Source organism: Molossus molossus, unplaced genomic scaffold (genome assembly GCF_014108415.1).
Source record: "Molossus molossus isolate mMolMol1 unplaced genomic scaffold, mMolMol1.p scaffold_m16_p_11, whole genome shotgun sequence".
In the NCBI taxonomy this organism is placed as follows: domain Eukaryota; kingdom Metazoa; phylum Chordata; class Mammalia; order Chiroptera; family Molossidae; genus Molossus; species Molossus molossus.
The window spans coordinates 99,832,490-99,904,578 of record NW_023425346.1 but is presented as its reverse complement, the minus strand read 5'-3'; the positions used below and the strand labels follow the sequence as shown (position 1 = coordinate 99,904,578).

General features: G+C 44.7%; 1 protein-coding gene and 1 pseudogene across 3 annotated transcripts; one reads left to right on the top strand and one right to left on the bottom strand.

Annotated features, from left to right (window-relative positions):
• Positions 1-777, bottom strand: part of LOC118625061 — a 3,429-nt pseudogene extending 2,652 nt beyond the window's left edge.
• A 39,660-nt stretch (positions 778-40,437) lies between these two features.
• SLC16A14 (solute carrier family 16 member 14) lies at positions 40,438-71,433 on the top strand. Of its 3 annotated transcripts, XM_036255048.1 has the most exons (6): positions 40,438-40,722; positions 45,897-45,975; positions 49,051-49,322; positions 55,657-55,800; positions 60,184-61,161; positions 68,826-71,433. In XM_036255048.1, the coding sequence occupies exons 2-6, from the start codon at positions 45,944-45,946 to the stop codon at positions 68,975-68,977; spliced, it is 1,578 nt and encodes a 525-aa protein (XP_036110941.1). In that variant the 5' UTR covers positions 40,438-40,722; positions 45,897-45,943; the 3' UTR covers positions 68,978-71,433. The 3 variants fall into 3 exon arrangements, with proteins under 3 accessions (XP_036110941.1, XP_036110942.1, XP_036110943.1); XM_036255049.1 differs by lacking the exon at positions 45,897-45,975; XM_036255050.1 differs by lacking the exons at positions 40,438-40,722; positions 45,897-45,975 and adding an exon at positions 40,838-40,895.
• Positions 71,434-72,089: the final 656 nt, after the last annotated feature.

The window sequence follows — 72,089 nt, the reverse complement described above, 5'->3', positions numbered from 1 at the left end:
CAGCTTGATTTCAGGCGGTTTTGAATGATGGTTGTTCTGTAGTTTAGTTGTAACTTTGATGTGGTTGTGGGAGGACGCGATACCGCGTTTACCTGGCCGCCATCTTGACCGGAAGTCTCAGGGGTTCCGATTTTAAAAAAGCAACTGCAGTGGAGTTGGTGCCCTCTATGACAAATAAGCAAACATTCTTGAGTACAATGATTATCCAGTCCCAGCTAGAATCCTATACTTAACCGAATCTACAAAGGACGGAGATTTCAAAGGCCAGCAAATGGCTAGGTAAGTGTTGACAGCCATCAAGGCCAAAGCGAAGAGGATCCCTTCTCCAAAACTCAGCTGGGCTCCAAACACCAACCAGCACATCAGCACAGGGCTGTTGGCCAGCAGGGCCTGCATCCCCTGGAAAGCCACCCCCAGGCCACAGTGGGAGCAGATGCACGGCAGATGGTGGCAAAGGAGGATGTATCAGACCTCTTTCCTCAGTTTTGAATTCTGTGACACTATTGCAATGACGATAGTCATGATGAATGTGGCAAAGCAGAAAGTGACCGTGTACACAGAGGCCTTCGCTGCTGCTTCGAGCCTGAGCCAATCTGAGATGCTGCAGGGCTCAGAAGATAAGTTTATGATCTTCAGGGCATCTTGGCTTCTGCAGGAGAGAAGAACAAGAGCAAAGCTTCCCGAGTGGTTTTCCCGCTCTCTGACCTTGTGCAGTCTAAAGGAACAGATGGCGTATTTTTTGGTATAGAGAATGGTAACTTTAGATCGTACTGACATGGATCTAAGAAACTGGAGAAATCATCTGGTGTCTTCTCTCCATTTCAAGGAAGAGGCATACACTCAAATCATCTAAAAGGAGGATTTGAAAGACATACTCTCCATACTCATCAAGTTGCACAAAATCAGGTCAAGGTTCTACTCTTTATGCATCCTCTTCCACCTTCGATTGCGAGAACTTTTTAAATGCGAAGCACAAGGCACAACATTGTAAAAATCAATTGATAAACCAACAAGCCCTTGTTAACACTTAGCACTTGTAAAGGTCTGGAGAAGAAGTTAGGGCAAGAGCTGTGAAGTCCTTGAGTGGAGACTTGAATTCATTTGGGTCCATATGACATGAAGGTGGAGGTGAAAGAGGGCATAGAGGGGACACATGGTGATGGGGAACAAAGACATGAAAGGGAAACGAACAATAATGATGACAACATGGATGATACTTACTGAGGACTTTCTAGGGATCAAAACTGTCCTCAGAGCATATTCCTCACAAAGCCTGGATGATGTTCTCTTTTCCACCTCTGGATTCATTAGGCACTTGTCACAAACTGGGAAATGAAGACTTGGAGATGCTAAGTAACCTGCTCCAGGCTGCATGACTGTTGCCTAGTGAGGCCAAGATTTTAATTTGGGGGAATAACTCCAGAGCCTACTCTCTCAACTACTACAAGGAAGTTTATGTCTAATGCAAGGCCAAATGAATGCATTCCCTGAGGACTTCTTTGGCCAGTATTATTTGACTAGACTATTGTGTAAGGAATCGGGGGCGCCGCCGAATAAAACAGAGAAGAGACTGGAGAACCAATCAGCCGAATAAACAGGGATCAGGCTTTATTGGGTACACTCCGGGCGGGTTCACAGACTCCGGGGGTCGACAAGCTCGAGGCAGGCCGTTCAGGGTGGGAGGCAAGGCTGAGCAAGCGAGACAATGGTCGAGCACTTTGCCTGGCGCCAGTCCCCAGGCCATCGGACATATTGGACCCCACTTGTAGAACTATTGTCTCTGCTGTTGAGAAGCTGAAAGACTGAACATCTAGGAAGGTGCTGGTATCTCAGGATTGCTGATGGACTATGACCACTAAAATGGTAAGAAGTGTGTGGTAGCCTCTAAAATCTCAAGCATGCACAGTGATGAATGGTACACTGTGTGGCAGCCTAGGGAACCCCAAAATCACAGTGTCTTTGTTGTCTCTGTGGAAGTCTATTGTAGAAACCAACTGTTGCCTCCCCACCTGCACCCCATCCAAGGTCAGGAGCACACCATAGCCTTGCTGCCTGCTTCCTCGTGGCCTATAGCACCACCTCCTCCCCTGTCAAAGGTGATTGAACCTGAGGACGAGATCCGACTTATAGAAAATCATTCTGTAGACTGTGTTGAGTAAATACCTGTCTCTTAAAAAATTGACCCAGGGATTTTCACACAGAGATTGTAGTCCAAGTGTGATATCGTATAAGCGACCTGCCAGTCATTTTGGAGTGGCGATGAGTAGAAGAAAGAGACAGACAGAGGTAGAAGAGAAGCAGAGAGAACCACACAGCCCCTGAGAAGCCACAAAAGCCCTTGCAAGATAAAGAGAACGACCTTGTTTCTGAACTTCTGACTCCGCTGAGATGTTCTGCATTTTCTGTCCTTGGGTCTAAAAACAGAGCACGCCTGTCTATTATTTGACCTAGCTTAAATGGGTCTCCAGTCCTTTATTCGGGCCCCTGGAGCTCAAAGTATATCAAATGGACCCTGAAGAGGTACAATACATGTTATTGATTTCCTAGGGATCCTAACACAATGGAGACACAAGTATTGCAACTTCCTGAGAATCTAAAATGTCACAGCACCTTACAAAACCTCTTGCTGAAGGCATAATTTTTTTTTCTTTCTATGTATTGTGTTGTTGCCCTTTGTGGAGAATTTTCCCTGTTCTGATTTTTTTCCCCTTTCTTTGGCATTGTCATGCTGTTGAACTCCAGGCAAGTATTTTCTCTACCCTCCAGCTCTCTGGAGAGGGATAGACATTGTAATGGTCACTGTCCTTGTCAAACTCCTCATCGAGCTTCCTTTAGCTGTGGGTTTTTCCATCAAAGTCTTACCTGAGAACCCCTCCATGGTAAACAGGAAAACGCTCATCTTTCCACATTCAATGCCTCCCCCTTAATCGCTTACTCCCAGAGCTCATCCCTGTGACTGTCCTCGGCACCGCTAGGGAACAGAGGGCCCCACTGGAGACTATGAAAACCCCGGCAGGTTGGAACAAGCACTCTCCCCCTGGGCTGGGGGCATCACATGAACCGGGCTTCAGCCTAGAAACTACTGCTCACACGGAATGTGCCTGGACACTGACATCGCCACGCCCTCAGGCCCTCGGTTCCTTACATCACAGCTACGCATCGCCAAGCTCCGCACCTGTTCTCTCTGTGTCGACTGTCATCCTCACTCACACCCCGGAGGCCAACTCTTAGGTTGGGCCTGGAGTATCTACCTTATGCTTGAGAACGAGATGGCCTCGGCCCCTGCCCCAGAATATATTTCTCTTATCCCCGTGTTGGAGTCATAAATGGAACACGGGGAATAAGAGTCATAAATGGAGCCCTATAGGCTCTCTCTCATCCTTGAAGGCCAGTGCCAGGCTCGCCTCCTCCAGGGAGCCTTCTCTCCTGCCTCAGCCATCCCTCCGTGTCTAAACAAGCCTCCCATAGCACACCCAGCTTGCGCACATCTGGTAAATGAGTAAAACTAGGCGCATTTACTGAGCTACCACCTGTCCAATGTGTTTGGTACCACCCCAGTAGCAACGAGCTGGGCTTGGCCTAGCTGTGTTCTAGGACTTGAAATCCTACACTGAGCATGAGGGATTGTCATTGCACTTCCTCTAGAATAAATTCTAAAGGCTGTTCCTCTCCCCCTGAGGGGCGCAGCTGCAGCTATATAATAAAGGCGAAGTCGCCAACTGCCCTCCCTCTGGGTCTGAAGTGCTTTCAAGGAACTATTTATTGCGACCGAGCAAGAACTATGTTCTCTGGTTTTCCTGTGTAACACACCAATCAGTGTGGCACCGTGTCCATCATTTTGCTCAGCCGACCTGCATCAAGCATTGAAACATACAGCACCGAATCCTCAGCCGCGAGGTTAAAGGCGGTAAAACACTGTCGCTGCCCACACAAGCGATGCAGGATACAATTTAATTACATAGTAATAACCGAAAACATCATGCTTACTTTTCCTTATTTACCAAATGTGCGCCAGCTGGGTGTGCTACGGGAGGCTTGTTTAGACACGGCGGGATCTCCGAGCAGGAGAGAAGGCTCCCTGGAGGAGGTGAGCCTGGCACTGGCCTTTCAGGGATGAAAACTAGAGCAAAGCAGGGTCAAGGGTGAGGTGGGGAGGGGAGAAGAGAGGTGCAGAACCCAAGCAACAGAAACCAAGGGAGCCGAGGTGGGACCATCCCCGGTACGTTCAGGGGACAATGAACAGATCAGTTTGGGTGGAGTGACAGCTTGTTCAGAGGACTAAGGAGACACTGAGGGCAGGACCAGATTTGCAGGGCCTTGATACCACTCCAAGGGTTACAATGTATTTTGCAAGCCCTGTATAATTAAAACTAAGCGCGGTACATGCCATAGGTTAAGCCAACAGGAGATGCCCACCCTTGTTTGCCTAGTGGCATTTGATAGGAGGTCTGCAGAGCAGGCATCTGGGCCAAGGACAGATTTGCACAATGAAGACACTGCCGCACGGGGCAGCTCAGAACACTTTCTGTCCACTCGGAATCTCCAGGAGGGCTGCAAACCTGCACCGTCTAGGAGGGCTACCATCATTGCCTTGCATTTATTTATGAGACCTCAGAAAGATAGTCGTTTATTCTGGACCATGCAGCTAGAAAGAGTCTCCCAATCTCCTCATTTAAATCCCTTTTCAGAAGTATATTTGCATATCAGGAGCTCAGGGCAACCAAACCCATATAATAAGCCCTCCTCTATTCATACTATCTCCACTCAAGGACAGTCCTTAGAGCCCTTTTCCATCTGAAATCCTAAAATGGGGAGGACCTACTTCCTTCGAACCTAAAGTGTGCCTCTGGCCTCAGCTTTGAAATGAAGCCCTGGTGCTAAGAGACTTCAGTGCAGAATCACATTATTCCGCAACCGCCCGGCAAAATCAGAAACAGCACCACCACGCCCGGCCCGAAAGGAAGCAGACCTGTGGAGAAGGCTCTGTGCCCCCTGGGCCCCCCGCGGGCAGGCAGACCCCCTTCCGGGGGAGTGACTGCACCTGTGCTCATCCGGAGATCTGCCCGCTGAGCTGGGGGAACTTCCCCTTCTCTCCGGTCTGCGGGTTCACACGCCAACCACTCCTGGACAGACACCCCACGTCCGAAGAAAGGCGTGGCCGTGTGCTGACATGAGTGGAGGGCCTGGAGGGAGCCCAAGAAAGGGGATTATGAGACGGGCAAAGTGTAATCGCAGCCAGCGTGTGTTCCGGGGGCTCGGGTGGGCCGACCTCTGTAGTCTGCACGGCAAGCCTATAACATAAAGCAGCGTGCGCATTATTCCCATTTTCCGTAAGAGAAAACTGAGGGGGAGAGGAAGGGAGGAACTCGGCCACAGTTCATGAGCTCGGGACAGTGATACTGGCATTTGGACCAGGCAGTCCCGCACCGGGGCCCACTCTCTGCACCCCCGGGCCAGGGTCTGACTTGCCTCCAATGGGAAAAACTCATCAGGGGAGAACAAACTTCAGAAATGATTGCAAGTGCTCAGTGGCTGCTGGCGGAGCCCGTGGGAAGTGGCCTCTTCCTGAATGGCTCTTGAAACCCTCCCTGCGTGGCCAGACCTAGGAGCGTGCCTCTTCTTTCAACACGTCTTCCCCTTTGCCCTGACTGTGGCCAGTATTTTAAAAACACTCATCGGTGAAGCCTCGGGGATCTCTGCTATTCTCCTCAAAGGGGGAAGGAAGGAAGGAAGGGAGGGAGGGAGGGAGGGAGGGAGGGACCGGTGTTTTGAGTGCCAGGCACTTGACTTCAAGAATAAGCACTTGCTAAGTGTTGGCCATGACTATTCACCATCTGGACACGGCTCTCAGGGGGACAGAGGTCTGGGTGACAGTGCACAGCCTCTGGAGGTATACCCTGTGACTTCCGAAGACAGAAAAATCACACCTTTTCTAATGATTGTTTTCCCAGGCAGTTAACTGTTTGAGTGTTAACCTGCCTTTTTTATAAAAAGGGAATTCCCCAGCTTTGTCCTCCAATGTTTTGCGAACAAAATTTCAATCTACGGACACTCTTCTAAGTACTCAGAGGATTCATGAATCTGAAGACCCGCTGTTTTGCTTTAATACAAGCTCGTCCTTTCCTAAACTACGGAATTCTTAAAATTGCACCTCAGAAAGCAATGCACACATGCATATTTGCCGAACACCGTGCGATCTGCGAGCAGCAGGCTGCCCTCTGACCTGGGCAGAGTGACGCAAGTCCACAAACCTGGTTTATAAATAAAGCTGCAGAAGAGAGTATTGGAAAGAAGGTAGCTCTAAGATCAGTGACAAAGCTCTTTTCATTTGATGAGTTAGGTAATGATAAGTATGATCTAACTTATTGCAGTAATGATGACATCCTTGTAAACAAAAAGGACACAAGTTCCTGACGCATTTCACTGTCTTATCTGCAGATGGAAGTAAGGCGCCGGAGTCATCCCAGGATTTCAGAAAAAGACTGTTCCGTACTAACTATCATGGTGTCATATGTAACATAACATTTTTCATGAACCTTAGAAACTTCAATAATAAACTTGCGTGAAACAATGGTACACTGATGAAAATACGAAGTCATTCAGTTCTACTGGGATGGAACTCTCTGCATTGGCATGGGACTAACCAAGAAAAGAAAGTGGCAGAGAGGGACATTTGGTAACTTCCAGCTACCTATGTGCCCCCAGCATGAATCTAAGTGCTGGTGATACACAGTAACCCCCACACAGCACGTCTCTGATGCCACGGGGCTTACACATTGCTGACTCCTCTGACAGTTACCCAGAGGTCGTAAACAGATGGACTTTCTTTTTCTCTTCCTCCCTCTCTCTCCAGATGCCAAAGGTCAATATGATGTCGATAAACCACAAAGAACAAATAGCCATCATCGTGCTGCTGAGAAAATGATTCATTGTTGATGCATTTACCCAGAATCTGAGAGGGTTTTGTCTTTGGTCTATTGGTTTTTCTCTAACAAGAGTTCATCTTGTAGCATTTACTTTTGAAATACGCTGAAGCTATTCTTTTTTTTTTTTTTAGTTTTTTGTTGTTGTTGTTTACACTATTACAGATGTCCCCATTCCCCACTTTGCCTGCCTCCACCCAGCCCCCACCCCCTTCCCTCTGGCCATCACCATACTATTGTCTGTGTCTATGGGTTATGCCTGTATGTTCTCTGACTAATCCTTTCAACTTCTTTCATCCAGTTCCCCCACCCCCTGACCCTGACAGCTGTCAGTCTGTTCCATGTATCCATGTTTCTGTTTTTATTTTGTTCATAAGTTTATTTTATTTGCTAGCTATTTTAATGTTTCATGACTGCAGTTATTAAGCTGGTGAAAAGTTATTTTACCTGCATATAACTTCAACATTATTCAAGCTTACACAATAATACCTAGCAGCCAAATAGTGAGTTTTGTGTTTTGTTGATAGGCAATCCTCTACTCCAGAGACAATGATTTTCTTTCATTGTACACTTAAGACAGTTGCCCCATCCTAAAGAGTAAGACATGCCCTCTCCATCTCGGCAGACCGCGCCTAGCTTCAGCCAGAAACCAAATGCTTCATCATCAGTACAATCTTGGCAAAGAAGAAATCAGACCTTCCAAGAAGTGTTTTGGTTTTTTCCTCTCTGATTCAGCATTGAGGATTATTGTAAACTTCTGTCAGGTTTAATTCTATTTCCCCAAAGTAAGGTGCAATTCAATTATAGCTATTCTTTTTTTTTTTTTTTAATAATTTTTCTTTATTAATTTTAGAGAGAGAAGAAAGGAGATAGAAATATTGATGAGAGAGAACATCAATTGGCCACCTCCTGCATGCCCCCCCCCCCATTGGGAATCAGGCCCACAACCTGGGCATGTGCCCTGACCAGGAATCAAACCAGCGACCTCTTGGTGCATGGGTCGACGCTCAACCACTGAGCCACACTAATATAGCTATTCTTACTAATCTTTTTTACATGCTGTGATTTGTTTCACTAATGAAAAAGAACTCTTTTAGTTTTGAAATCTGCATACACTATACATTGCTTGGCTAAATACCCCTGTCTTTATTAGATATTATTGTACCATTCATATTATACATATTCTGCAAGGTCAGCTTTTTGACCAGAAAACTGTATGTTTTTAAATAAATCTTATCATTGAAAGTGATAATTTATGAAATGCCTTAACCTTTTGTCTGCTCTGAGAACTTTTACTTAGCACATAATTGATTTTTAACTTGAACTTTTTTATATCACTCCATTGTCAGAACCTATGTATTTATAAAGTTCCTTGGGCAGCAATATCTGCTCACCTATCACAGCAAATTCTCTAATCCCACTTGAATGGAACTGCATTTTTTCATAGCAAAGTCCACTATGCCAAGTTATTAAAATTCTTGGTTAATTTCACTGTAATTTATATTTGGTTTTTAGAATGGGTATAGACTTTTGAATCATATTCATAGAGAACATGGCTGTTTCAATATTCATCCTTATGATTACCAGTAAATATGACCATTATATTTATCTTCTTATTTAATGGACTTATTCCCAAATAGAAAATATATTGTTGTCACGAATGCTATTTTTGTAAACATTATTTGTAACTACATTTTGTATTTTTCAAAAGACCTCACATTCTAAGTATTGGTGACAAAGAAAATTATTAACTTTGAAAATGCTAGCTACATCACCATTAAACCACTTTTGAGTAATCAAAAAAATTTAATCAGAATTTTCAAATGCCCATATTCTAATTTCTTCATTTATATACTCTTCATTCCTTTAGTCAATAAACATACATTGTGCACCTATCCACCTGTGTCAGGCACATTGCTAAATGCTAGGCCTGCAACAATTAATGAGATATGGCCTCTGTCCTCAAGAAACTTACTTTATTGATTTGGAAGTGGAAGAGGATTGAACACGGGTATAGTTTATGAGAGCGATGGCAAAAATATAGATCAACTTTCACGTATTTTGAATTAGAGAAAATGTATGAAAAGCACAAGCCTTTGGCTACAGAAAGGTGAATTCCTTCCTCCTTTTTCCAAGGAGAGGATCTGGGAAAGGTACTGTTTCTTCTCTTGCATGGAAAACCAGAGCAGGCAGTGTTGAGATGCGTCCCAGGCAGTACGGACATGGGGCTAGCAGAAGCTCCCTGGAGAATGCAACGACACCATAGAGTTCAGTAAGGTTGGCTGAGAAACACTGAGGAGGGTCAAGAAGCCCTCTAGAGAACCACACTGTGCCAAAAAAAAAAAAAAGGCTGGCACTGTGGATAGGAAACAAGGGAAAATCTGATAAAGGAAACTTGTAGGTAACACCTAAAGAAGAAAAACACCACTGGAACAGAACAGAGTCCTCCCAAATTGACACACACCTTTATGGTCAACTAATATTGGCCAAAGGAGGCAAGGACATAAAATAGAGTCAAGACAGTCTCTTCAACAAATGGTGTTGGGAAAACTGGACAGTCACATGCAAAGAGATGAAACTAGGCCACCAACTCACAACATACACAAGAATAAACTCAAAATGGATAAAAGACTTAAATGTAAGTCATGAAACCATAAAAACCCTAGAAGAAAACACAGGCAGTAAAGTCTCAGACATCTCACGGAGCAGAATTTTTGTTGATACAGCTCCTAGGGCAAGAGAAACAAAGGAAAAAATAAACACATCAAACTAAAAAGCTTCTGCACAGCAAAAGAAACCATCATCAAAATGAAAAGGGAGAACATACTTGCCAATAATACATCTGATGAGGGGTTAATTTTAAAAATATATAAAGTGCTTATACAACTCAACAAAAGGAAGACAAACAATACAATTAAAAAATGGGCAAAAAACCGGAACAGACACTTTTCTAAAGAGGACACACAGATGGCCAATAGACATATGAAAAAAATGCTCAAAGTTACTATTAATCATCAGAGAAATGCAAATTAAAACCACAATGAGCTATCACCTCACACCTGTCAGAATGGCTATTATCAATAAATCAACAAACAAGTGTTAGTGAGGATATGAAGAAAATGGAACACTAGTTCACTGCTGGTGGGAATGCAGACTGGTGCGGACACTGGTAAACAGTATGGAGTTTCCTCAAAAAACTAAAAATGAAACTGCTTTTAATGTAGTGATCCCACTTCTGGGAATATATCCTAAAAAACCCGAAACACCAATCCGAAAGAATATATGCACCCCTTTGTTCATAGCAGTGTTATGGACAACAGCTAAGATTTGGAAACAAACCAAGTGCCCATCAGTAGACAAGTGGATAAAAAAGCTGTTGTACAGGTACACAATGGGGTACTATGTAGCTGTAAGAAAGAAGGATCTCTCACCCTTTGAGACAGAATGAATGGACCTGGAGATTATTATGCTAGTGAAATAAGCCAAGCAAAGACAAATATCACATGATCTCACTTATTTGTGGAATCTAATAAACAGAATGAATTGACCAACAAAATAAGTCCTGAGACATGGAGGCATGGAACAGACTGACATATCTTGGCATTGGGGGGAGGGGAGGACCAGAAGAGATAAACTAAAGAACTTATATACTTATATGCATAGCCCATGAGTATAGATAATAGTGTGGTGAAGGCTGGGGGGGGGGGGAGGGCTGGGCGGAGGGGGATAAAAGTGAGGGAAATGGAGAAAATCTGTAATCCTGTCAACAATAAAATAGATATATTATTTTTAAAGTAGAAGAAAAGCAGACAAGGAATTTTCTAATTTAAGAAAACAGATGCTTGAAGGGGACATTAGCTAAATCAAGATACTGGTTAATGTTGGGATTTGACCCAAATGACTAAGAGGTTTTCAATGCCATCAGGATGCAGACATATGGAGAAACTGCCCCAGCAAAGAACAAATGAGTGGTCAACACAGGGATTCTCAGGGTAGGACACAACTGGATGAATCCAGATGACATGACAATACAAGTGCTGGGTGCAAGGCCTCCTGGGAGGTGAGGGTGGGCTAAGATGTATAAACCCCAGTGGTGTGCACCCAACAAATGCATGGCAGTGTCACTTAGGTCTAGTGAGACTTGCTCTGGCACTCAATGAACCTTCCAGTAGGACTTCCTTCCATCATCTCGTTGGCCACTCAAACTATCCACATCTACTGTGTCAAGCCTCACAAAATAGCAGAGAATATAGAACTGTTGGCTACAGCAAATTCTGCCAAGAAAAGAGGCTCATATTACTATTCCCTGGTTATTGCCAATTTTACATAACTTGGGTATTTACCTTGTTTCAGACTCCCAGCTTGCCCTGATCTTAAATGTGTGTTTGCCACTTATTCTATGTCTTTACTTCCTAAATTCCTGGTCTTAAAAGACTGAACATTATTTCTAAATGATCCAGGACTGGGGACCACATGAGGCCATTTGAGCTTTCAGAATTGTCAGAGTGGTGGCATGCAATCCTGAACCCCAAGAAACATGACCTGCTCAGAAAGCAAGTGCAACTATTGAAGGGAGTGCAGCCTCCAGACAGAGGACCACAGGTAATAAGAGAGATGAGCCAGAGTGAGTGAGGACCAGGCTGTGACCAGAGCTGTAAGAAATCATGTATCCCAAGAGGGATGTGCTATGTCAAGGTGGCTCTCCCAGAAATAATGCATCCTACCTTAGACTTGGAGATGGTTTGCTGATGGGAGTAAGTAAGGTGCCTCACTTTACTTACTTATATATATAACATCAGGAGGTGACTAATTTGATCCTGGAGACATAATCCATGGAAACCATTTAGTGTATCTGTAGGTTCAACAAAGAGATATTGAAATAATAGCTGAAACTAAAAGGATGCTTGTTCCCTTGGAAGCAATGAAAAGCAAAGAGTAAGAATTAATAATGCATCACCAACACTGAAGAAGAAAACAGGTCCTGATTAATGTAATATCCTGTTCCACTGAACAAGTAGATCGATCCCATTAGCTGAGAGATATTCATGAGCTTGCCACAGTATTATTATTTCATTCAATGAACATCTACTGCGTGCCAGAGTACTACAAAGTGTCTCTAGTTAGTTAAGTGAAGAAGAAGGCAGAATCCCTACATTTGTGGAGCTCACAGTCTTTTAGGGAAGACAGATATGTAAGCAAATAGTTTCAATACTATGAGTTAAGTGCTTTAATTCAAAGTAGCATGGAAACCCAGTGGAGGGAGTTTAATATTCCTAGAAGGGTCAGGGAAAACTTCTCAGAGGACAGTGACTCTAGAAAATAAGAACAACTCATCCATTCAGCTAGCTGGCCTTCCATTCATTCATGCATCACACATGTGCTGAGCGCCTCCAGCAGTTTGGGGCACTGTGGATACAACACTGAACAGGACAAACAAGTCTGTACTTGAGTGAAGTTTACATTCTGGTGGGGTGTGTATATTACCAGTAGACGTACAGACTAACTCCTTAAGACCATCCAGTGTCCACCTTCTGGCCTCATTTCCTTGCCCACGTGTATTTTCCTACTGAGACAGAGTGCCTGACCACTCCGGAGCATTTTGAACTTTTTGGTGAGTATAGCTCTCATCATGAAACTAAGATGCCGTTTTATTACTTACCTTCACAATGGAATAATTCCAGAGGGGCATGATCAGATAAAATCGAGTTTCTGAAATTGCAGCACTGAGAATCAATCTCACACAAAAATAAAAGTGAGGAATGAGATGTCTAGACTGACATGAAAAATCCTTACCTTCCTTTCCCAATGGAGGTCTTTCCTGCCAATGGAAAAAACAATGTGTTCTCTTCCCCAGGAAAAGGTTTGTGGCAGAGCAGCAGGAGTGTGTTTGTAAATCCCAGGCAGAACCCCCAATGCCCAGCATCTAGCAGAAGTGGATCAAGGGATATGCCCCGTGTCACATTCTCCCAGGACCTGAGCCTTCAGACTCGGGGACCCTTCCGTGGTGTCTGCAGCCAGTGTCACACTGTGGTTCACAGCGCAGAGCTGCCAGACCTTAGAGACCTCAGGGACTCTGCAGTGCTGCTTCCTGAAAGAACCTTCTCTCTAAGAAGTGGGGAAACCCGGGGGCCAGAGCCTCCCCATCTGCACACAGGGGTCCCTCTGCAAAGAGATGCACGCTCCCTGCACCCTCTGGGATTGGGACCCACTTGATGGCATTTAAAGGTGACAAGGGAAAATGTCTCCAGAGAAAGTAAAAAAATGTCCCCACCCTAACATGAGGGAAAAATTCAAGCCGCCGCCACCAGTAGTTTTAAGCCAGACTAGCCTTCAGAGACCTCAGACTGCTCCCAGAGACATGACCACAGTTTCATAACAGAAGCAAGAGAACGGAAGTTAGGAGCTTCTGCAGGGTGCAGTTGGTATCACCCTGAAAACTCATCGTTCCTGTTGGCCAGCATGTCTGCTGTAAATCCTCAGGCTACTAATTATAAGTGTGATACACCAGCCTTTGTTTCCTTTCGAAGTTATTCAAGTAATATGTGTTTGTTGTCAAAAATACAGAAAAGGATAAAAAAGGAAAGGAAACCTCCCCTGGAATTCCACCACCTGAAGAGCACGACCGTTGGCACTTGGTTCGACACCCTTCCAGCCTTTTTTCTGAGATGAAGTTCATCTCAGGAAGCAGCTCTCAACATGCATCCCACGCACCCCACTGTGGAACATTCCTGCAACTTCACAGCGATCAGCCTCGTCCCCAGCTCTGACGAGGTCCTGATTTGGCTAAACAAATTTTCAGTAATCTTATGACCTTGACACAATGCTTATTTTAGGGACCAGCATTTAACCCTGACCTAACCCAAGCAATACTAAGCCTTCCCCTTGGTGCCTGGAAAAGCACATGATCAAGCCGGTCCAATCAGAGGGACGCCTAGGATCCTCTAAAGGCTGGGGACAGACTCTCCTTCTGTGGGTTTGAACAAACAGTCCCTGGAGCTGTTGGCAACCATCTTGCCACAACAAGACAAACCACTTTCAGGTGAAAGCAGATGGCTCCGAAGGCAGAAACGAGATATAAAAAGAAAGGCAGTTGTTAAAGAACATTCTGAGCTGCTAAGTTAAAGTCACACCAGAATCTGTCTTACTTCTGGAGTTTCTGGTTACATGCACCGAAAAATTTGCTTGTTGAAGTTCAGTTTAAATGGAGTGTTTTATTACTTGTCACTAAATGCATCCTAAAGGACTCGTGTAGTTATTTTTATTTAAAAATGTACATATTATTTATAATTTCCTATTTAAAAGTACATCATAACCATCTTTCCTTTGCAAGATAAATACACTTTGACAAAATTATTCATTGCTTCTGAGTAGTCCATTGTATGGAGAGATATTAAATTACTTATCCAACTGTCTATTGTGAGGCATTTGCATTGTTTTTGCATTTTTCTATATTATATAAATAATTCTGTGTCAAGTGTCCTAAATACTAGAGAACATACTTATTTCCTTAGGATACATTTCTAATGTAAAATTTCTGAGTCAGATTACATACTACTTAAAAGGTTTTTTTATTCATATTGTCAAAGGCCCTCCCAAAAGATCGTTTCAATTATACTCCAACCAACAGAGCATGAGAATACCCCAAAACTCCTCCCTCTTCCCGTCCCAGAACCCTCAACACATAGTTTCAACACAAATAAAGTCTCTGTGTGACAAATGGTTCTCATTGCTGTGTAATTCGCATTTTGAAAAACCGTATAGAGTGTTTGTAGTGTTTAATTTTTGTATATTTATTTGCTTACTGTGTTTTTCCTTCTCTGAATCTCCACTGACCATTCTTTCCCAATTTTATTTTATTTTTTCTTTCATTGATTTTAGAGAGGAAGGGAGAGTGAGCGAGAGAGAGAAACATCGATTGGCTGCCTCCTGCATGCCCCCCACTGGGGATTTGGCCCACAACCTGAGCATGTGTCCTGACTGGGCATCAAACCAGCAACCTCTTGGTGCATGGGTTAATGCTCAACCACTGAGTCACACCAGCCAGACTTTCTTTCCCAATTTTGAATTGAAGCACTTGCTTATTTTTATATCTAAAAAGTAAAATATAGACTTAAGTAGCTTTTTAATTAAGGAGAAATCTTACCTTTTTTTTTAAAGAGTCATTATATGACATAGCAATTTAATTCTAAAATATATGCCCAAGAGAAATGAAAACATATGATCACATGAAAACTTGTACACAAATGCTCACAGCTGCATTTTGCATAATAGCTATAAAGTGAAAACAACCCAAGTGTCCATCAACTGATGAACAGATAAACAAAGTGGGGTATATTCAAACAGTGGAATATTATTCAACCATAAAAAGGAATGATACCTGCTACAACATGTGTGAATCTTAGAACCATTATGCTAAGTGAAATAAGCCAGAAACAATCAAACATATTTTATGATTCCATTTACATGAAGTGTCCAGATAGGCAAATCTATTGTGGTTGCAGGATCTAGGGAGAAAAGAAAATGAGAAGGGACTGCTAATGGGTCTGGGGTTCATTTTGGGGTGATGGCAATGTTCTGGAATTAGTGGTGGTTTGCACAATGTGGGCATATACTAAAGATAACGGAACTGTATACCTTAAAAGGTTAAATTTTACTTTAAAGACACAGATTGGGGAAAGAAAGAAGAAAAAAGAAAAAAAAAACTTCTGTTCTTTAAAGACACTTAAGAAAATGGAAAGACAAGCCAGAGACAGGGAGAAAATATTTTCAAAACATAAATCTGATGAAAGAAAGGTTACCAGAATATGAAAGAACTCTCAAACACAAAAATAAGTAAACAAACAATCCAATATTAAAAACTCATAGATTTAAACACTTTATCAAAAAAGATAGAATGCCAACGAGCACATGAAAGGATGCTCACCACCACTAGTCATTAGGAAAACCAACACTACACACCTGCTCGAATGGCTGACATGGCGGAGAAAAGCGACATCAAGTGCCGGCACTCCTGTGATCAACGGGAGCCCTCTCCCCCGGCTGGCGGCAGTGCCACATGCCATCATCAGTCTGACACATCAGTTTGGCGGTTTCCTAAAATGTTTGTACAGTTACCACATGATGCCTCTGTCCACTTCTAGGTATTTATTCAAGAAAAATGAAAAAATACATATTCACACAAATACCTGTATGCAAATGTTCCTAGCAGCATTATGCAGAATAGCCCCAAATTAGAAATCATCCCAATGTTTGGTGAATGGATGAACAAATCTTCGTATATTTATACCAAGACTACTGCTCAGCAATAAAAAAGAATGGGTACATTATAGTAAAACCCGCTGACAGGCGCACTATGGGTAAATCTCAAAAGCATTGTGCCAAGTGAAAGAAACCAGACGAAGAAAGACACCAAGTGACTAATTCCATTTACATGATGTTCTGGAAAAGCCAAAACTGTAGAGACAGAAATCAGATCATAGTTGCCAAAAGCTAGGCCTGGGGGAGGGGAAGGCACAACGGGGTGGAAGGGAGCTTTGCTGTGGTGATGATTGAACAACTACAAACGTATAGTTCTCTGTGAAAACCCAGAGAACTATATCCTTCGAAGGGTAATTTTTTTACAGCATGTAAATTATACTTCAATAAATTCAATATTTTAAAAAATCATCTACATCATTATTATTATTATTGAAACTTAATTTTGTGATTTTAGGAGATTCCCACAAAAAGGAAGGAAAACTGGGAACATTTACTTCCTCAACACTGACATGCATTTTCTAAAACACAATGAAGTACTTATGACCATTCACGCATCACCAGCCTAGTACAAAAATGTTAGCAGCAGACTACTTACTTTTTGAGAAAGACACTAGCTTTGCTAAGGTTGTCTCTCCCTGTTCCTGCAACCTGGTCACATTCATTCTGAGGCTGACAGCTTGGCTGTTAGTGGAGGGGCAGTTTTCAGTGTTTCCCATCCTCTCAGAGGAGGTGAGAATAATGGATAAAATCGAGAGAGATAAAATTAGATCCAGGCTGCTCCTAGGAGAGGTACGGCAGGCGGAATCTATGCTGTGCCCACACTCCCTCTGATCTCTCCATTTCTGTTAGCTGCAGGCCTCCCCTCCCAGCAACCAGCAGCTGTTTCTCTTTGTTGGAGAACCGACCACCCTCAAGCTGCCAAAACCCATCGCCTGCTATACTTGGTAAACCAGATGACCCTGGGCGGTGACTCACAGGTATAGGGGTCTGAGTAGCACCTTTGTACCTGATCGTGACAATGTTACATCAGTAATTCTCACACTTTTATGCCCATTGGCTGGGGATTAAGTTCAAATGCAGGTTCTGCTGCAGGAGGTCTCAGCACCTCAGTTCTAATAAGCTCGCAGGTGAGGCCAATGCTACCATCCACAGACCCCACCTTATGCAGCAGAGGCCTCTTTCCAGGGCTCAGGATCTTGCCAGAGACAACAAGAAGGTGTCTACACTTTGTGGTCTACTGGGGCAAGGGTAAATACCCCAGGGACAAAACGTGGCTGAGCTAAAACCGAGAAGACAAGGTTGCACTGGCAGGCTGTGGAAGTTCCAGAAGCAGCCCAGACTTAGGAATTCAGGTGGCATTCCCATGATGGAGCTGTATTTGTGGGCTGAAAAGCATAAGAAATCCCTGCGCCACAACTACTGAGAGGCAATGATCTGAAACCTGTCTTCGAGCTGGGGAAGCGGCAGTGGGTGAGGGAAGCTGGAGGCCGCGAATACACAGGGAGGTTGTGAAGGGTGCCCTGTGCCTTACAGCCAGAGAGCCGACGTGGATTTTGGACCATTTCAAAAAGAGAGAAAGAGCCCTGGCCGGTTTCTCGGGGGTTAGAGCGTGGACCAAAGAGTCCTGGGTTTGATTCCAGCCAAGGGCATGTACCTGGATTGCAGTTTATCCCTGGCCCCAGTTGAGGTCATGCAGGAGGCAACCAGTCGATGTGTCTCTCTCACATCAATGTTTCTCTCTCTCTCTCTCTCTCTCTCTCTCTCTCTCTCTCTCTCTCTCGCTCTCTTCCTCCCACTCTGTCTGAAGATAAATGTAAAAATATCCTCGGATGAGGATTAAAAAAAGAGAGAGAAAAAAAGAAATCTGCTGGCAACTAGTAACGAATGATTGTTGGCAGGAAGACTGGTGTGTCTTTAGGCTCTGTCAGGAGACAGTTTTGTTAGACCATGTCCCAAACCACATAAGGGCCATTCATCAATCCATTCCATATGACAGCTCCAGGAAGCAACTACTGATACAGTGTCAAGATTATAAAACTGGAAAATGCCCTCTCCTCTGTGCTTCAGTGACACTCTTTAAAGCTATCGCTAAAACACTTATTTCTGACCTTCATTGTCATTCGCCAAATATTCACTGAGTGCCAGTGTGTGCCAGGCAATAGTTTAGCCACTGGGGATCCAAAGATAATTTACAAGGGAAAGTTTTCACAGTATTTAAATGATAAGTGGGAAAGATAAATAATACATACATCAACAAATATGTAAGAAGAATACAAAACTGCTTTGTAGAGAATTAAAAGGGGGTAGAGTCATAACAAGGGACTAGGTATCTGCTTTCGAATGAAGGGTGAGGGAGGATGTCTTAGTCCTGCTATAGCAAAATACTGATTGGCTTATAAACAATGAAACTTTGTCACAGTCTGGATGCTGGGAAGTTCAAAATCAAGGCTCTGGCAGATTTGGTATGTAGTAAGGACTTTTTGGTTCAGAAATGATCATCTTCACTCTGTAACATGCAGAAGAGGACCAGGGAGCTCTCTGAAGTCTTTTTTATAAGGGCACTGATCCCATTAATAAGGACTCTGACCTTATAACCTAACAACCACCCAAATATGTCCTACCTTCAAATGCCATCGCAATGGGGACTAGTTTTTAGCATGTCAATTTGGGGCAGTGAGGGGTAGGGGTGAAGACACACAAATATTCAGTTGATAGCACAGGACCACTCTGAAGAAGTGACATTTAAGCTGAGAACTAACTAATTTCAGCCATGTAACAAGGAGGAGAAAGAGCGTATCTGATTAAGACAAGTCATATAAAAGCCCTAAGGCACGAATATACTTGGCTGCTTCAAGGAACTGAAAGGGCTGTGTGGCCACAATAGAGTAGACAAGGAGAATTGTCTGAAAAGAGAGGAAGCTGATCATGAAGGACTTTATAAGCTAGAGTAAGGTTGGGTTGACATTGACTTGGTTTGACATTTTTTTTTTGATATGGTAGCCAGCATCCAACATGGATCTTAATAATCCTAACCTCCTGGTGTTCACACCCATGTATAAACCCCTCCCACACTGATCTGGGGCTGACTTGCATAAACAGGCAGAAGTATTGGTTGGTGCATTACTTCGAAGGGTAGGCCATAAACACTGCAGCCTTTGTCTTTGCACTTGCTTTGGGAGAAGCTAGCTGCCATATTGTAAGGAGACTCAAGCAGTCTCATGGCGAGATCCATGTAGAAATAAACAAACCTGCCAGCAGCAACTTGCCAGTCACATAAGTGGTTTTCCAGCCATAAGTAAGCCTTCAGGAAGATTTCAGCCCCAGCCAACATCTAACTGACAGACTGAGGTAGAACCACCCAACCATACTCCTCCAAAAAAGATAGACTTTTTCATGAGCTGCTTAGAAGTTGTAGGACATGTCATCCCTCAATACTTCAGTATGCATCTCCTAGGACTACATAACTACAATAACATTACCACATCTAAAAAGATTAACGATAATGCTACATTATCATCTAATAGCCAGTCCATATTCAGATTTCCCAGTTGTCCAATAAATATCTCTCTGAGACGTTAGATGTATTTTAATTGTGATAATAATTCATGAACAGGGCTCAAGCAAGAAATGGGCATGGTCTAATTTTTGCCTTTAAAAGTTCACTCTGACTTCAGTATGAAGAATGGATCAAGAGACTATCTTAGTTTCCTGGGGCTGCTATAACAAATTATCACAAGCATGGTGGCTTAGAACAACAGGAATTGATTCTCTCATGGTTCTGGAGGACTGAAGAAGGAAATCGGTATCACTGGGCCAAAATTCAGGTGCTGCCTCTTACAGCTCCTGGTGGCTGCAGGCATTCCTTAGCTTGTGGCTTGTGGCTTGGCTGCATCACTACAACCTCTGCCTCTGTCTTCTCCTCTTCTCTGTGTGTCAAAGCTACCCACCCCTGTCTCTCTCATAAGGAAGCCTTCGATTGCATTTAAGACACATCCTGATAATTCATGATAATCTTTCCTCTCAAGATCCTTAATGACATCTGCAGCAAAGGTAATATTTTCCAAATAAGGTAATATTTACAGGTTCCAAAGAAAAGACCTGATATCTTTAGAAGCCGTTATTCAGTCTAGAGTGGAACTGGGGAGACCATTGGTAGCCACGGCCTTTGTCCAGGTGAGGATGTCTATGTCCTGGACCAGGTTGGTGGTAGTGAAGAAAGAGGTCAGTGGGCAGATGCAGGGTACATTTTTGAGCTCCAATTGGTAATAAATTTAATGGGGAAGGTGAGCGGTGCGGGAGGAGTGCAAGAAGTCAAGAATCCCCCGGGGCCTGTCTGATACGTAGCTAACTTCCAGTAGCTGGGCATCACCTCCTTGAGATCCCAGAGCTTTTTAATATCTGATCTCCTCTGATATCCAGCTAGGGGCTTTTCTTATATTAGGTCTATACAACTGTTTAGCTGTGGGATTCAGAGCATCAGTTAGCCTCTTTGCCAGAGTGTTGTGATGTGTGATGTCAGAAAAGCTTTGAATTGTTCTGTTGAACAGCAGTGACTCAGTCTGAACCTCTCAACAGAAACTTGTCCTCAAATTCAGGCTCCAGACTTGCCTTCCCTCCGTCTGGCCTGGGTGGGTACAATAAGAAATCCTCAGACATCTCTGAAAAGATATTTTACTGACAACCAAAGGAATTTGTGTTGTTGTTTTTGTTTTTCTTTGAAATGGTCTTCAGTACTGTTATCATGTTTAGATTCATCTGGTCTTACTAATTATTTTAAGACCAATAGCTAACAGGCTGTGAAAAGCACTGATAGTATACCATTTCCTGACGACTTTATTTTTAGTATAAATATGACTAAGGGCCCTCATCCATTTATGTACCTTAGGCAAACAAGTCTAAGAGAAAAGGAAATAAGGATCTTCTTTGAAGACAGTAAAACAGTGCTCATCCACAGTCACCTTCTGTGCAAGTACAAACATCAAACACATTTTACTCACTTTTCTTAACGGTAATCAATCAACTTTCCAAAGACTGCCAATTATTAGAAGTCTATCTTGGGCTAACTAGTATTGTTTGCTCTCCTTGGTTCTCATTAAAATAACACTAAAGAAAGAAAATTAATGTCTATTTCCATTTATTTACTCATCTTGATACAGACACAGGGCTAAAGGCCTCCTGTAAGATCAGAGGCCATCTGACTCTTCTGTGTGGAGTTAAACAAGTCCAACTAAAAAGTGCCTAATCAATACTGATGTTGTTAAGTCTCCACACCCAGGCAAAATTGTACTGCCATTTCAGAAAGGTCTCTGCTCTAGGAGAGGAGGGGCAAGACATGAATCTCTGGATGCAGAGACTGGCATTGGGAGTCATGTGCAAATCCTAGGTCCTGGTGACAGGACAGGAAGCTAGAAAAAATTGGGGATGTTCATACTTTTCCCGGGCATCCAATCTCCCTCCCCCAGGAGGAGATTTTTCTCCCCAAAAGCAACAATAATACCATTTCCATTCCTCAAGGGTGCCCACTCTGACTTGGAATTTTATTTTGGATTGGTCAAAAGGAAGGGTCTGCTTTTGTAATGCAAATACCTTGACTCCAAGAAATTCTATCTGAGACACCTATTGGAATGCAGATTGTGAGAAATAGATCTTATCTGAGCCTAAGCTATCTAAGTCAATAAATTTAATTCAGTTCACCTGTGGTTTGCTAAATCAATGAATTTTGCTATATACCATCTCCATGGGACTGTATCTCTTACAGTGTCAATGTGTTTGCCAGTAAAGAAGCCTATGTTTCTAAAATGTATGGAATGTGTTTGAAAATCTAGGGAATGCTAATTCCCCACTTTTAACTTTTTCTCTCTACCTGATCCCTCCAGAATTTTGAAGTTCTTGATGAGTGAGTCATGGCAATACATTTCTTTGCATAAATCCTATAAGACCAGTTCCAAACTCTGTGGTCTTACTGACTAAGACTTTGACTGGAATGCCATGTCTAAGAGAGACATGCCTGAATTCTGGATGTCACCAGAAAGACTTAAGGAATTGAGATTGACTCTCAAAACTAATCAAAACTGATTAAAACCCACTTGCAGAAATGGTCTGATACCTTACTTGGTCACATGATTCATGGCAATCTTTCTAGGAAAGGAACAAAGGTTGCTTTCCTAAAAGATGGCAAGAAAGGAACCTCAAGATACTTTGGGGACCTCAAAGACTTGAGGGCATGACCCAAACCTACAGGTATTTCAGGCAACTGTGGTTTTGGCTTTTCTCCCCTGAGGGGCTGACTGCTGACTATAAAGTTCAATCTAAAGATTCCTTGTGAATGAGTAAAATTCCAGCAAAGCAAATTTGAGAAAGCGTATATGATAGATTTAATCAACTGCTACTCTTGTTGTGTTTATGCAAATAATCAAGCCAAATTAAAACTGAACTTAGTACAGACTCTTTAAAACTAAGGGTAATCTTAGAGAGAAACTTTGTGTTTCAGTGAAAACCATAATGCCCAATTGTGGGTATTGAACTCCAGTGCAATTAACTGTCTTCAAAGTGTTGTTATTTTTTAGGCTGTGTCTGTGATGCCATGCAGGCCTCACACCTGATGACATCACCAGAGATGTTTTAACTGCAGACAATTTAACAGATTGTCACTGCTTGCTTTAACTACAGCAGAAGCCTGACAGCTAGATGTCTTTACAAACTGGTTTATGATTTGCTGTATGCATTAACCTTTGTGTCTGGTTTGCTTCTGTTTTCATAAAATGTATGCCTATGTTCTTACCTAATCGCTTGCTCACACAATATGGGCCTCACTTTAAAAGCCATCTGTATTGCCATCTTCTGGAACGAGACTCAGTGGACTTATGGATGAGTCATTGAAGTATGGATGATCTATCAGTTTTGCTTGAAACTGCTATCTCTTTTCTGCCCAAATGATTCAGACAGAAAAGGCCCACAGTTTCTCATCAAGATTTTAAGAACTGTTAAGTATGGTGGACAAAAGGGCTTCAGACAGGTGTAACACACCTGTCTCCAGGGAAGCCACTCTTCCAACCTAATCAGGGACACTATAAGTTAATCTTTCCCTTTATCACATGGGTTTTTAAAATATATTTTTATTGATTTCAGAGAGAGGAAAGGAGAAAGAGAGAGAAACATCAACCAACTGCCTCCTGCAACTCAGGCATGTGCCCTGACTGGGAATCAAACTGGGGACTTCCTGGTGCATAGGTCGATGCTCAACCCCTGAGCCACACCAGCTGGGCTATCACATGGGCTTTTACCTCTCACTAGACCTTTAGTTGTTATAAGTCTGTTCACTTTTCAATTATGCCTTTTAACCTTCTTGTCAAGTTTGCCGTTTCTAAAATACAACAAGGATGCCAGTTAGTTCAATGTGTCATTATCCTGGACATTGTCCATGTCACCTCTCAGGTACAACAGACTGACCAGGACTTTGCAGAATCCCTCTTCCCTACATAAAGCCTCCTTTCCTTTTCGCTCCCCCCTTCCTCTGTCAAACAGGGAGAACCTCTAAGCCCTGGGATAGGCAGTCTGTGCCCCGTGATAGCAGGGAGCATTTGTAAGAAGATAGAGACCGTCTTCCATTTCTCCTTTGTAAGATTACAAGAGGTTACTTTTTCTCAGGGGGAATGATACTTTTGTGGTTAATCCAGTTATTAGTTAACAATAAAGGAGCAAAGGAAAGGCCAAATAGACACATGCCCAGTAAAGTCTGGGTGAAATAGGGAAGGTACTTGCCTGTCAGTAACACCTGGGAACAGGTCATTGGCCAGAGTAGGAGTGACCACTGAAAGCATGGGAATATTTCAGATACTTACAGTCCTAAACAAATAAGTTCCCTTTCTGTTGCACACTGGGTTTCTTGACCCGTCCCGCAGGTCGAGCAACCAGGACTGGAGAGGGGGAGTGAGGATGAGGAGGGACAAGAGACAGGAGAAATGGAGACAAGACAGGGCTCTGATCAAGTCTCGTTTATTCAGGGGAAATCCACAAAATATGTAGGGCAAGAAAAACAAGATCATTTGTTGTCAAGCGATAGTAACCACCCCCAAAGCACGGGTGGGACAAAAGATCAGCAAAGACTGGCTTGTTGAGTAAATGGTTCAAAATGCAGAGATAAAGCAGAGATATCCTGCCTTGGGGCAGGAGATGGCAGAGCAGATTTTAACAAAATGGATGCCATGCAAAATGTCTCCCACAGCTTCTGGCTCTCTTGTTGCAGGGGGGGTGTTCCCCTGCATTTGCCCACATGGCCCACAGCCATGGGGACCCCACACAATGGACTGAGGGATGAAACTAGTCGATGCTGTGCCGGACCCAGCTCCACCATGGAAGGGGAACTTGGGACACTGGCTTTGCTTCTAGCTCTGAGGAATCCACAGCTGTACATCTTCCAGGACTGGTTTCAGGAAAATGGGACTTTCCAAATTGAGGGATGTAATTCTACACAAATGAAGCTTCCTACTGTAAGGAATCGGGGGCGCCGCCGAATAAAACAGAGAAGAGACTGGAGAGCCAATCAGCCGAATGAACAGGGATCAGGCTTCATTGGGTGCACTCCGGGCGGGTTCACAGACTCCGGGGGTCGAGTCCGAGAGGCCGCGCTCGATGTAGGGGCTCGTGTCTTTTATATCTGCCTGTTGCAGCTGGAATTTGTCCCTTAGGGTTTGGCCCTGAGGGGGCTATGCATGGAGCCTCTGGAATGTGAATCGATAAGAGCAGGATGGGAGTTAATCTACAAGCTCGAGGCAGGCCGTTCAGGGTGGGAGGCAAGGCTGAGCAAGGAGACAAGGCTGAGCAAGGAGACAATGGTCAAGCACTTTGCCTGGCGCCAGTCCCCAGGCCATCGGACACCTACCACATCTCATCCTCCTGTGGGGGCCTCCAAAAATGCTTATTCCAGCAAGAATAAATGCTTGTTACCCCAAGAACCCCACTCTCACTAGCAGTGGAGAAAGACCATTTGTCCATCTCTCCTACAACCATTTCAAATAGGGATACCAAAGAGATTTGCTGCTTTTAAAACAAATCTCTCTCTCCTGAGTTCTCCCTAGCTTAGAAATCTGATGTTCCTCTCCCGCCCTTTCCTCTGCCAGTGCACGTCTTCTGCTGACTCCACAAAGCCTGGGAGACCACAGAGCCTCAGAGGGATGTTCCTGCTCGTCGTAGCCCCAGGTAAAGTTTGGCAGACCTGTCAAGTGCCAGTCCCCTAAAATAGCTGCACCCAATCATGCAAGTTCGGTGTGAAGAGAAAAGTCACCATCGTGGCCCAGGATATGCCCTCTGGTGATTTCAGGCAGCTCCAACTGTACCTACTGCTCCCTGTTCTCCCTGCTCCTGAGTCTTCATCTCAGCCCCTGATACTCTGCCCTCACCCGTTCTGGGTCTAAGGAGCCATCGTGGGGGATCCCTGAGCTGGACATCAGAGATGTTCTGGGACCCAGTTCAGGCATTCCATCCGCAACACCAGGATTCAAGGGTTCATGTTAGAGACACTTGGGCTTTCCAGTGGGCCACAGCGGGTGGGGAGCAGAGGAACGGGAACAAACAGTCTACCATGTGCCTGACCATGTCCAATGCACTGGGGATTCTCTCATCATCATCATCATCATCATCGTCATCATCATCGTCATCATCAGGACATAACCAAGTACAAAGTAGACCTCTCATGAGGGTCAGATGGAATGGGCAGAGTGCTTGGCAAAGTGGGTCTGCAGTTGATGTTGAACAATTCCTGGTTCCCAGGATCTTCCAGGATGGGGCTCAGGGAGCTTCTCTAACAAATACCTGCAGTGCTTTTAGTGCAGATAAAGGTTGGGTACATTGTAGCATAAGAAAATACCTTCGTAATCCTAGGATGGAAAACAGATACTGGGCCTGACAGGCCCCTGGTGACATCAGCCTGGATCATCTGAACACTGATGAGAACTAGTGCAGGGCTCCAAGGGAAGGAAAACCACCGGAGGAAAACCCGATAGACAATGGACTAGCTGATGCAGCAAGTTCACATTCGTGTGCTAACACCAAGGGAGTTCCCAGCAGTCTGGGGATGGAAACTACGCCCAGGCTATGTGACAGTTCATGGGGTGGGTGTACATGCATTATATGTACACTTATATGCACATTTGCCTAATGTCTTCCTAAAATATTGAAAATTTTATTTCTCTTTGGTTAAGTTCTCTCTTTAATTTTGATACAGAATTGATTAGGTTACAAAATGGCACCTGGTCAGTGTGGCTCAGTGGACTGAGCATCACCCCATGGACTGAAAGGTCCCAGTTTGATTCCTTGTCAGGGCACGTGCCCAGGTTGTGGGCTCGATCCCCAGTAGAGGGCGTGCAGGAGGCAGCTGATCAGTGTTTCACTCTCACATTGATGTCTCTCTCTCTCTCTAAAAAAATAAAAACATATTTGTTTAAACTGGCTTAGTCATATATGCAAATGATGCTGAGATGCTTATCAGTACATAATCCACTTGTACTCCGCGAGCTCTTCCCCGTCTCTCCTAAGCAGCTTGCCAAGCTCTGAAACTGCTGGTACAGGTTAGAAATGTTTAAATGTGATTCCTGTGTTTACGTATTTCCCATGATGGTTGTACTTTTCCTAAAACTATTCAAAAACTCTAAGAACCAATAGGAGGGTTGTTAGGCCAAGGAAGAGGGAGAGAGAGTAGGCATGCGGCCCATGGCACTAGCGGAAGCTATGCAAAGGTCACATGGGCTCTGCCACCCAGAGTTCCCAGGGTCAGGTGGTCTTCTTGGAGCACATAACACAGTTTTCTGCAGAGGGCTAATGAGGGAAGAGATGAAGAATAAATGCTCTTACCCTCCTGGAAATTTTCCTACAGATCTTCCAGATAACCTCTACTGTCATCCAACCCTGGTGCAACATCAGAAAAACAAAGCTGTTGAGCATCATACGATGGAGAAAAGGACTGTGCAAAGCCACGAATTCAGCATCAAAGTACAGTGGAACCAAATGGCACTGCCACTAATGTTCAAAACCAAACCAATCCAGGGTGGCCAGATAGTTCATCTGTACCATTGTTATATGTGGAGGGCCGGGAAGCAACTGAGAAGAGAGGACTGGGGAAGAGAAAGTGGAGAAAAACTCCCTTTTAAAGCTCCTCCCCCGTGGGTCAGACTTTGGCTGTGGCACGGTTCCTGGAGAAGCGGGGAACAGAATTCCAGGACAACCCTCGTGGCACGTTACATTTTCTGAAGATGGCCGCAACAATACCTTCCATGCCACCTGCTCTTCTACAACGTGGCTTTGCCAGTCCTGCCCTCAAAAAGTGGACTACATGCCCCCCTAGTCCCGGCTGCTTCAATCAATGGAGAACACTCCCACTGTGTTCTGGAGCACTTGTATTTGGAGCTCTGAGCTGCCATGTACGGAGTTCAATGAAGCTGAGAGGTCCCAGTTTGATTCCCGGTCAGGGCACACGCCCGGATTACAGATGCCCAGTAGGGGGCGTGCAGGAGGCAGCTGATGGATGTTTCTCACATTGATGATGTTTCTATTTCTCCCTCCCTTTTCCCTTCCTCTCCAAATACATAAATACATAAAAGTTAACAAAAACAAAAGCTGAGGCTGCCGTGCCGGAGAGCCACGTGGAGGCGCCAGGGAGAGCCCAGCTGCCAGGCAGCATCAGCGGTCAGCCACGTGACTGTCCATCTAGCAAGTCCGGCCTGGCTGACATCCGACTGTCCATATGAGAAGCCTCAAACCAGAGCTGCCCAGCTGAGCCCTTCCCAAGTTCCTGACCCACTAAATCAGGAGCAAAATTAAATGGTTATTTTAAGCCACTAAGTTTGGGGGTGATTTGTTACACAGCGGTAGTAGACGGAAGAGTATGTGAGTGAAACTCTGAAATCACGAAACCTCAGACACTTTTCTTCACGCGGGTGGATCACAGCCACGGTGTGACCACCTTCAAAGGGCTGAGAAGGGGATGTTGCTTCCACCTCCAAAAGCCGATTCGACTCAGTCTACAACACTGAATGCCCAAATTTTCGAGGGTAGGGGAAAAAAAGGCAAATACCTATTTCATGTGGTTTGGAAAGTAATTACTTCTAAAGTTCCTTTCCTTCTCAAAAGTGTTTGTAATTCTACCATTAGAAGTGAGCTCTTTGGAATTATCTGACTTTTTAATTTTCTAAGAAAGGGGTAGAAAAAAGAAAACCAAGACAGCTAACACAGCTTAACATAAAAAGGAACCTCCTTAAAGAAGGAGTAAGTCCAGAAGACAGTACCAGGGAGGGCTCTCCGTCACAGAAGGTGTTCAGAGACCGGTCACATGTCGGGGAGGTGAACAGGATTTCGTTGAATCGAGTATCGTCAAACTTTGTATGGAAAGGAGTAAACAGCAAATTTTTTTTTGGCTTCACAGGCCATTTGGTCTCTCTCCCAACTGCTCAACTCTGCCGTTGTTGCTACTTTCTAGCAACAAATAAATAAATGGACGTTGTATTTCAACCAAACTTGATTTCCCAAAAATGGGGGTCAAGCTGGATTTGGCCCAGTTTGCTGACCCCTGGCTTAGATCATCTCCAACATCTTTTTCAACCCTCAGATGATTCTCTGATAAATTAACCTTCAAAATACCAACGCCCCCAAAAGTGATTCCTTAACAGTTTGAACTGGAGCCTGGGATTAGTTTGACATCCAGGTCCATGAGAATGGGTGGACCCAGAACGGCCGGGGAGAGGTCAGTGCTCAGAGGGGCAAAGGCTGCTGACAACTCCGGTCTTGCTTGACCTTCAGAGTGTAGATGACCTGAAGTCAGAGGGCACCCCTCCATGGCCAGCTTCTGTTGGGGTCCTCCCTACTGCCTCACCCCGCCAGCAGAGGGGGAGCAGGAACCAGGAGAGCTCTACCTGTTTCAACCCCCATGTGTTGAAATGAAGGACATTAAGGCATATTCACAGCAAGAGCAGGGGAAAGGCCGACGTCGTCACCTCCGGACCGAGGCAGGTTGAAAGCTGACGCCCACCAGCCCCGGAGCAAGGGCCCCGTTCAACCAGGAGCACCTGTCTCTGAGAGGCCTGGGGGGAAGGAGGGCAACAAGCCTTCAAAGGGTTAATCACAAGGAAAAAAATAAAAAGAACTTCAGTGTTTTTCTTTTCTTTTGCCTTTTTTCATTCTTTCCATCTATGACCTTCATTTTATGCCGTTCTGAACCAGTACATTTCCTGGAGCTCATCAAAGGAGGGCTGGGCTGAGGGAGCAGGAATATTGTGCACTGGGCTCTTCCTGAGTCATGCTGGCCTATTTCTGCTGCACATCAGGCGCCACCATCCTGTGCACTCTGCCCCGCAGCCTCCCCGCCCCTCCTCCCCCCGCCCCGAAAGCCTCAGTCACCACTCAGACCCTGAGAAATCGGTCCCAGTGGCCTCTCCTGCTGCTAACTCCTTAGACGGGTCTGTGCTTCCACCGCAGTGGCCTTGCTGCTCAGCACCTCCAGGTCTCCAGAGGGGAGAACCTCCTGGCACCTGCTCCCCAGCGGCCTGCTCTGTGAGGTCCCCTGAGACTGGGGGGCAGGTGACAGCTTGTCTGGGCTTGATTTTCATAGTGTCCACCTTTTATGTTCCCTTTTCCTGTTTCTCCTCACTGTGGAGAAATGAGAGACAGACTTATGCAAGTACCTGGGCTTTTGCAGGATGATGTGTGTCCGCGTGGGGGCACATGGACTCTCCTGTGTTCTGTCTCACCCAGCACGTGGCCTCATCAGGATGTTTACACATAGAAGACACTCAAAAAGTGTGACTTGGTAGCGAATGGTTTAACTCAGTACTTTTATTATTTATTTTTCTTTATTGATTTCAGAGAGAGAGGGAGAGAGAGATAGAAATATTGATGAGAAAGAACATCAGTTGGTTACCTCCTGCATGCCCCCCACTGGGGATCGGGCCCACAACCTGGGCATGTGCCCTCACCAGGAATCGAACTGGCAACCTCTTGGTGCATGGGTCGATGTTCAACCACTGAGCCACACTGGCTGGGCTTAATTCAGTACTTTTACACGTCTAAATATGTGATATAGATTAATAGCTAATTTGTACAGCTTTCTTAGGTATCCCGGGAGGAATATTGAAAATCTGTCATATCTGGTAAGGCAGTTACTCACCAGTCGGAATGAACCCAACCTCGGCAGGGGCTGGGAGCTTATAGTGAGGGGCCAGGAAGCAGCTGTTTTCCTATTTACTAACCATGATAGAAATGTGGCCCTGGCCAGTTTGGCTCAGCAGTTAGAGCGTCCGCCTGCGGTCCGGAGAGACCCGGGTTCGGTTCCCGCTAAGGGCACGTACCTTGGTTGCAGTTTGTCCCCGGCCCTGGTTGGTCGTGCGGGTGGCAGCCACTCGATGTGTCCCTTTCACATCGATGTTTCCCTCTCTCTCTCTACCTCTCTCTCCCTCCCACTCTATCTGCACAAAAAATGGAAAAATGTCCTCGGGTGAGGATAAAAAAAAAAAAAAGAAATGTGTCATCATGTTAATACCCTGCATGGTCATACTAGAAATACCAACTGAACATCAACCTTGCTGTCCTCCGAGTGGACTGGGAGACAGCGTTGGGCATATCCCATGAGCTGAGCTGGTCTCTGCAAGTCCTTATCTCAGCCCCTCCCTGCACACTCCCCTTCCCGGGCCTAGGCCCCTGTCAGCTCCGGGGCTCTGCTCAGTCGGCATTCCCGGAGCCGCCTCCATCGCACCGAGGGGCAGCTCATGCTCTTGATACTTTCATCCAGTAACAAAATCCATGGAGGGGGTGTTCAGGGGAGAAAGCTTTTAATGTTTTCATTGACGTTTACAGAGAGAGGAAGGGATAGGATGAGAAAGAGTAGCATCAATGTGAAAGCAAAACATGGATCGGCTGCCCCAGCAGGGATTGAGCCCGAAACCCGGCACGTGCCCTGACTGGAAACCAAACCCGAGACCTTTCGGTACACAGGACGATACCCAACCAACTGAGCCTCCCTGGCCAGGGGTAAGGGAGAAAAGCTATAAAGTGTGCTGTATAGTTGGGGAAGGGGGTTAGTTCTACCTCTTGTGCATAAAGTTGACTCTGATTTCCAGAAACACACCCTTACTGGGCTCTGTGGGGTTGAGTTGAATAAGTAAGAGGAGAACTTCTCTGGCCATGCCATCGTCCATGGTCCACAAAGCAGTTACCTCACCCCGTCTGGCCACCGAGTCACTCAGCTGTGACTGTGAGTCTAGACCAGAACTAATTGTCTGAACTTGAGGACACACCTCATCAGAACCAGACTTGACCTGAGATCAAGGGAGCCCACAGCACATGAAATGAGGGGGCTGGGGACACAGAAGTCCTGTCTCAAAATATCCTCTCCCACCTACCTTCTGGCAGACACCTGAAATCCACTGAATCATCAAATCGTTTTAACATTACAGAATCAATTAAAATAAACACAGACCTTGGGGAAATGTCATAACTCATTGTTCACTCATCTATTCATCTTTGCCAAGTGTTTTTGAGCATTGGAAATAGGCAAGACATCTATAATTTGTACCATTTAAGAGTGATCAAAGCACATTTCAAAGCCTCCAAGTCCCTCTCTGTCATATCATCTTGTTGTGTTTTCATTGATCATTTCTCTGCCTTCATCACTATCTGCAGTTAGCTCTTCTGTTTGTTTACCGTCTACTTGTCTCCTTTCTCCCCTCCCACAACACGAAACTTACAAGGGCAAAGACTGATCTGACCCATCACTATAATCCCACTGCCTACAACTGCGTCTATCACATAACAGCATTCCGTGAATATTTTGTTCAACAAAGAGATTCAGATGGAGATGGTTATGATGATGATCGTGATGATAATGACCATAGCTAATGCTGTAACTACTCTGTACTGGATTGTATTCTGATCTTATTGCATTTATTATTTTATTTAATCCTCACAACAATCCAGTGAGGCAGGTGCTATTATTATTCCCATTGACCCAGAAAACTGAGACCAGAAATGTTAAATAAAATGCCCAAGGTCACACAGCTGGAGAATGGCAGAGTCAGACTTCAGACCCAGAGCCCATTGTCATAACCACTTCACCACACTGCTCTGCACCTGGTCCCTTAAAAAAAAAGCAAGCCCTGTCCATTGTTTCTGGGCAGCTCGGTTAACACACAATTGCAAGGCCTCTTTCCAGACCCCTCAAACTTAACCACCCTTGAGAGAACACATAATCTTGTTAACTGTCCTATAATCCAGTCCCTTCCTTGTCTTCTCCCACCTCCATGTAACCTTCCTTATGTTTGTTCCCTCCTTAATTGCAAATCCATAAAAGAAACTGCAAAACTGTTATTCTCCAAAGTACTTGGGATCTTGCTTCCTGGCAATTGTCTTCAGTTTAATTAGAATAAATTCACATAAAAATCCTCTGCAGGTTTGGATGTTCCGACATCGACAGGTTAGTTCAAGGGGTATCAAGAACATCTCTGTTGAGTGACAGAATAGGGTCAGATGTCCCTGAGGTATAGAAAAAGACAGGGGAGAAGGTCATCCCATGGAAAGGGTTAGGGCTAGGCACACAGGTAGAAAATGTAAGGCCCTATACAGAGACTGGGGTGAGTAAAGGTAGGAGGATTTGGTCTGGCTGGAACCCAGGACATGCAGAGGCCCAAGGACTAAATGGTGGAGGCTGAGGTTGGAAGAGGAGGAGGAGGTGGGGTGTGGAATGGAAGATTTGCTTCCACAGAGGGGGAGGAGCATGATCTGAGACTCACTTCTGAAATGAATTATGGTAATTAAGACACTGGGGACTCAAGAGGTGGTGGTTTGTCCAGAGGATGAGGAATATAATGCGGGAGAGCCAGCTGGACGCCATTAGAGGACAAGTTGACCTCAGTGACTTAATGAGAGAGACACCACCTGGAGAGGAAGAGCAGGAAGGGAGAGTGGGCCCCGAGTTGGAAGTTTCACTCCAAAGACTCTTAATTTGCTTGACAACTTTGCTCTTGATTGCACCTGCTCAGAGACGTCATTTAAATTCTGAACCTCGGGTGGTCCTACGGAGCCTTTCCTCCGCTCCTCCCCCGTTCACCCCAATCTCATCCTCCCTGCTTCTCTCCCTGCGGATTAAAGTGCCCAGGGGCAAACTTCAAGCCGGGCACACCCTTTTAATCCCCAAGGTGGAGCTTTTCTGCAAAAGGAAGCTGCTGAGCATGGCTCTGGAGCCAGCAAGTGAAAAGATGTTTTCCCAAGGCAACTGTTTGCTGTCGCAATTAGAGAAAGTGATTTCCAGAGACAGAACTAGAGAGGACAAGAGCAGCAAACCAGATGTTCCCCCAGGTCCCGGGGAACAGAGAGGGACCCTCTGGACACACTCAGCAGCAAGAAGCATGACTCATGCAAGCATGCCCCGTGTATTACTGAGGACCCTCTGGGCCTGGGGCTGCCCAGTATCCCTCCCCCGTGAGAGCCATGGACACTATCATAATACAAGGTGCACGGGCCACGTGTGACTCAGGAGCCTCACACTTGCAAGGGATGGATCTCGATTCAAACCGGCTCAAGAACACACATTGGTTCATGTAATGAAGCATAGAAGATTCTGGAAAGTGTGGCCGGGCCCAGCTGCTCAAATGAGGGCGGCATTTCATTGTATTTCGAACTCATGGCTCGCTGCCCTCTGTACTGACTTTAACCTTAGATAGTGCTCCGCCCTGTGCTCCATGAAATAGCGAGAGTTCCCCCTGGCAGTCTGAGGCTTGGGTCCTACCAGCTTCGCAAGTCCAGCAGAGAATGCCCCTTTCCCAGCAGGTACAGCCACGGGGCTGGGCCAGGGCGAGTACTGTGGTTTAGGTCATCAGCCCACTTCCAAGCCGATCTCTACGGTCAGAGAGCAAGAATGCTCCCGGCACGAGCATGAATCCTGTATAAGCAGCTCCCTTCTCACCAGAGATAGCTCAGTGCCAGGGTCACGGTCAGACACCCATGACAGTCCAGTGAGTGGTGCCATCTACCAGCTGCTACCAATGTGTGACCTACTAACCTCATGATTGGACCATTCCACAGCTGCAACCAACTTCTTTTTTTTTTTTTTTATTGATTAATTTTTGTTACAGATGTTTCTCCTTTTTCCCCCACTGATTCCCCCCTCCCCCTCCCTCCCTGCCCCTTCCCCAGATTGTTGTCCATGTCCACTGTTCATGCATACATGCATATAAGTTCTGTGGTTCATCACTCCCCCCTCTTTAGGGGATTGTCAGTCTGTACCCCGCTTCCGTGCAACCAACTTCTTAGAGCTCAGCTAGCTCAGCGTGCATAGATCTGGGCTTCCTTTCTGCAGGACTCTGCTGGAAAGCTTACTAGAAGCTCTGGGTTCAGGGTCAGGGGAGAGTGTGCCAAAGGGTGAGTTTGGCTGGTTACGATTGGGAAGAACAGCAACTTTTCCATCGGGCACCCTCAAAACATGATTATTTGTCAATCATTCTTCTTGGGCCCAGTCAGTCTCTCCAGGGAAGGATCTTCTCCTGTTTGGGAAACACACGCGAGACTGACGGGGTCTGGGCAGCAGGGCAGGTGAAAGGCGCCGGGAGTCTCACCACCCAGTGAGAAGGCCTCACCCAGCCCCCCAGCTCACTGCCTGACCCACAGCCCCACCTTCTGTCCTGCCTGAGAGCTGAGTCGGTCCGAACGCCTGTACTTCCATTTCTCCGGAAAATAAACCTCCTGTGGGGTGGGGGGTGGGCAGTTGCTTGGCATTTTGTTCTGATGCAGTCGGTCTGGAGCGTGGTTTGACCATCTGGAATTCTGAACTCCCCAGGTGATTCTAGTGTTCAGCCAAGGCTTGGGACTAGGGCCTAAGAGTAGTGTGTGCCAAAGTCGGTTATTTGCATGCCATCTTGCTGAACAATTATTTACTGATCATTTTCTTACATGAACCCAGCTTTTCATTTAACTGTTCTTTTAAGAGGAAGTGTCCTCTCATTAGTGGAAATGAAAAGCGATTCTGCCACTTGTCAAGACCAACCTAAATGTACAAAAGAACAGAGCAACCCTCCCCCTCGCTCCTCTCAGCCTGCTAGGTTTTACTTTATAACACTTGTTTCCCCTCCCCCTCCCCTCCCCTCTCCTCTTCCTCCTTCTCCTGCTCCTCCTCTTTCTTCTTCCCATTTTGCAGAAGATGACACTGAGACTTAGAGATGCTAAGTGATCTCATTAAGAGGTGAACTAAGGGGTGGACGTTGGGATTTGAACCCAGGCCTTGAAACTCCAGGGCATATGCTCTCAAGCACTAATTTATGCCGCCTCTCGGAAGGGCGCTGCTGTGAGGCATTTGCTCCCAAGTAGAATGTGTTTGGATGACACCGTTACTGCTACTTTAAAGCCAAGTTCCCTCATGATATGCCCAGCACTGTGCACCCCATGCATTATCTTAGTTAACCGTCACAATAAAGCTTCGATGGAGTACAGTACTGCCATCATGCCCAAGCTGGGGCCCGTGCCCAGGCCACACAGATGCAGAGGGGAGGAGCGGGGCTTCCAGCTCAGGTCGGACTGACCTCACCACCTGACCACCTCGGCACCGTGGGCTCTCGGCCTCCGTCACACAGGCTCTGCCTCTTCACAGCCAGGAAGAAGCCAGCTCCTGATTTTTGTAATCACTGGTTACACAGTCCTAAGGGTTTCCTAATGCTGGCCTTCGGCCTTCGCAATACATCGAAATCATCTGATCCTCTCTTGCAGGGGAGTCAGGGTAGTGGGCCGAGCTGGGGGCCTGGCCTGGTGAGCAAGGTTACAGAAACAGCATGGGCTGGAAGATTTACCGCCACCAAGGTGAAGGGAAGAACTTGGAACCTCAGTCGCAAACCGAGTCAATATGAGTCAGGTAGAAAACAGAATGGAGGGAGCCCAAGGTCAAGGGCAGGACAGACAGAGGTTTGAGAACATTGCTACAACAGGGCTGAAGGGCTACAGCCCATTCTGATTGATCTCTGGCTAAGAGCTTTCCTAGGTTTGTCTGTCCAGCTTAAAGGTACAGGGTAGAAGTACAAGAAATCCACCAAAAATGATCATAGAAAAGAGAGAACCATCTTCCTCCTGTGTAAAGTAAAAGAACCTGTTTACCGATTCTTCCTTAAACCACACATCATCCTTCAATAGCTTGTATTAATTTTATCAGATAAAACCTGTCCTGCAAGGAGAGAATGGTTCAAGTGCTCTCTCAGCAGATTCTTTCCTTCTTAGATTTATGGCATCCACGTCTCAACTGGTTACATCAGAAACATTTGTTACTGCAAAGAAGGCCACACTGTGGTCACACCTAAAAAGAGGAAGGTGCTAGGTCTTTCTCATCCGTATTCATGGTGTCCCAAACTTGGTCCTATTTATTGATGACATTCTCAAAGCATATGATGTGTAGTTGACTTTTTGAGCATTGAGCATGGATGTTTAATGCCAGTGATCCATTTTTGAACACTCCAAATATGTTAAAAATAGTATAAGTTGCAAGTGTGCTCTGCTTTAAGGGAAATAATAAAATTTAAATCCTAACCCATGAAACGTAAGTTTGGTATATAAATATATCAGTACATGAGGATTTTTCTAGCCTCAGAAGGATTCCCCACGCATTTCCATCAATGAATAACCTGAGAGCATTTAAAATAATATTTGATCTACAATACACTTTTTAGGAACATGGGTATTAAATAAAAGAAGAAAAACCTATAGCTGCAGGAAAACATTTTAATGGTTTGCCAATAAGAGCCTTGATTTCATAAAAGTTAAACAAATAATGTATTCTAATAATCAACAACACTGATACAACCACCATGAACCAAGCCTTACTTCTTCAAGACTCATGTGTGAGAACGTGTTTAATTTCCAACTTAGTGACAGAACTGGAATTTTTAGACCTTCTACTCTTATGAAACCATATGCTACTACACGAGGCTACTGGTTATCAGAAAGGAAAATGTAAAAAACTCAGAAGATGAATGTAAAGACAGAAACAGGTCCCCGAGTTTGCTATGTATCTATTCACCGCGATCTGTCCTTTGCATTTAAATTCATGGTAAGTGTAGGCTGGAAACTACCAGGGGCAGAAGTTTTTTGTGTGTTTTGAGATGAAGTCTGGGGAGGTCCAAGACCAGGAAGAAAACTCAAATCTGAGCTGCCGGGATATTTCTCGTGTCTTTGTTTAGAACAGCCCTATGGAAAGCAATGGCCTTTTCCTGTAATCTCACACCCCAGGTACTCAGGAAAACACGAGGGCTCTGTCGCAGCCTGCCCATGACATAGGTGTGTCTGGGCAGCAAGACAAGTGGGAAGGTGGCAAGTACCATGAAGCAGGAGATAGGCTGACACACTTTAAAATAGGTAGGATCTTCTATTTCTGTGCACTGGACAGATGTATATCTGGAACATCGCAACCACGACTACATGAAAGTTATTGCTTAAGATGAGGCCAAGGAAGATAGTCACTGAATCTTGGACTTCGGGTACATAGTAGATTCAGCATTATGCTTAGATCATAACCCATTCTCAGGACTGGTTCATATATGGTCCACTCTATTCAGTTTGGGAAAGAGTTTAAATTAGGTTATTGGTTTTGTTTTGGATTTTTGTAATTCAATCATGTTTAGGGTATTCACAGACTTTCACATCCCATCGCCAAAGTCACTTTTAGAGCATTTTCATTGCCCAAGCAAGCCCTTACCCATTAGCAGTTCCTCTCTGTTTTCTGCCCAACATCCGTAGCCCTTGGGCAACCACCAATCTACTTCTTTCTCTGCAGATGTGGTTATTCTGGACATTTCATATAAATGGAATCATGCTCTATGCGGTCTTCTATGACTGACCTTTCACTTTTCCTTACATTTTCAAGACTCATCTGTGTTGTAGGGCAGATGAGATGAATGATTTATCAGAACAGCCTTCAGCAGGAAAGGAAAATCAGGACCTTGAACACACATCTGCACTCCCGTGTTCATTGCAGCGTTATTTACAAAGCCAAGATATGGAAACAACTGTCTCTCATTGGCTCAGTGGCTAAAGAAAATGTGGTATATGCATACAATGGAATATTATTCAGCCACCAAAAAGAAGAACATTCCGCCTTTTGTGACAATGTGGATGAAATTGTAGGACATTATGTTAAGTGAAATGAGCTAGTCAGAGAAAGACAAATACTGTGTGATCTCACTCATTTGTGGAGTCTAAAAACAAAAGTCAGACTCACAGAAACAGAGGAGAATGGTGGGTGCCAAGGGCTGAGGGATGGGGGAAATGGGAAGATGTAGGTCAAAGGGAACAAACTGCCAGTTACACATTCTGGGGATCTAATGTACACCATGGTGACTGTAGTAAACAATACTGTATTGTACACTTGGAATTTGCTAAGAGAATAGACCTTAAGCATTCTCACCACCAAAAAAAGCTAACGATGTGAAGTGATGAATGTGTTCATTAACCTGACTATGGTAGTCATTTCACAATGCATATGTGTATCAAATCATCACACTGTATACTTTAAATATATACAATGTTACTTGTCCATTATACTTCACCAGCTGGGTGGGGGTCTCAGATGTGAAGTGCACATCTAGAGTATGGTCCAGAGTAGAAGCTTTGCAGACAGCAGATGAGAGGTTGCCTGGGTGTGTGGAGGTGGAGTGAGGACCGGATTACAAAGGGCACAAGGAAAATTTTGGAGTTATTTGAAGTGATGGTTCCACAGACTAATGCTACAACTCATCAAATTGTACACTTAAATATGTGCAGTTCATACTATATCAATTATACTTCAATAAGTCTATTAGATTTCAGAGAAAACAAAACCAGACTTAAAAGTCTTACATACTTCTTTTCAAATAAAACGAATCGTCTGAGCTTGAGATATTTGCTGGGAACCACGATCGTGACATGCTGTCAAAAGCCTGGCTAAAATGGACGATATTGGAGGACAGCCCAAGGGAACACTAAGCACCCAATTGCTCATGTTCTGATGAGCAATAGTAAAATATTTGGACCCGTAAGGCCAGTCCTCATCAAAATGTCCTCAGCCACAATCTCTCGCAATGTTCTCAATTGTCTTTTAATCAAGATTTGAAATAAGTGGCAATGTAAAATACATGTGACTATTCTTTTTTGCAAGAAAGGAAAAAAAAACAACACAAGAAAGGAACAAAGAAGGAAATTTGTGGTGGACAGAATAACAGTCCCTTACAGATGTCCACATCCTAATCCCTGCACCCTGTGATTATGTTACCTTACATGGCAAAGGGGGAATTAAGGTCACAGGTGGAATTAAGATCGCTAATCAGCTGAGTTTAAAACAAGGAGATTATTTGGATTATCCAATAACCCAGTTACCACTGAGTAGGCCCAGTGCAATCGAAGAGCCTTTAAAAGGGGGAGAGGGTGATAGGAAAGACAGAAGGTGGTGTGACTCTAGGGGAAAGGCATACAATGATGCAACATTGCTGGCTTTGAAGACAGAGGAAGTGGCCATGAGCCAGGGAGCTGGTGCCTCTTGCCTTGAACTGCCAGTAGGAACACAACCCTGCCAACACCTTGAGGTTAGCCAACAAGTACCCATTTCAGACTTCTGACCTCCAGAACTGTAAGATATCTAACCCGGGCTGTTTGCAGCCCCTGGGTTTATGACCACTGATTACAACAGCAATAGGAAACTACTAAGGTACAAAATCCTCCAGGCCAGGTAAACTAGCCCTGGCTTTCTTTATTCGCACATTCATTTCACAAATATTGACAACTTTCCATGTGCAACGCATTGTTTGGGGAACAGGGGAGTCACGGGTGGAAATGAAATTTGTCCATAGTGCCCATGAAAGAAGGTAAGGAATGACCAAAGTCACATACTGGAGAAAAAGCAGGCAGCCAGAGACCCAGCATGGCACGAAGGGGTTTTCAGTCTTTTCCATCTACAGACTGCCATATTTTGTGGCCCGACTTGGGTGGGGGTCTCTTTCATCAGGTGTCTCCTATCTCGGAGAAATGGAAGAAACCGCTGTTCTCGCCTGCATCTTGCGTTAGGTTTCAGGCCCCTGCCTGCAGTAATGAAAATGTGCAGAGCATTCGAACCTCCGCCAAAGCCATAAACTACGACCGGCCACAAGAGTGTGCACGTGAGGTGACTGCAATTTTTTTTTCTGTCAAACCAGAATTAGCCGGTACAGGAATGAACGAGCCTGGAGATTTGAAATTGCACTGATTGGAAGGGAGCTCAGGTTAGGTTCGGGCCACCTCCAAAAGCACCCTTTTTAAAGACACACGGACGGAGGCCTGGAGCTCAGAGCCCCACCAGACATTCACCTGTGCCGGCGTCAAGCGGCAGAGGAGCCCGGAGCCCCGCGCCCAGCGCACCGAGCCGGGTGGAGCGCCGAGCAGCAGGCGCCCACAAATCCAGGATGATAGGCGACATCGCAACAAATCTCTACGCCCAGCCGCTCAGGGGGCTCCGAGGGGAGCAGCGAGTTCAGGGATCCGGGCCGGGAGCCCAGTGAGGCCGCAGCCCCACGCGCCCTGGGCGGTGAGTATCCCGAGGCCGCGGGGCGCCGCGGGCCCGGGAGATGGGGCGGCTCTGGGGGCATCTTGGCGTTGGGGACTGCGGGTGGCACTCCGGGGACCCTCGGGAAGGGGCGGCGCAGGCCAGGGCACGGTCGGGAACGGCTGCCTGGCAGTCGCGGGCAGGGATGCTCCAAGGTGCGGTGGTCGCACCCAGGCAGGGGCCCCCGGGCTGCGGGCGAGGCCACCCCGGGACAGGCGCGGTGACCGCGGTCCAGGGCGGAGCGTGAGGATGCGCTCCTCGCTGCCCCGGGGCCAGGGCCTCTCGCGTCCTCCGGGGACACGGCTCCCTCGGAACCGCTCCGGCCGGAGACGCGCGGGCTGCCCCGCGGGCCGCTCTCCCTGCCTTCTCCCAAGACCCCCTTTGAGACTCCAACCAGCCAGGCACGGAGCGGGGAGGGGAGACCCGGGGCTGAGGCTGGGGACATGCAGGGGTGTGCAGGCTGCCGGGACTGCCAGCCGCGCCTCTTCCCTGCGGACCTGGCAGGTTCCAGGCGCGCCAGGGGACGCGAGGTCTCGGCACCCGGAGCCCGGAGTGCCTGGCAGGGGCGCCGGGGTAGGCGGGAGGGCGCTCGGAGGGGTGCAGAGGCCGGATCCCGCCGAAGGCTCGCAGGAGCTGGTTCTGATCAAGGCTCCCAGGGAGGAAAGGGCGGGGGGGCTAAAATGGGGCGAGGGACGGGGGACGGCCATTTCGGGGCCAAATGCCGCTCAGGCCATTGACGATGTTTTAGGAGCTCAACTCTGCTTACCAGTTAAGCCGTTTTCTTTCCGTGGAAAAGTTGATTCGGGCTCATTAACAAGGATGAGTGTGGGTTATTAGTGGGGATTAGAAAGATTCCTTCCCCCCTTCTCTGGCTTCTTTGTGGTTTTTAGTGCGGGTGTGAGTGAGCGGGTGGGGAGGCAGAGATGCGGGCGGGTGTAAAATAAGCTTCGGAATCTGGCAGGGCTGGTCTCCAGTTGGGCTCCACTACTGGCTAGTTTATAGCCTCGGTTTCCTGATCTGTGAAATGGGACTTTAATACCAACTGGATAGGATCTTTGTGGAGAAGCCACCCAGAGCCGTCCCCGAGCCCTAGAAGGGTCATTTACATGCTTAGTTGCCCCCTGCTAGGCTCCCGGTTTCTCCCGCACCATCTTCTCTGCACAGCTCAGCACCAGCCTTGGCTGCTTCAGCCTTTTCAGCCCGTTGGCCTCAAGTGCTCTCTCTAATGGCTCAACAGTTCCTGGGCAACCAGGTGTAGAGGCAAAGTTTCTACAGAGCCAAGTTAAAGGGGGACCCACCGTCCCTAGACAGTGTGGCTCAGTGGATTGAGCGACGTCCATGGACTGAGAGGTCCCGGTTGGATTCCGGGTCAGGGCACCTGCCTGGTTGCTGGTTGCCAGCTCGACCCCCAGTAGGGGGCGTGCAGGAGGCAGCCGATCAGTGCTTCTCTCCCTTCCTCTCTCTCTAAAAAATCAATAAAACCCCTTTTTTAAAGGGGGTGGACATGCCATCACAGCTAGGATCTAATAGAAAACGTGCTACCAACATGCTCCGTCCACCGTTGCAGAAGACTGTCATTTTAGTTTTACCTTACCCTTTCCTCTTTGCTTGTTATTTATAATGAGCTCTCCACCTGCTCACATAATCACAATAGCTGAATTAAAAATGAACAACTTGCTTATGAGACATATTCTGTTAACAAAGCTGTGGAAATTGAATTCCGTTTTAATCTCTGGCGCACTCCGGGAGACTCTGACCTCCATATGGAAGCCTGCATATGTTACATTGTTTCCCTCATTTATGATTCCTTTTCTACCCTTGACTATAATCTCTCCACTTCCTTCCTTCACCTTCTTCACTGTGAGGCCCTGATGTTATATGCTGAGCTTCCAACAGGCCTGTAACATTTCAGCTGGCCCTTAGCGGGAGCCCCACCCTCAGTGCCTCCATTTACCCGTGTGCCACATGCATGCGGAGGATGGAGGAAGGGGTGGGGGGAGCTTGAAGGCCTTATGGTGAAGAAAGACTTGCGGCCGGGGGCTGAGTGGCCAGAGCTCTCTCCGCATTCGCCCTTCCTCTCCAGGTACACAGGAGGACCATAATATGCAAATGACTCTTCTATCTCATAATTATAGGAATGCTGACATGCTATAAGCAAACTTGGGCTGGAGCAGAGGGACATTTATTCTTCTGTTGACTTTTGGGTGTTTTTGTTTTTTTGTTTTTCATCCTCACCTGAGGACACTTTTTTTGCATTTATCTTCAGATAGAGCAGGAGGGAGAGAGGGAGGAAGGGAGAGAGAAACATGGATATGAAAGAGACACATTGAGTGGCTGCCACCCACACGAACACAACTGGGCTGGGGACAAACTGCAACTGAGGTACGCACCCTTAGCAGGAACCAAACCCAGGGCTCTCTGGTCCTAGGGCCAAAGCTCCAACCGCTGAGTCGGTTCAGCCAGGGCTGTTTTTATTTTTGTTTATTTTTTAAAGGGGACTTTTTTTTTAATCCTCACCCAAAGATACTTTTACATTTATCTTCAGACAGAGTGGGAGGGAGAGAGAGAGAAACATCGATGTGAGAGAGACACATCGATTGGTTGCCTCCTGCATGACCCCTGATTGGGCTTGAACCCCAGACCTTTCAGTGTATGGGATGATGCTCCAACCAACTGAGCCACCGGCCAAGGCTTGACTTTGGATTTTTAGTGAACCTGGTTGGCCAGTAGGTTGACTGTGATTCATCCAAACAGGAATGACTTTTAGAGAGATTTAGGTATGAATCGCAGATGGCTCTGGTGGACCTTCAATTTCCTCCTGCGTACCTGACAGCACCTCCCCCCCCACCCCACCCCCAGCAGTGTGCTCCATCTGACACTGGTCTGCATGCAGGGCTGCGCCTCTTGAATAAAACCAGTCCATTAGATGTTGCTCAATGTCCTTTATTTATGACTAAATAAACTGCAAATGTCAAGAACAGTTCAATGGCAACTGCATCTCTTCACCCATAAAATAAATAATTCAGTAAGACTATAAAGTTCTTGACATTGCTCAGAAAAATGCTCACTATTTTAACTCATGATTTGAAAAACTGTAATTTTTGTATTATTATTTCAAAGTCTTTCTTTCATGTAGATGGACTTTAGGAAAATGCCAAGTGGTGTTGTTTTATGAAACAGAGCTGAGCGTTGTCCCACTGATTGTAAACGACATTATGACTTAAATAGGCCACTCACACCCGTTATCTGGCTGCTCTTCCTGGCTCCTTGGATTCTGCTTGCACCTAGCAGGGCCTGCAGGCGGACAACCACCAACACCCTCCGAACCCTTTCTAGGTTCAGCCCCCCAGCCCTTCTGACAGTGCAGCAGTTTTCTGGGCTGTGAGCTCCACAGAGAAAGGGCTGCCTCATCCCTTTCTGTCAGAGGCAGGCTCTTCTCTCCTTGGGGGAGGAGGGTGGCGGCAGACATGCGTACAAGCTAGAGCTCCACACGATCTAGACTTCCCAAGGAAAGTGGCTCTAGGATTAATCTGTCTTCTTTTCCCCCTCCTTTACCATTTAGCCACTAATCTATGGAGAAAAGAAGCTGATCCAGATGGTGTTTAAAAGATAAAGGGAACTTAGTTTCTTATAAAGCTAATATGTGTTTATTTAGATTTTTTTTTTTTTTTTTGACCAATGAGACAAATTAAAGGAGTGAACATTACTTGTAAGACCGTCATCCGAAGAATAATGTCCATCAACATTTTTCTTTGTTTCACTCCCGTCTTCTTCCCTCTGGATACATATCTTTAACAGCAACAAAGGGATCATGACACATGTCCCATGTTGTGGCCCCCACGTGTAATTCACACTTCCCACGTCTTCGGAGTTCAGTGCGACTTGACTGTTGATGGTGGACTTGCATTGTGGTTATACCAGGACTGAGTTATCTAACATCTACACTATCTAACGGTGGCTATTTGACTTGTCTGCAGGGGAGATTTTCTCACTATGTCAAGGTTCACTATTATAGTTTAGTTGAATTTTGAAGGATGAGCTGAAGAGGACCAAGAGGTTAGAAGGACAGAGTACGTTCCCAAAAGAGGGAAGAAGAGAGGGTCACGCACAAAAGCTTAAAAGAAACTGTGCCAAGTATAGGGAGCTGCCCGTGCTTCCCAGAGCAGGACAGCGAAGTGCCAAGATTGGGGGACAGGAGGAGGGACTGGCAGGGGTGCAGATGTGCAGGAGGAGAACCTGGCAGCAGCCAGAGGGCAGGGCCAGCCCGGTAACCACGCCCGTGGGGGCGGACTTGATCAGCAAGATAACTGAAATGACAAGGCAGGATAGCTCTCATCACACCCAGCGGTCTGGGCAACGGGAGTGGAGAGGGACCCAGGCCAGAAGCAGCAGCGTGGGCAGGAAGTGAAGCAGTTGAGAACTGGACAGCTACTTAGGAGATAAAATCATTTAAAAGATAAAAATAATGAGAAAGAGGTATGAGAGACAGGAAAAATCAGGATGAGTCCCCAGACAAATCCATTCAATTGCTCTTCTACAGCAACCCTGGTTCCCCCGAGCCCCTGTCTCCCCAACAAACTCTTATCCAGAACCAATGCCATAGTCCCTGGATCAGCAAACTCCCCCTATGAAGGGTCAGAGAGTGAGTATTTTAGATTTCGCAGGCCATGTAACCATTAAAAAGGTAAAACCAGTTCTTAGGGGCACGCAGAAGGAGGCTGCGGACACTGCATTTCACCCAGGTCCGGTGTCCTCCTCCCCGTCCACATCAGCACACGCTGGGACACGGCCCATCGCTGGAGGTATTCGCAGTGTATTTGGGATCATTTTTATATCACCTTCCTCCATTGCCACAAAATGATCTGTCAGTAATAATCATATGTAATGGTCTGTAATAACCATTATTCTATGTGTTCTCCTGTTTTAAATTAATTAATTGGAAAAACCAGATTTTCACTTGAAAGACATTATTCACAGTGAGCCAAACATTCCATGTATTCACCCCACATGTCACATTCTCAAGCCAAAGTTTTTCACCTCGCACGCTTGCGCTCTGTTTCGCTATTTTAAATTTTAAACAAAAATGAAATCTCCAGGTGGGCATATACAGGGGCAGAAGGGTGAAGTAACTCGAGTTCTGGTCTTCGTCTCCACAGTAATTGCTGTTACAGTTCACGCAAATGTCCTGCAGTGACATGTGGCAATGCAGGGACTGCAGACCCGGACTGAGCCGAGGTGAGCGCCAACCAATCTGAACTCTTAGGAACTTACTCTCAAAATGAGCTGGACCATACCTGTGCCCGGGGCCTACTGCATAACAGTGGTTTCCTGAAATCACTTCCATGTAGAATACAAGGTTTAAGAAAGGATGAGTAATAATAAAGGCATGCTAATTTGGAGCTTATAACACTGAAATATAATTGTTTGGAACTTTGACCAGCAAAAGATTTTTTTTCCAAGAGGACTATTTCTTTTCTGGTATTTATTTGTTTTTTACTGAAACAAGAGATTATATTACAGTATTAACTATCATTTTTTTATTGTCAAAAGTATTACAGATGTTCCCCTTGTTTTCCCATTGACTCCCTCCTCCCCGCCCCCACCCACCTCCTGCTTTTCCCAGCCTAATGTTTGTGTCCTTTGGTTGTGCATATATGCATGTAAGTTCTTTGGTTTATCTCTTCTCACCCCTCCCACCCCCCATCCCTCTGAGGTTGTTAGTCTGTTCCCTACTTCCATGACTCTGGATCTATTTTGGTTGACAGCTTATTTTGTTCATGATGTTCCATAAATAAGTGAGGTCATGTGATACTTGTCTTTCTCTGACTGGCTTATTTCACTCAGTATAATATTCTCCAGGTCCCTCCATGTCATTTCAAAGGGTAAGAGGTCTCTCTTTCTTACGGCTGCATAGTATTCCATTGTGTAAATGTACTACAGCTTTTTTATCCACTCATCTACTGATGGGCACTCGGGCTGTTTCCAGATCTTAGCAATTGTAAATAGCACTGCTATGAAGATAGGGGTGCATATAAGCTTCCTGGTTGGTGTTTCAGGCTTCTTAGGGTATATTCCCAGCAGTGGGATCACTGGGTCAAATGGCAGTTCCATTTTTAATTTTTTGAGGAAACACCATATTGTTTTCCATAGTGGCTGCACCAGTCTGCGTTCCCACCAACAGTGTACTAGAGTCCCCTTTTCTCCACACCCTCGCCAGCACTTGTTGTTTAAGGATTTATTGATAGTAGCCATTCTGGCAGGTGTGAGGTGAGACTTCATAGTTGTTTTAATTTGAATCTTTCTGATGATTAGAGATGTAGAGAGTTTGTTCATATGTCTTCTGGCCATTTGTATGTCCTGCTAGGAGAAGTTTCTATTCAGGTCCTCTGTCCATTTTTTAATTAGATTGTTTGTCTTCCTTTTGTTGAGTTGTATGAGTACACTATATATTTTGGATATAACCCCTTATATGATGTATCATTGACAAATTTGTTCTCCTAGAAAGTGGGTTCCCTTTTCATTTTAATGCTGATTTCTTGTGCTGTGCAGAAGCTTTTTAGTTTGATGTAGTCCCATTTCTTATTTTTTTTCCTTTGTTTCTTTTGCCCTAGGTGATGTATCAGTGAAAATTTCACTATGTATGATGTCTGAGATTTTTCTGCCTACATTTTCTTCTAGGATTTTTATGGTTTCACGAGTTACATTTAAGTCTTTTATCCATTTTAAGTTTATTCTTGTGTGTGGTGTAAGTTGGTGGTCTCGATTTGTTTTTTTGCACATAGCTGTCCAATTTTCCCAGCACCATTTATTGAAGAGACTGTTTTTTCTCCATGGTATGCTCTTGCCTCTTTTGTCAAATATTAATTGTGCATACTGTCTTGGGTCGATTTCTGCGTTCTCTGTTGAGTTCCATTGATCTATATGCCTGTCCTTATGCCAGCACCAGGCTGTTTTGATTCTAAGAGGAATATTTTATCAGTGACATTGTCTGGAATTGCTGCCACATAGGGCTCATAAAAAAAACAAACAAAAAAAAAACAGCAACTTTGAGTTGATTATTGTTGTTTTCAAGTTCTCTGTGGACGGTGCTCCACCAAATTGCTTGCTTTTGGGGCAGAGTGCTCCTGCCGCTCTGTGCTTGGTGCTCCCCTCCCCGTGACCCTGCAGTGGTGCCCCGCAGGGCTCAGCCCCACTGTGGAACTCCCTGACAACCATTTCCACACGTAGTAGGCAACGGTCTCTTCCATTATCCTGAACACTGAGGCCTTTCCATAACCACCATCCTGCTCATTCTCAGCCAATGACCTGACTTCCTACTTCACCAAAGAAATTAGACCAACAGGTGTAACTTTCCACCCATCACTCACCATCTTATCTCCATTCACCCTCTGCTTCCTCCAGCCTCAGAGGATGGGTTGCTCCCGCTGATCAAGACCAACCCTCTGGTCCCACCACCTCCAAGATTGGTCATCCTCTCCTTCTCCCTCTGTCTCTCTCTCCTTCTTTTGCTCCTTATCCGCAGTTCTTATGCACACCCTTAATTCTCATTCTGAAAAAGGAAACAAAACCAGAGTCCTCCCTGACTTAGCATCAACCTCTTCTCAGCTCCATTCCGCCTCCTTCCTCTCGTTCTAACATCTTGAGAGATGTATCTATGCAAAGCACAAATCACCAACATTAGAAAGCTGCATGTCCCATTGTAGATTAGTAAATTGACCTTCTACTTTATCAATCTCTCCTGAGTTGGGTGCACATGAGTCAGTCCCCCTGAGGCTAATCCACTCTGGCTGTATTGAACAAATTGAGTGCTTGGGTCCACAACGTGAGAACAAAACCAATGCTGGGGCCCCACCAAGGTGAAGCTATCCTGAAGGCTGCTAAGGCCAGGTGTCTTCCTCCTGTGATATCCTTCTCATCACCTGTCAGTATCTATCTCAACAGGGGACACAGGTATGAGCTTGAGTCAGGGATAGCTGGGTTCAAATCTTGGTTTCCTGTCTGACCACACTGCTTACTGCCCATGAGACTTTGGGAAAGTTACTTCCCTTCTCTATTTCCATATGTTTAAAACAGGGATTATAATAATTACATATAGGATGACTTTAAAGATTAAACAAGTTTCTAAAAGGACTTGGTCCTGAGAAAAAGTGAGAAGTGTTCCCAAATCTGCATAATGACAAAAATTCATCCGAAGATCTGATACGATGATGGGGCTGCTTTTTTATGATGAGAAAGTAGAGCTGTCCAATGAAGATGGAGATTTTTTTTTGTTTTGATATTCGATGAAATGATTTGTCGTATGTATTTCAGAAAATCTTGGAAAATGTATACAAGTCATGAAGATATTGGGTATGATTTTGAAGATGACCCCAAAGACAAGAAAACACTTAAACCCCACCCAAACATCGACGGCGGATGGGCTTGGATGATGGTCCTGTCCTCTTTCTTTGTGCACATCCTCATCATGGGCTCCCAGATGGCCCTGGGGGTCCTCAATGTGGAATGGCTGGAAGAATTCCATCAGAGCCGTGGCCTGACTGCATGGGTCAGCTCCCTCAGCATGGGCATCACCTTGATTGTGGGTATGTGCGCCTGTGACCTGTTGTAAAACTGAATAAGTATAATCCCCACTGTAAGTAATGTTTTATATTGTTGAAACAGTAACGGTAGTGATGTTACTATGTTTTTATTGTGGTAAAATATACGTGACATAAAGTTTACCATTTTAACCATTTTGAGGTACACAGTTCAATGCCACTGCGTACGCTCATTGCCACTACCCAGCTCCAGAACTTCTTCATCTTACAAACTGAAACTCTGTGCCTATTATAAAGTAACTCCCTACTCCTCCCTCCCCAGCCTCTGGCCACCACCATTCTATTTTCTGTCTCTATGAATTTGATTACTCTAAGTGCATCATATGTGGAATCATACAATATTTGTCCTTTTGTGTATCACTATTTGAATATTATAAACATTTGAAGTATTTTTAAATTGATCATTTTTAAAACTCTCTTTTGCCCTAATTATCTATCATTACAAATATCTGTCTATTTAACATACATATTTCTAAAAGATAAAAATTTTAGAGAAAACACTATAAAAGTCAACTAACAATCTTATTTCAGCATTCTGATTAATTTGAAATTGATCATATGATATTGGAAAATATATTAAACTGTTTTTGGAAAGGTTACTGATATAGCAAAGAGGAAGGAATAATAATATATTCTTGCGTTTTCCAGTTAAGCCTAGCCACACAGCAACCTATGAAACCAATTCTTACTCAGTGGGAAATACTAAACCAGAAAGTTATTATAAATGTAATATGTTATTATAGCTAATGTGTTTCCTTTTGGAAACAAAACAACTTTCACTGTCAACTGATATTCAGTAAGTAGTTATTATATATCAGATGCTTTCCTTTACATTATCTCATTTAATTTTATCTAATTCTCTTAGCAATCTACTGCTATTACCTAATGTTCACTTGCTTCACTTAAAAGGAACAGCCGTACCTTTAGGTCAATTTTTTTTTTTTTTTAATTTAAAGAACATTTGTGATATAGTTTATACTGGAAACATAAATGGCCTCAAATATTTTTCTGGTTTTGTAAGAGTACGTGTATGACAAGCACGTGTGTGTTTGAGGGGAGTCTGTGACTTTTCAGTTAGCAAGTAATTGCTTGAATCAAACTCAGAGATGTGTTGATCTTGGCTGGCACTCAATCGATGCTATTTTGGGTAATAAACATTATATTAACACAGTGATAGTACTAATGACAGAAAACAAGGAGAGAGTGTTATTTTCCCAAGATGTGGGTGGGATGTGTGTGTTTATCAAAGGGGATTAATACTGACCTAGTTTTAAAATTAAATAAGGGCACCATTATATGTGTGAGAGAAATGTTGAGAAATCATTTTTGCCTATAACATTGATGAACTCTCCTTTTAACCTTGCATTGGCCTTGTTAAAACTAGGACTATTTGTTGTACAAAAAATGCAGGTAGGTTTACTGTGGGGTAGGGAATGTGCTGGTTTTGTGTTGGATGTAATTCTACCTTCTCAATAAGTCAGTAAAAGAAAACTGGTTTTTTTTTGTGTGTTTTTTTTTTTAGAATTTCTAGAATACTTAAAATCCCACTTTTAAAAACTTTTTTTTTTTTTTATCCTCACCCAAGCATATTTTTCCATTTTTTGTACAGATAGAATGGGAGGGAGAGAGAGGAAGGGAGAGACAGACAGAAACATCGACGTGAAGGGACACATCGAGTGGCTGCCACCCGCACGACCAACCAGGGCCGGGGACAAACTGCAACCGAAGTACGTGCCCTTAGCGGGAACCGAACCCGGGTCTCTCCGGACCGCAGGCCAACGCTTTAACCGCTGAGCCAAACTGGCCAGGGCTAAAAACTTTTTTAAAGATAAAATTTTAAGGGGTAGAACAAAGTACTTACAGGTTCCATCTAGGAAGTATGTGTTTACAATAAAAAAAGAAGACTCAGCAAAAACCAGGGTATGGAAGGTCACAACATTCTCCAAACCACCAATAAGGCTGTTTTAAGCAGTGGAAACTACTCAAAATGACTGGATACAGCTTTGAAGATGATCCCCAAAATAAGAACACCTAACTCAACATGATGGTGAAATACGATCGTTATCTTGTCTAGTTGGGAGGTAATTGTATTCAGAATTTTGTTTGAGAGCCCAGAGTCCCTGAATTCCAGACAGTGAAATCTCAGATTGTAGACTAACCTTTCTACAGGAAAGGTACCTGAAAAATACCTTTTGATCTGGGGCTCAGAAATCGTTATACAGCAAGTCTCATAGTTATATCAATGGAAGGTCTTTGATTCTATCTATCATGACCCTAAGTGGCTGTTTATTGTCTTGAGCTGCCTGGTACAGGGGGGCTACGGATGTGTTAAGTGCTTTTCCAAGCCAGAAGCCATCAAGAACAGCTCCCTTTAGTTAGCACTTACTGTATACCAAGCGCGTATTATATACATGATTTCATTTGGTCCTACAGCAATACCACAGGCCAGCCCATCATGTCCACCTGATAGGAAGGACGTGCAACGCTCAAAGGTTGAACAGCCAGTGAGCATGGGACAGGCCTTAAACCTGGTCCATCAGACTCCAAAGTGGTGCCCACTATACCACACTCCTGGCTGCTCCACCAAATGAGAACTGATAATGTGTTTGAATGAATAAATATAAATTGCCTTTATTTCCTAGTCATTGTGAGCACAATTGGGTTACCTCTTTTAAATTTTTAAAAATCTCTGAATTATGTTACAAACCTGAAAACCATCTCTCCTTTGGGCAGTGAGTTACACATGGGAAACTGAGTAATTTCATTCTTGTCTTTTATTCTTGGTTAGCATGGATTTTGCCAGTTTCCAATTTTTAACACCTTCGTCAGATCTATAGCGGCTGTGTGACGGCTCCGGGGATGATTCGTGGTGGAAGCCAGCCTGTGGGCTGCAGACGGCCACTGGCTTGCTAAGTAGGCTTTGAATAGTGGGTGTCAATCCGGCTGCTCATCGGTGCCTTTAATAACCATGATGCTAGGGCTGCACCTGGACCATTACATCAGAATCTCATGGGATGAGACCCGAGCATCAGGATTTAGGGGGAGGGAGGAGTTTTTTTAAAGCTCCTGAGTGATTCCAATATTCAGCCAAGGCTGAGAGCCATTGATTTAGAGGCTCCTAAAGCCTATTGCCCTGAGGGGTTGTTTCGCCAAGAGACCGGGAGTTCAGTGAACTATCTAATCTCGTCCATGATTGTATGCCAGGGCACCCTCTGATTGCTTCTGTCCTCACCTGAGCTGTCTTTTAACCTACAAGATGCTGGAACGAGCAAGAAATGATGACTTCCTCAGTGTTCCCTGCAACAACGTAACACTTCGTTATGCGGGAAATGGGCTGAGATTCAGATTCATTCTGAAGAAGAGAGAGCCTGACTAGGAATATACTCTCATTCAAACACACTGAATTCCTCTACAAAAGTGGGAATCCTAGCCAAAGGACTGTATCTCATCTTATCCTCCCCCTCTCCTTACCCCGCATGGGGAGTTCTTTTCATCTCGTTGATAAAGTATTTCAAGCTTGGAGGTGCCACTGACCATCAGTAAACGATGGTTAGAAAACAGAACAGTCAGAAAGCTTGGGTCTGGCTTCCTTTTTCTGACGTTATCTCTGGAGGAGTCATGGCATTTCTGGGTCTGACTTTGCCCATCGGCAAGTCGTAAATGAATGAACTCCAGCCCGAATGGGGTGAGAGTTTGTGAACCAAAAGGTCAGACACCATTATCAGCTAATGTTCTCATCAGTAAAGCAATTCATGCTTACTTTTTGATATGTAATATTCCTGCAGCCAGGAAGATCTGCACTTGGGGACTCCTCTCTTTTTTCTTCAAAAGCTTTCTTAATGAAAGTTTCATGAGCATGCAGAAATGCTTGCTTCTGGGCCTTCCCGTAATGTGGAAAATATGTTCATGCTACTGCACTGTGATCTGCTGACCTTTCATATCTTAAAAGGCCTATTAACAGCAAAGCCATGAGTTATGCATATTTCTCTTTTTTATCCATTCATTCCAGATTCCAGTAGTGGAATGACCACGGGTTTAGAAAAATAAAAATATTGCCCTGGCCAGTGTAGCTCAGTTGGTTGGGCACCATCCCATGCCCCCAAAGGTCACTGGTTCAATTCCCAATCAGGGCACATGCCTGGGTTGTGGGTTCGAAGCCCTGTAGGAGACATGCAGGAGGCAGCCAGTAGATGTTTCTCTCTCATCAAGGTTTCTACCTCTCCCTCTCCCTTCCTCTCTCTCTAAAATCAACAAAAACATATTGCAAAAGAAAAAGAAAACTATTTGTAAAGAAATATCTTCAACTTATGATTTCCGAGTTTCAGATGTCCCCAATAATTTCCTCAGATGTTCATTAATGTGCTTAGTTTATATATTTGTATAACGTGCTTATTTTATAATACTTAGAGTACATTTATCTAGACTATATTTACTATATTAAATCTATTCCAAGAGGTTTATCTACTGAATTGTTTTCTGTAATGTGATAGTGTTAATTAAATGAATAAGTTCTTACCTTCATAATTTTTAGGATTAGGCCCGCTCAAAACTCTTAGCTGGCCTTGGCCGGTTTGGCTCAGTGGTGGAGCGTCGGCCCACAGAGTTGCGGGTTTGATTTCAGTCAAGGGCACGTACCTCCATTGCAGTTTGATCCCCAGCCCTGGTCGGGGTCGTGTGGGAGGAAATCAGTCAATTTGTCCTTCTCACATCAATGTTTCTCTCTCTCTCTCTCCCACTCTATCTGAAGATAAAAATGGAAAAAACTATCCTCAGGTGAGGATTTAGAAAATAAAGAAATAATAAACAAACAAACAAACAAACAAACTTTTTAGCTGACTGTGTACCCAAATATGCACATAAATAGAGTCAGATCACTACAGTACATTTTTCAGTTTGAGCTAAAAGGGTAAGCTCCTTAGAGTTCAACAAGTTTTTTTTTTTTTTTTTTTTTTTTGTACAGATAGAGTGGGAGGGAGAGAGAGGAAGGGAGAGAGAGAGAGAAACATCGACATGAAGGGACACATCGAGTGGCTGCCACCCACTCAACAAGTTTTTAACCTGACTTAGTCCCACCTGAAACTAGGGTTCCATAATTATGTAAAGTAATAATGATAAAAAGTAAGGTGGTGTTTAAAATGTGCCATGTTACTGAATGTTGAGTGAGGCCTCATACTGCACAGTGTTACTAAAACCCGGATTGCTGTATGGAAAAGGAATCATTGATCACGAGGCAAGCATTAGGCTTCGAAGACATCAGAAATTACCGCAAAATTAAGAAGAAAACAGAGGGTTGACAAAAACTAGAGCATCCTAGTATCATATAATGTTGTGTGTCATATAATGTTGTATTGCTGTGTATTGGGACATCTTGCATAACCAAGTGTATTCCTGAATCTCCACATGGTGTCACAAATGCATATGACATTTTTGATGAGTCCTTTTCACTTTGGTTTGCATCTGAGTGTCCTCATGAAAACAGGCTATAGGTTCCTTGCCTGAAGCATGGGAGTCCTGAGAACCCCCTTCCTATTCTCCCTTTAGGTCTGGAGTCAAAAACTGAAATGTGTACAGAGGCCAAACAACCAATGTAAAGGAGGGCAGGAGGCCAGATATAAGACTAAAGGGAAGGGTGGAGACTGTGGCAAACCAGAGGAATTAGCTACTGGACAGTTCCAGGTGATTTGAGCTGTATGGGAAGATACTGTGTTGCCACTGAACTTTTAAAAAATTCTCTTCATTTTAAATGTGACAGATTATTCAAAACATTTCTAAAATATTGTTTGGGATAAACAAAACACATCAACAGGCCAAATAGAGGCCCTAGACCACAGTTGAGGACTTCTGTTGTAGGCAAGAGAATGAGCCAGTTTATTTCAGGTCTACCTTCCTTGAAAACCTAGAACCTTGTGCTTGCTAGTGAACTCATTAAAATCCATCTTTGCGTGCTGGAAGCTTTTTTCCCATAAAGCAATGGGGTTTTCACCCTTTGAAGCCCCAAGGTGCATTACTTCATCCCTTGCTCAGAATGTCATATACCTAGATGCCCCTTTCTGTCTGCACCTTTTGTGCAGGTGGGTCTCTGACTCTCTCACGTATGCAAGATTCCCATACATGTGTATGTATTAAATTTGTTTTGTTTTTGTTTTCGTTTTTTTTCTAAAAAAAAAGGATAAATACACAAAACAATGCGGGGGTTGGTGTGTTTTATTTAACAGCTCTAGTAATGTTTTATTAAAGTTTGTCTTCATATGAGGATTTACTGAGCAAGCAGGAAAATAAAACGTTTTTACTCAAGTCCTTTCTCCATATTCTGCGGCAGGACCTTTCATCGGCCTGTTCATTAACACGTGCGGCTGCCGCCGGACGGCGATCATCGGCGGGCTGGTGAACTCCCTGGGCTGGGTGTTGAGTGCCTATGCTGCAAACGTTCATTATCTCTTTATTACCTTTGGAGTGACAGCTGGTAAGCATATTGATTTTATTTTAACTTGACTTGAAGTGTTCTGATTGGGCATTCTGGCAATGAATTGTATTGTGCAGAAAAGAGACCCAGCCCAGCCGGTGTGGCCCAGTGGTTGAGCATCGAGCCATGCACCGAGAGGTCGCTGATTTGATTCCCAGTCAGGGCACGTGCCCAGGTTGTGGGCCAAATCCCCAGTGGGGTCACAGGAGGCAGCAAATTGATATTCTCTCTCATCAATGTTTTTATCTCTCTCTCCCTCTCCATTCCTCTCTCTCTAAAAATCAATAAAGAAAAAAAAAAAAAGAGAGAGACCCATTAAAATATGTTGTCCTTCTGTCTCCTCCACCATACACCCATTTTATCCTTCAGGAAATACTTTTTAATATATTAACTGTGCCTTAGATGTGGCAGAACAACCTAACAACTGTACTTGGCCTCACTAATAGAATTTAATTAAATTTTCATACCTGGTTCTAAGCGCTATCTTTTCCTTATGAGGAACAGGAAAAGGAGGGTAAAAATAGAGACATAGGTGAAATATTAAGGAAATTAAAAACATTCTCTCACTTAATAACTGCAGAATCAAGCATGAATCATGGAATAATCATTTTCTCCTTCAGCCCAGTTCAAATTAATGAAATAGCAGCAAAACCCACCTACATGTAGAGATCTAAGAAGTAGACCTAGAGCACAGTTAGAGTGGCAGTCCCCAGTGGAGAGGTAAAAATTGGTTGCCAGGCTGCTCGGTTTGCATATCCGTTCTGACAAATACCTTCCCAGCCATAATTTCCTTTATCAACAGGTAGCAGAATGCACACAGAGAAGTAGTTTCTTTCTTGTGCGGTTGTACTTCAATGAACCAGATCCAGCTGACTTTCTTTTCAAGTGCAGACTTTTTTAGAAACCTTTTCCCATAACAGTCTGATGAACAGAGCTAACACAGGATTGTTGTATTACAGGTGAGGAGATAAACAGTCCTTCTGTTGAGGCTAAGGAGACACACTGGGGTCTCTGGGCAGACACACGGGCCCCCTGTGAACTTGATCTAGTGGTGTTTGGTTATGTGGACTATGACTTGATCCTAATAATCAGGACTTGAGATTTATTCTCATCATTTAGAGATTTCTGTGGTTAGACTCTTTGTTTAAATGGAATTTTATTTCTTGCAGTTAATTGCTTATTGATCCTCAAATACCTCAATATTTATTTATTCATTCATTCACTTATTTATTCAATGAATGTTTATGGACCCAAAGGAGTAGGAAGGAAATTAGGAGGATGGTGGAAAAAAAGTATTTCTTGGGACACTTTCTTGCTCCCACTTTTTATACAGGAAAAACCCAAAGAAAGTCTCTGAAAATAAATTAACTCACCTTCCCTGTGTGTGTGTGTGTGTGTGTGTGTAGTTAAGTGGAAAATTTAGCTAAATCAGATTATATATGCAAAATGCTGTTGGGCTATCATTAGTGGGGCATGTTGAAACTGACTGGCAACCTAGCTCCTTTTTAATAGAAAAGAAAAAAATTAGATGCAAAAATATACTGCAATGGGCAAGTGATTGATATATAGTTATATCACTGTACAATTTGTGCTTGAAAGAAATTTTGTTGGTATCCTTCTTCATTCTTAAAAGCTCTTCAGGCAGATTTGTTTGTATCTTTATTTTTAACACGTAGGCAATTAAAATTGTGTGGGAGCTTCCAGAGGATTAATGTCTGAGCAATTTTACTTAGCCAAGGGTGTCTGGACCAACTTCTCCAGTTTTGCCAGCACTGCATTGTCCTAAGCCTGGCTCCGGGAGACACCTTTTCCATGCTTCCTTGGGACCATGGAGCCTCATTTCTCCACCTGCCTGTCAGGCTGTTAGCTCTTCCTCTAAACCTGATGGTGGTGAGGAATTATTCCAGGGTCTTGCACAGGGCTGGACATTAGCAAGGCTTTGACTGACATGTGGGCTTGAGCCAGAATATCCATCCCAAGTCCTGCCCTATAAGTTCATGAAATAATTGTGCTAATTATGGAAGAGGCTTAAAATACAAATCAACAAGTAGCAATGCATAGATCTTATTAGAATCCTGATGTAAACAAACAAGTTTTTAAAAAATATACACATTTATGAGGCAAATGAAAATTTCAACACTCTGGATATTTTATGATATCAAGGAATTATTTTTTTATTTTCAGGTAAGATGATAAGATTGTGACATTTAATCATAATCAACATTTAGAGGTTCATACTAAAAATGTTTGCATATGAAATGATATATTCAGAATTCATTTCAAAATATTATGGAGGCCCTAGCCAGTGTGGCTCAGCGGTTAGAGGGTCAATCCACAGACCTAAGGGTCTCGGGATGATTCCCAGTCAAGGTCACGTACTTGGGTTGCAGGTCCGATACTGGCCCTGGTTGGGGTCGTGCAGGAGGCAACCAATTGATCTCTCTCTCTTTCCCCCTCCCTCCTTTACACCCTCTCTAAAAAAATCAATGGCAAAATATCCTCAAGTGAGGATTAACTATATATATAAAATGGAGGAGGGCAATACGTCTGGGCCACAATATTTAATATCAAAGAATTTTTTGGTTCCTAAATAATTTTTTTCCATAGTAACCACTGTTATACTTATTTTGCAGCTGGGTTTTTTGTACCTTAACTATGGAAGTATATTAATCTTGTATAAAAGAAGTAGCTATTATTTTATTTTTATTTTTCCTTTATTGATTTTAGAGAGAGAGGAAGGGAGAGAGAGAGAAAGATAGAAACATAGATGAGAGAGAACATCAATTGACCACCTCCTGGATGCCCCCCACTGAGGATCAGGCCCACAACCTGGGCATGTGCCCTGACTGGGAGTCGAACCGGTTACTTCTTGGTGCATGGGTTGACGCTCAACCAGTGAGCCACACCGGCCGGGCAGAAGCTATTATTTTAAAATGTGACCAGTTATGTTCCCATAGAACTTGATTCGTTTCATGCCTTTGCTGTGTGCCAGGCATTGTTCTAGGCACTTAGGAGAGTGCTCTAGGCCCATCGGTGAATCAACACATCCATGCCCTCATGCAGCGTGTAATCTAGCAAAAGGGGAGAAGAGGTCAGGTCATAAACAATACACACAATAAATAAACAAAATTCTTCTGCCGCTGCCTACTGGCAGCTGGGGGGTGAGTGTAGGGTCAGAGGCAGTGTGGGAAGGAGAAAGGACCAGGCTCTGACGTTGGGTCTGAATTCCAACCTGGATTCTCCAATTACCAGTTTAGGGATCTTGGGAAAGTAACTTAGTCTCTGTGAGGTCCAATACCCTCTTGTATATCCACAGTTAGCTTTCAGGGTTATAGTGAAAACTAAACCAGATAAAGCCTAAAAAGCAACCGGCATATCAACGACACTCACTTAGTGACCATTACTACTGTATTTTCATGTGTGATCGCTCTGGTCTCCTTCCAAATTCAAGTAATTCTGAAACTATAAAATGATGCTGAACTAGGGAGGCTTCGACTCTGGGGATTGATATCGATTAGAGTCTCTTTTATATTATATGCTGCCATCCTAATGTCGGGAGGTCCCTGCGATTGTTGAAATGGGGATCATGGTTTCCCGGTCTGTACCTAAAACTTGAGAACACACCCCACAATCTCTTGGCCAGTATTTTCATTTCATTTCACTTATTTTCTAATATACTTCATTCTGAAGAGCAGTTGCAGGTCCGCCGTAAAACTGGGGAGAAAGTACAGGAAGTTCCCAGAACCACTGGCACCAACACAAGCGCCCCCCACCAGCATTTTAATTCTGTCGGTGCAAATCACAAACTGTGCCTCTCTTCTAAGAAAGATACCATTTCAACTCAGAGAGACAAATAAGTGTCAGGAGGTTTTGACATCGAGTACGTATATTGATAGGCACATTATCATTCCTTTTATTCTTCCAATTAATTTGTGAACAAACTGGGCTCTTCCGGAGGCTTCTGCAAATTGCCTGGAGGCATGCATCCCTCGGACATAAATACTTTCCTGGGTGTTTCATGCACTTAGCCCGACACCACAGTCCTCAGAGCCATTCTTTCTCACGGCACGTCACTAAGCACACCTGCGTGTTCTGGGCAGGAAGGGAGGAGCCAGGGGTGAGGGTGAAGACGCAGCTTTGCCCCGAGCTTCCATTCTGAGCTGAGAATGGGACGGATTCCGTTGTCAGAGCAGCCTGTTCTGCAAGGCCTGTTGGGAGGACTGATGGGCTGGAAAGTTCAGGACATGAGCCTCTTGGCTTGGTGTTTCGCGTTGTTCTGCATGGTGTAGAGACCGAGATAATGCAGTCGGAGGGTGCTCCAGGGCTGCGGGTCTGGAGAAGGCCGCTCACGGTGCCCTGTGCTTCTTTCCCTTCGCCTCGCAGGCCTGGGGAGCGGGATGGCCTACCTGCCGGCCGTGGTCATGGTGGGCCGCTACTTCCAGAAGCGGCGCGCGCTGGCCCAGGGCCTCAGCACCACGGGGACCGGCTTCGGCACCTTCCTCATGACCGTCTTGCTCAAGTACCTGTGCGCGGAGTACGGCTGGCGGAACGCAATGTTCATCCAAGGCGCCGTGTCCCTGAACCTGTGCGTGTGCGGGGCGCTCATGAGGCCCCTCTCTCCCGGGAAGGACGGGAAGGACCCGGCGGGGCGGGACCCGCGGGTCCTCCCGGCTCGCTCCACGGAATCTGTTCAGTCCGGTGGCCAGCCGGGCAGGGCGGACGAGAAGGAGGGCGGCCCCGGGCACGAGGAGCCCCCCGGGGACCCCGCGGCGCCGGCGTGCCCGCAGGAGGCCGGGCGCCCGAGGAACATGTGCGCCCTCCGCCTGCTGAAGACGCTGAGCCAGCTGAGCCTGAGGGTCAGGAAGGGCTTCCAGGACTGGTACTCCGGCTACTTCGGGGCAGCCTCGCTCTTCACCAACCGAGTGTTCGTGGCCTTCATCTTCTGGGCGTTGTTCGCCTACAGCAGCTTTGTCATCCCCTTCATTCACCTCCCAGAAATAGTCCATTTGTACAATTTATCGGAGCAAAACGACGTTTTCCCTCTGACCTCCATCATAGCCATAGTTCACATCTTTGGGAAAGTGGTCCTGGGCATCGTGGCGGACCTGCCTTGCATCAGCGTGTGGAACGTCTTCCTGATGGCCAACTTCACCCTCGTGCTCAGCATCTTCCTGCTGCCGCTGATGCACACGTACGCGGGCCTGGCGGTCATCTGCGCGCTCATAGGCTTTTCCAGCGGTTACTTCTCCCTCATGCCCGTAGTGACGGAAGACTTGGTGGGGATTGAGCACCTGGCCAACGCCTACGGCATCATCATCTGTGCCAACGGCATCTCCGCGTTGCTGGGACCACCGTTTGCAGGTAACCCGTGCAAGGTTAAAGCTTTGGGTGCGTGTAGATTGTTTGGTTGTGTTCTCCTCGGTGCTATCAGTACGAGGTACATAAGAAGGAGGTTTCCATGTGTGTCCATGCTCCTTTTTCCTTCTCATTCCTGGCCCCCAAATTTCTCACTTACAAAGTTGAGCAAGGTAAAGGTCATTGTTTCATGGAGAAGGCACATACACGTTTGCTCCTCATCTACAAGGTAAGCTGGCAGCCAGCCATCAAGTGGACAGGGAAGACGGGATAGTGCAGGGCCCGGCCAGGACTGAAGGGGGCAGCCTCTCCCCAGCTCCAGCTGATTTCTGCCACAGGGAGAACTGTTGCCCAAGCGTCTGTTGTTGGGCACAGGGCGAGAAGCAAGAGAAACTAAGACTACAGACTCTTAGGTGACATTTCCAGGTTGAAGACTGGAAATCCAACAGAACACACCTGTGGGCTGCACCTGGCCCCGTAGTAATTGCCTATTGCTGCTGTAATAAATTGCCTCGCACTTAGTGGCTCAAAGCAATACAGATTTATGACCTGCAGTGCTAGAGGTCAGGCTGAATTGGATCACAATGGGCTCAAATCAAGGTGTCAGCAGAACTGGGAAGGAATCCATTTCCTCGCCTCGTACAGCTTTGGCTGCTGGCCCCTTTCTCCTATGTCTGAGCCAGCAGCCCAGCAGCTTCTCGTCTCTCTCTCTCTGATTCGGACTCCCCTGCCTCCTCTACTTATGAAGACACCCCTGATTACACTGGGCCCACCAGATAATCCAGGGTAATCCCTGTCTCAAAGCCTTTAACATAATCATATCAACAAAGTCCCATCTGCCATGTAAGGTAACAGTCACAGGGTCCGGGGACTGGAACTGGGCATTGGGGAGGGTCGGAGCGTTCTGCCCCCACGGGCCTGGTTGGCAGACATCTAGGATACGCTCTCACGTGGATTCGCCTTAGTTCCACGGAGAATTTGCTTCTCGCAGTCGGCATACCAGAGGTCCTAGGCACCGAGGAGTCCTGTGTCGGGCCAAGTATCTTGGAACCCTCCTTGGGGAGGGTTTAAATTTGTGAAAAGGCACTCAGGGTCGGGCAGGTACTGGGGACAGGTGACAGGGTCTACCCTCTGTCTAAGGAGTAAAGGCAGGGACTGGGAACAAATGTTCACATAAAGGTGCTATCTGGAGGTGGCTGTCAGAGTGACCAGGCCAGGGCTGGTGGTGATGGTCAGAGCTGCCAGAGGTTTTGAGTGGAGCTTCTAGCTAACCTGGTAGGGCCTCACTGCGCGCCTGGCCCCTCATGACCTTTTACTCTCAAATCATCTGCAGGAATACCTCTTCCGAGTAGGTGGGGGAACCCATGGGTGCAGGACAAAGCCCTCCCCGCCCCTTCTTTCCCAGTCTCTCCACATACCCTACAGATACCGCCTGTGCTAGGAGCCCACTGGCGGAAGGCTTAGGCCAACACACCCATTTTTAAGTTCCTGTCAGAATTCGAAGTTTAAAAAGTCATGGATTTTGCCTGTACAGTGACAGCACTGACAGCTGGCTGACCGAGGTTAAGGCCCCAGAATTGTAGTAGGAAGCCCGGTGGCTACACATGGATCCAGGTACCCCTGTTCTCTGCCTGGGCACTAACGCAGGCGCACTATTTCCGGTGATCGTGAACAGCTGTGGTAGTGCAGTAAACCACACTGGCCACCGAATAGTCTGAACTTGCTCACTGATCTCATTGTGCAGAATTCTCCCTGAGTTCGGGATGCATTTGGTTCTAAGAGAACACCCTGCCAATAGTAGCATACACAGAGATTGAATTATGTTACATAACCATAAATCTGGAGTCCAAGGACTAGATGATATTGAGACAGTGTCTCTGAGATCCTCTCAGCCTTTTGTTCATGCTAGTGACCTCATGGTCACATAATAGCTGCCATGGCTCTACCACAATATCTGCATTTAAACATGAAGGAGGAAGGAAGGAAAGATCAGTCGCAGCAGAATTCCACTTATATTTGATTGGTCAGAACTGCGTCACACTGCTAATCTAAGTTTCCAGGGGAACTGAGAATTGGAGTATTTTCTTTTTAGCCTCTGTACAAGAAGAGGAAAAGAGAAAAGAATTGGGATTGGGTGTTGAATCAGTCAACCAGTGGTACCTTCCAGAGATGTTAAACTGAAATATTCATTAAGGGATGGGGACATTATCATGGCTCGTCCACCCTCTTGTTGGAGGTCCCGCAGACATATTGTATGTGGAAATGGAATCTGTCATTGATGGTCTTTTGCATGATGCAGGGGTACTTTCTGCTTCTAATGGTCAGTCTGGGATTATTTTTGTACTGATCCATCAGCTTTCAAAAGCAGCATCATAACACCGCTGTGAGGTGCAACATAGGTAATTCACGATCAATGTTAACTAAAGCACCAAGGTTTGCCAGCATGGTTTCCTCGTCATTCCTGGGGGCATGTCCTTTTCACTCATTTGCATCCTCGTGCACTTTCATGCGTGGAAGAGAAAGGAACTGCAACTGGAAGACGGAGTTGGTTACACCCAGTCATCTCTGCCTGCTTCAGGGTTCCTCCCTGGAAGGTGGTCTCTAACTGAATGTGACTCACCAGAATGGTGGAAACCATTGTCATCACGGTTCAGAACCTTCTGTGGGAGTGTGTCCAATGCTGCTACAGGGGACTCTGAAATCACCATTCTGATGCGCATCTCTAGGCCAGCAGCCGAAAGAGGACTTGGCTTTTTTTTTTTATTGTTTATTCTCCTTCCATGGAACCCATGCACTAAGGAATGCTGAACTCATCTCTGGCTAACTGCACTGTGTCTAATTCATTGACTTTTCCAGGCCAAGGAGCCAACACTGCAATGAGATGTAAGCCCAGCCTTTATGCATTGCAGTTCAGAAGTGACTGGCAATATGAGCAACTCAATAACATTCAATTCCTTTGCTAGGAATTCCAGGAGGGCTAGAAATGATTACTTAGCTGGGTTTGCTACAAGGTAAATTGCTGTTCACATCAACTTTTTTTTTTTGTAATGGGTTTAGAAATGAATGTGTTTTTCATTTTTGCAAAGCAGTTTCTAGTGGCATCAAAAAGTTTAGTAGCATGTCAGATGATCACACCTTTGTATTAAGGAGAAGAATGTCCAGTCAAAGATATTGAACACATATGTCAACCATGTCAATTAGCAGCATGAATTCCTTGGTCTAATTCATGTATATAATATTGCTGGGCATTCAGTTCTCCTTTAGAATTGTGATAATAATAGATATTTTCTAGATGTTCCCAGTGTAAGCTATAGCAAAACTCAGCCACCAGATTTGACTGACCAAGAAGCTACACATATTTCCCCCATTCCCATGAAATATAACACCCTGACAACAATTTGCAATGTTTTTTACCAAGAGCTGGGAATACATTTAATAAGAAAAACAGCTGTCACTCCATTTGACAGACTCAAATGAAAAGCAATGCAATTTAATAGGGAACCAAATTTTACTTTGAAACTCTTGATGTGATTTGATGGTTGAATCAGGGTGGCCAAGGATCCCAGGCTGCAAACCAAGGAACCTAGATCAGACCTGTAGGGAGAGCTGGTTAAAGAAGACAAAGCAGGCAGCTTGTCTGAAACCTCTGGGCTCGGATGAGTTTTGTCCAGATGTGCTGGGTCAAAGCACATGATCAAGTACAGTGGCTTGTGACTTGCTTTGCATCTGACTTGAAATGAGTTGAGCCCAAACTGGAAGTATTACAACAGGTGCCAAAGAAAGATAAAAGGATCCGAAGTCATTTAAAATAAACCCTCAAGGTAGATTGGAGACATCTATGGGGTTAATCTGACATGAAATTGGGGACTGCTCTGATTTGTATTGTTAAATTGTTTGGTGAAGTTGGGTGTACTTTTAAAACAATCAACATATGAGTTACTTTTAAAGATGAGTGTTAGGAAAAGATGCCACATTTGTAAGAAAGAAAGATCTCTTATCCTTTGAAACAACATGGAGGGACCTGGAAAGTATTATCCTAAGCGAAATAAGCCAAACAGAGAAAGACAAGTATCATATGATCTCACTTATTTGTGGAATATAATGAACATAACAGTCTGAGGTATGGGGTAGTCCCAGAGACGTGGAAGTGGGGTACAGACTGACAATCCCCAGAACAAGGGGTGGTGGGGGAGCGCTAAACCACAGAACTTATATGCATGTATGCATGAACAGTGGACATGGACAACAAAGCTGGGGACATGGCAGGAAGGGAGGGGGAGGGGGGAATCAGTGGGAGGAGAAGGAGAAACATCTGTAACAAAAATAATTAATTTAAAAAAAACTAAAAAAATAATAATAAAATAAAATGGAATGAAGTCCACTGGAGGCTGTACCAGTATGTAGCATAGTTAGCAGACATGTCTGTGGTCTGCAGAGACAAGAGGGAGCATGGCATGGTGGGAAGATGTGAGGGTGTGCTAGAGTCGTGTCGTCTATTATTACCCCTCTGGAAGGGGAATAGTGCATGCAAAGAGGAGCCAAGAGAAATGTGTTAGAAACTCTGAAATATCCATTGTTGCCTGTGCTGGTAGTCAGCCAGGAACAGTAGGAGAGGGCGGTGAATAGGGGCCACATCCCAGAGCCCTGGAGCTCAGACCAACCACTCAAACAAAAAGTAAGTCGTCGGAACTAAACAATGAGTTTTCCAGCCAGTTACGATTCTGTGCTATTGCGAGGTCTATGTTAAGCAGCAATGGGTAGTTCAGCTCATATCAGCGATCGGAGTCTGTCGTTTAGAGCCATCATTGCTATTCTGTCACTTGATCATATGAAAAGTGAGGATTTAGCACTGGCCAGTTTGGCTCAGCGGATAGAGCGTTGGCCTGCGAACCAGAGAGTCCCAGCTTCAGTTCCTGCTAAGGGCATGTGCCTTGGTTGCAGTTCATCCCCGGCCCTGGTTGGGGTCGTGTGGGTGGCAACCACTCGGTGTGTCTCTCTCACATCAATGTTTCTCTCTCTCTCTTCCTCCTTCTCTGTCTCTCGCTCTATCTGAAGTTAAATGCAAAAATGTTCTCAGGTGAGGATAAAAAAAAAAAGAAAAGAAAAGTGAGGATTTAACTATTAAAATGACAAGGTGGCCCGGCCGGTGTGGCTCAGTGGATGGAGCGTCATCCATTGGGGTCCTGGTTTGATTCCTGGTCAGGGCACATGCCCAGGTTGTGGCTCAATCCCCAGTAGGGGGCAAGGAGGAGGTGAACCATCAATGTATATCTCTCACATCAATGTTTTTCTCTCTCTCTCTAAAAAATCAATAAGAGCAATATAAAATGACAAGGTCGGCATTCCTATGGTATGAGTGGAGTCTGAGAACCTCTTTTACAGTTATTGTTGTCCAGTGGTTGCTTACGGATAGTCCCATCATATGTATACCACGCTTACGTGTACAGACCTCTCTGTGTCATCTGCAAGGGACCCATTCATTTGTCCTGCTTCACAGTGGTCCGTGGTGGCCAAATGGTGACACTGAGCAGGAGTTGGGTGTGGTTCCGTTCATATGTCAGTGTGCCTTTCTGATTCGCTTCTGAGGCAGAATCATCATGTTCAGATTATATGTCTAATGTTTTCTGTTCCTTGTCTCAGACTGGAAGTTAAGAAAAGATGATGAAACATTTTACTAAGCCACGTTGAAAGAGTCTGATATTTTCTTCCTTTGTTTTTTTTTTTTTTAATCAAATAACAAACTTAAAACTTGGTTAATTTTTACTTTGTTTTACAATTTTCTTTTTATTAATTTTCACCCAAGGATAGTGTTAATTAAAGAGAGAGTGGAAGGGAGAGAGGGAAGGGGGCAGAGAGAGAGAGAAACATCGATGTGAGGCAGATATGTTGATTAGTTGCCTCTCGCACTTGCCCTGACCAGGGCCGGGGATTGAACCTGCAACTCAAGCATGTGCCCTTGACCGGGAATCGAACCTGAGATCCTTTGGTCCGAGGGTCGATGCTGTAACCACAGAACCATACCAGCCAGAGCAACTTGGTTAACTTTTAAACTATATCCAGAATTCATAGCTTTAGGGTGGTTTAAACAATTATGATTTTTAATGCTCTTAAGTGCTTGTTTTCCTTTCGGATTGCCATGGCCGATCCACGCACACGCGTGTGCGCCAGGCACAGTGGACAGAGGGACGCAGAGATCTGCCAGGAAGGCAGAGGTGCCCCATCCGCTTGGCACAGGTGCTTCTGTGTAGCTATTCGTTGGTGAGAGAAGGTTAAGTTGCACTGGTGCATTCATTTGCTAGTAAGATATTTTTTAAGGGATATTTTTGAAAAATGGCCTTGGAATGCTGTTTGGTCATTAAATCGCTTCTATGTTTCTTATGCCTTTGCTAATGAATGCACTTGAAATGGGAAAAGTCAATGCTTACATGTACATTTTTACCATAAGTCAAATTCTTGTGTGTGGCTTAATCCTCTCAGTTTGCATAGTTGGCTCTGTGGGGACCCCGGCATGTGACTGACTCTTAGAATTAATCACTGAAGGGAAAGAAACATCTTATTTCACAGTTTATGAGACTTTTTCTTCTTCTTTCATGTTTGAACACCTCTGAAATCGGAATGCATTTTACAAAGTCCTACAAAACACTGTCATATTTTAATTAACAAGGATATTTGTTGTTGATACATAAGGTAGTCATGAATCATGCAATTCATGGTATCTTAGAATCCAAGAAATGTCGTAGCATTTTACAGAGTGCCCAGTAGGATTATTATACAGGTATTACTTGAAAAGAACTGATAATTTAGTCGGCATTGAAGACTATCTCTTTGGCAACTTAAAATCTCGTAAATATAAACATTAAAGTTTTATAGTTGTAAATATGACTTTCCTAAAACCTGGAAAATGTAATTCTGAGACAGAGGTGTACCTTTATACACTTCAGAATGACTGAAAGTCCAAGTTTCTTCTGCTCAGCCTCTTGATATACACTAGAAACTTCTTCAAAGGCATTTTGAAGGTTTTGGAAAAGATGTGGATTTGTATTTGTGAAAAAAGAAAATCATTAGATGCGCTTTTCATTGCTGGCTTTGTGCCCGCCTGGGAATTACCCCGCGCGCTGTGAGCCAGAGATTCTCCCCCTGGGTCCACAGGCTACAGTTTCAGGGACTTAAAAAGTGCCCTCGTGCCCTGGCCGGTGTGGCTCAGCAGTTAGAACGTTCGCTCCCCAGACCGGAGAGTCCCGGGTTCAGTTCCTGCTGAGGCTCAGGGCATGTACCTCAGTTGCAGTTTGTCCTCAGCCCCGCTTGGGGTCCTGTGGGTGGCAACCAGTCGATGTGTCTCTCTCACATTGATGTTGTCTCTCTCTCTTCCTCCTTCTCTCCCTCCCACTCTTTCTGAAGATAAATGCAAAAGTGTCCTCAGGTGAGGATAAAAATAAAAATAAAATAAAAAGGTGTCCTCATGGCTTAAAAGATAAATGCGTTCATCCCGTTACTGAGAACTCTGGTTTATGCTGCCCCGACTCAAAAATGGCTAAAGGAAACATTTTAGACATTCAATGACATATAAGTAAATTATAGAAATATTGATAGCATGTATAGCCATAATAAGTGCTAGCTTTGTGTTCTTGATCAATTCCTTCACACTGACTCTATTCTTCTTTGTTTTGTAGGGTGGATCTTCGACATCACACAGAAATATGACTTTTCCTTCTATATATGTGGTTTACTTTACCTGGTCGGAATTCTCTTTTTACTCATTCAGCCGTGTATTCAAATTATAGAACAATCCAGAAAGAAATCCATGGGTGGTGCACACGTGTAGTGTCGTGTTACGTTTCATGTGAGATTTCTCTGTGTTTCTCACGCCTACCTCACCTGGTCGCTGTGAGGAGCCAATGACATGTCGTGGGAGAGCGCTTAGTACGGTAGCTGGCACTGTCACTTGTAAATGTCATTGTCATGGCTTCCCTGAGCGTGGCGCTGCCTTCCTCCACCGGGGAGAGGCGACGCAGGCCGGGATTACGGACTCCACGTGTTTTCGAGATGACGGTGTCCTTCAAAGACAGCCTACTAGACATGCCCTTATAAAATCCATCCTCTCTTCATCATCCCCTGGGACTAGGGTTTTAGATAGAGCTTTCTACAACAAAGACCAGAAATAAAAGCTTTTCGGTGTGACTACTGGCAGACCTCGTTTTATTGCGCTCCCCTTGATTGCTCTCCACAGATACCATGTTTTTTACAAACTGAAGGCAAGACGCCCCCCACCAGCAAAAAGATTGCAACCCGCTTTATTGCGCCTCTCGCGTTGCTGCAATGGTCTGAGGCCGAACCTGCAATACCTCTGAGGTCTGCCTGTACTGTGTAAAGTGAAAATAATGTCTCCAAATGCTTTTGGAAAGCTTACAGATAGATGGGTTTTAAGCACAAGACTATCACTAGATTTATTTCAGAAATTGTCATAGGGGGCTATTGCTCTCTCACTGTAAAATAAATACGGGCTCTAATTTCAAAGGTAATACATGTAGTACAATTAAAGAAAAAAATGTATATTTTTATGAAGAGTTCTGCAGCTAGGGAGTACAGTTTCTTAATGTTCCTCTAAGAAAAGCATCTGCCATCCATCCTGATTCAGTAGGATCCCCTTATAAGCCGAATCTTAAGACAAAATCTAAGTAAAGTTTCCTTAGTGAAAGTTGTATTCGTACTCACACAACTTCTGAATCAAGGGCTATGAGTCAAGCACTTTAATTCATACCCCGGCCTCTTAATTTATGAGCACAATCCTGGGGCCTATAAAAATATTTTTTCTGAGTTTCTCGTGCCCGGTTAATAAAATAGAGAACTAATTGCGAGCTGACGTGAAGTTGGTGGCTAAATCATTGGTAAAGTGTGTTACAAATCCAGAATCCGAGGCTGTGAGGTTGTGAGGGTAATAAACATAATGCCCTTGGCGTAGATGTCTGTGTATCTGACATTGGAATAGGGCCAACAGCCCCTCTCTGTGCCTGAGCTCTGCCCAGTTTAAAAATAGTCTCTTGATCTATTTCATACAGATGATAACTGTGATCCATGACACCAAATAAAGCTCTTCCTTTATCTGAGAGCTCTATTTTTCTAAGCCAAACATTTTTCAGATTGCAGAATGTCCTTCCCAGAATCGTTTGGAAATTTCTGGCTGCCTTACTTGTTTACACATACTTCAGAACTGTTTGAATTTCTACTCGCAATTTGCTCATCAAACACAAAAGTCCTTTAATATCATTGCCCAGTGTCTTGGGTCAGATTTATCCAACGTGAGTACAGACCATTCTCAGTTACCCTTGGTGATTAGAGGCAGGAATGGTACTAGCAGTTAGAATCACGGAATGCTACCCCAAGCCTAATTTTAGCCAGCGGTTTCAGTCTCTCGCTCCAGAAAGCCTTCAGAGCTGCTAACAAGTAATTGCATAGACAAGTTTCTTTGTTTCATCTTCATTATTTCCTTTCCTGATGCCTAGTGGGAGGGGTTGTGTAATGAGGGACCCTGAAAAAAACCATAAAAATAAAAGGCAGCTAATGGAAAGGAGGGGCAAGAGCACGGCTAATAGACACACTTAATATCACCTCCCACAGCTCGAGAATTGCCTGTGAACAAGTACAGATAATAAATCGCATGGCACACTCCATTTAGTTCAACACAATGCCCTACTTGGTACCATTACAGCTTTGGCTGCTGTTAAAGAACCCAGCTCTCTATTTTGATCAAGGTAAATCTTAAATGCTGAAGCAATGCTCTATCTCTCCCTATATATATTTATCATGAAATCAGGACGATTAGGTAGAAAACGTGTGTTTTAAAACTGACCACAGAACTTCATCACTTGCATTGCCTGACAACACCAAACTAATACGAGGAGGCGCTCAAGATGCGGAATGGTGCTATTGCCCGTGCGTTTGGATGCTCGCACCGCTGGTTACGCAATCCTGAATGTCCACTTTTTATCCAAGGACCCGGCTTTAGTTTTATGTTCAAGTTAAACATGCTCACGTTCACTTTGTACAGTCATTCATTGACCGACTGTATTTATGGAAGTGGTGGTTTCTACCACATCAGACGTTCCCATTTTACAAAAATAGAGTAAAATCTGCCTGCAATATTCATGTTGACAACAGAATAACAGAGAATGCTATAAGGAATCACAGCATATGTATTAGTTCCTGTTTAAAATGTTACTATTTACAGTTCTTTGAAGATATTATGAGGTTAATTGTGCATTTATTTATGTGCTTTTTGTAGTTTTCTCCTCATGTATCCAAGTAATCTTTATTTACATACACTAATAAATTTTTTCCTGTTTAAAGACAGTCAATGACTTTTTGTATCAATCTCTACTTTATTGGCCTTAAAAGGCAAACTTCTAAAGTGTAACTGATAATTTTGTTTGGTTCTGTCCCCTGGAACTTTTTATTAGGTGTGGTCATAGAACCACCTGGGGAGAATCACTCCGGGTGTCAGGGATGCCAAGTCCAGCTTTTAATTTGAAATGCACACACCATTTATTTATTTATTTATTTATTGAATTTTAAGGCTTTTTATTATGGAAACTTTTAGCCCTACACAAAGGTAAACACAAATTATTAGTGTAAGATAAGGAGTCTCTGATAAGTCCCATTGACTTCAAAGTTTTACTTGATAGAACTACAAGTCAATCCTTAACCCAGCATCCTATTTTCTTTTGTCCCCTACCTTTTTTTTTAAAAATTATTTTTTAAAATTAATTAATTTATTTTTATTACAGATGTTTCTCCTTTTTCCCCCACTGATTCCCCCTCCAGCCCCTCCCCGCCCTGTCCCCAGCTTTGTTGTCCATTGTTCATGCACACATGCATATAAGTTCTGTGGTTTATCTCTCCCCACCACCCCCTCTTCTGGGGATTGTCAATCTGTACCC

Coding starts and splice junctions, on each gene's coding strand:
- SLC16A14 (XM_036255048.1), top strand. CDS start 45,944: ATGCAGGGACTGCAGACCCGGACTGAGCCGAG. Junction 55,801..60,183: donor TACCTTTGGAGTGACAGCTG/GTAAGCATATTG, acceptor TTCGCCTCGCAG/GCCTGGGGAGCGGGATGGCC. Junction 61,162..68,825: donor GCTGGGACCACCGTTTGCAG/GTAACCCGTGCA, acceptor TTTGTTTTGTAG/GGTGGATCTTCGACATCACA.